This window comes from Sander vitreus, chromosome 20, assembly GCF_031162955.1.
Source record: "Sander vitreus isolate 19-12246 chromosome 20, sanVit1, whole genome shotgun sequence".
In the NCBI taxonomy this organism is placed as follows: domain Eukaryota; kingdom Metazoa; phylum Chordata; class Actinopteri; order Perciformes; family Percidae; genus Sander; species Sander vitreus.
Window position 1 is genome coordinate 24,378,517 of NC_135874.1, and position 62,500 is coordinate 24,441,016.

Consider the following 62,500-nt stretch of genomic DNA (forward strand, 5'->3'; position numbering starts at 1 on the left):
CTATGTAAATAAAATTGATCTAACAGTTTCAGAATGACTATGCAGATGGATTCTGTAGTATCAATCTGTAATGAACACACTAAATAAATCATTTAACAGGCCTCTGGCAACACATTTTTTTCTTTATTCAGAGTAAGATGTGTCAACATCCAGCATGACAAAAATTGTACAAAGTTCACAATTTATAAATGAAATATCACAGCAACTTGTGATCTCACACATTTATAGCAAAATTAAAATGTCAACAAATCCATGCTGTGTAGTACAAAAATAAATCAAACTTCAGTTCCACAGAGAGCACAATAGTTTATACAAAATCCTGTCTTTGTTAATGGTCACTGAAAACAATCTCAAAATGAATTGGCTCAAATAAAACAATAAACTCTGATGAATTCACAATAATTTATATGAAAAGTCAGCTTTCTAAATATGTGACAACCTTTTTGTGTTCTCTATAGATAGTCACAGATAACTCTATTCAGATTTGTTATTTATGTACCAACATCAGATGAGCAGCCGGTTTGTGCTTTAAAATCCCTTTTTCCCTTTTTACTGATAATGAGAATTAATTGAAAAACTGGTACTAGCTATTACTCTACTGAAGCATTACTATATTGGCAAAAAAGCTGCAGACACGATGCTGTGGAAAAAGGCGTATGCAGTCATGGGTGATGGGTAGTAGAGTCCTGAAAGAGGACAGTAAAGTACAATAGATGAGATTCAATCAGGTGAACGACAAGCACCTTTTGCATTAGCTCTCAAAAAGGCAATTCTGAACATGATCGCTAACAACTAGAACAACAGAATGGAGGGGTGCATACAGTCAGGCATATGGGCGTGACGCTGGGTTGTATCACCCCTCGAAGGTCTCGTTTCACCATTTCTTCAGCTTTTTTTTTTTTTAAAACCTTGAATTGATTGACTATTTAATCCTTTGTACAGTGATTAGATATAAAGTGCTGCTGGGGGGATAACTTCATCTTCCTAAAACATAGCAAAAATGAAAGAACAATGCTTTTTTACACTTTGATAATAGCCTACAGTATAACTGCTATGGTTATAATCATCCTCTTCTCTGATTTCAAGTCCCTGTTCTTCCTCTCTCAGTGGTACTAAATCCACACCTACAGTGGCTCCAAGCAGTTGGTTGCTCCAATCGTGTGCCAAAGAGGTCATCTGGAAAATTGCACGCCGCCGTACGTTAAGGATAATATCTTCAAGGACAAGTGCAAATAGTCTACTGGCACATAAGTGGGGACAGTGACCCTGTAAGTCCCGCTGTCATACTCTATAAATACTCTTTACAAAACCCTCTGAAACCCTCCTTTTAGGCTCTTGGGTACTGCTTTTAGTTTCTGTAAGAACATCAAAACATGGAAACGAAGGTGTCCCTGTGCAAAATCGTACAGAAAAAAAGTGGAACTCATATACTTTCGCTTCTAAAACTCAATGTCCAGGTTCCCTCCTCTTTTTTAAAAAGACTTTTTGTATTAAAAGATTTGTATAAAAATCAATATTTTACATAGGCTATATTAAAAAGATTCATGTTACCCGGCTATGCTTATAAACAAGAAATTGCATATACCCAACATTTTTTTTTTTTTTCCTTTGCAGATTGCATCCCATACCTACTATAAACAAATGATTTAGTTATAATATTGCTGAGACATTTCTTAATCCTAGCAACACAAGTCTCGGAAAATTGCGCAGATTTGATACTAGAAAGGCTAGGATGTGGTCTCTATTCATTGTGGTCATTGTCTTTACACATCATTTCTATTTGAGATTTAGTTAGGGATGAGCATGTGAACATGCATGCACCGCACAAATGTGTTCCTCTAGGAATGAATTGGCTCTCCTAGATAATGGGATTTCCACCATCGGGTTTCCGTGTAATGATGTTTACAATAGAACTATTCATACATACATTCATACATACATCAGGTCAGTTTCCTCTCTGGATTCATTTACAGCACCAATTAAAAATGCCCCCACCTAGCTACACATCTTCTTTTTTTTTTTTTTTCATCAACAAAACACAAACGTTTCTCAAGCATTGTCAGAAAATAAAGCGGTTTCGCAAACCAGAACAATCTACACGCAAGAAGAAGAAAAAAAACAAACATCTAAAATCATCAAGTCCAAAATCATCCAGTGAGGAGAAAAATAGTCTCCTCCTTGCTTGTAGTTTTTTCATTTTTATTTCACTGTCCAGTTTTTTTTTTTTCATCTAAAATGCTTTGATGTCAAGCAATAAAAAGAACTCGCGTCCCATTAGCATTAGCTTACTGTTCAGAAATATACACTAAAAATGTGCATACATGAGCAGCTAGAAACATGACATGACACTATGTCAGCTCATATGAAAACGTACAAAATGTGAATGTCCTCAAAAACTATTTTGCCGTTCACTCTTAAATGTTCTTCCTCGAAGCAAGGCCCAAAAAGAAAAGAAAGAAATTATCTTGAGGGTTTTTAAGCATCATACCTCCTCTTTTTTTTTTTTTTTGAGACAACAAAATTTAGAATATATAACACTATATAAGATACTGCACCCAACCGAGGTGACCAAACCATCACTGCCTTGCTTGTATGTGGATTTGATACATCGCAAGCACCTGCATGGGGGAACAAAAATCTCCCTTGCTGAATGGTTACACTTGAATCCCTTGAACAGCTTGCTTGATGTTTTCCAACAAGGCTTTGTTTTCTGGGCTCTGGAACTGGTCTTGGTTTGAGTACATATCCGTTAGAGTGGTGACGTAGGCGTCAAAGTTCTGCTCGCTTATTGGCTCCTGCAGGACCAAACACACAACATGGAGACTATTAGAGGAAAACAAAAAGGTGAGGGAGGATGTAACCCTCCTGTTGTCCTCGGGTCAAGTCTGACCCGTTTGCTAAGTTTTTGATATTGAAAATTTGGGTCTTCTTTTAAAGTGCTCATATTATGCTTTTTGGCTTTTCCCCTTTCCTTTATTGTGTTATATATCTTTTTTGTGCACATTATAGGTTTACAAAGTGAAAAAGCAAAAAGTCCACCCCAAAGGAACTTACCATCTCCAACAGAAAACACTGTTCACAAACTGCTCCAAACAGCTCTATTGTAGTCCAGCCTTTACTTCAGAGACAAACGTGGTCACTTTGTAACACACGTTTTAATGCTCGCCTAGCTGCTAGCATGGCACTCCCTCATACTCTGCTTCTGACTGGCTAGTAGTCCTTACCTAGCTACTGCACATGTACGACTCCCAACAAAGATGGAACAGAAGTGAGATGTCTCACTCTGTAGCTAAAACAGAGAGCTCAACACACAGGGTGAAATAAGGAGCTGCAGCAATGTGCAGTACAACAAATATATGGTGTGTTTTGAAAATTAAACCACATAAACCTATTCTGATATAACCTCTAAATACAATTATGAACCTGAAAATGAGCATAATATGAGCACTTTAAACAAATTGCCCAAAAATACCATGAACAGTTCCATACAACACTACAATTAAGATGTGGGTGTTTTATTCAATTTATAGCATTGAATCTTTTTTAAATGGTTTCAAAACAGTATCTAAACTTTGACATTCTGTGATTATCCATCAACTTACGTTCCTCTGATTTGAATTAATAGTCAAAATAATTCATAAGTTTTTGGGGTTCTTTTAACCGAAAAAAATTAGATATAGCCTATAATTCCATATAAATGAGGTTTATTGACCTTGAATTCCGTGTAAAACTACTGGTATTATACTGATGGTAGTGAAAGAGTAGCGGCAGGAAAACGTCAAAAGCGTCGGGAAAACTCCCCCGACAAAACCGTTGAAAACAAAAGCGACAAAAAAAGTGTTTGTTTCCAATTTTAACCTGGAACAGGACAACAAGTGCATGGTCGACGGGAAGACAACACAAGGGTTAAGATGTCCGAACATATTCGTATATAATGTGTTCTGAAATAAACTTCAACATGTAGTATTCAGTATTGATTACGTTTCACAATTAGGTATTCAGTTACTTTAAATATCAAATCCTTATGGTCTTTATTTGTTTCCATACATACAATGACGACATTCACAGAGGAAGTGAAATACAATATTGAAATACGGAGTGTGATGAAGGCAATTTAAATGATATAAGCCATCGACTTACTTGCTGGTGCAACTGTAAGCAGCTGTTATTCCTTAGAGGAGGCTCTTTGTGTGCCAGAGGTTTCTATGGAGGGAAAGGAGGGACACATTTCCTTTAGCTTAGTTTGATTTGAGAAACTAAATTGTTATTCTTGCATTTAAAAACACTAGGTTGAAGCATTTGAAATACAGTCACATACAGAATATGTCAAATTAACTGGAAAAATAGAAGCTGGACATAGATGAAGTCATATAAAGACAAACAGTGCCAGGCCAGCCAATGGTGTCAGAGTGGTTATAAGGAAGTACAATTCTAACTGCTTAAATTCATTTGACTCCAGCGTCATGGCCATATCTGAACAATTGCTGAAATATAAAAGGAGGATATGATTATAAAAAATAGGTTGCCATTTAGACAAGATTCTTAACCGGGAAAAAAATAATTCCTTTGTCAATGAATGTTAACTAATCCATTATGCAAGAGGATATCATGAAAGAATGTCATGGTAAAGGATGAAGAACAGGATGAAATAGTGTGTGATTACTTTTAAACTCTTTGCAACAGAATGTAATACTTTTTTTTGTTTTTTTCTCAAGAGCAAACACAAAGATTGTATGATAGCAAATAGAAGAAGGTGTCTGAAGCACATGGATAATAAAAAAACAACATTTTCTCAAAAATAAGTCAACCACTTTGCTATACACTTTACAATAAAGCCTTTAATCATCATACCATTCAAAAAGTACACACACACAACCTCAATATAAACTACTGTATATATACTTTTGATTCACCTTAACTGTAAAATATAGCATAGAGTTCTGTTTTTAGAGTTGCTACCTCTGTAAAAAAGAAAATGCCCAATCAAACCTCATTTCACAACTCCCCCTCAATGTTTGGAAAGACAAGCAATGCTCCACATTTTAGACTAAGCATGCACAATAGGCTGGGGATAAATACACAAATAAATGAATAAGCTGCTATAATGCTACGGTTACTTATATTCTGCAACTTTCCGGCTTGCCATTCCTGGTGGCCCTTACCATATGAGGGAGCTGGACATTAGCTAAACTGTTAATCAGTGACTGGCTGAGGTTGGCCAGCTCATGCAGGAGAGATTCATTTTGCTGTTCAATCACCTTGTTTTCCTCCTCTATGGACTTCAGGCTGGACTCCATTGTTGTAATCTGAGGAGAGGAAGGGGGAGGGGTGGGAGGATGAGAGGATGTTACAGTACAGGCAGGCACAGATATGCAGAAACGCAGGCCAACGAATGTAGCAGACCGGAAGTGACTTACCTGTGTTCGAAGTTTGATCATGTCTGCTTCCACTTGTGAATTTGATTCACTTAAATCTTTGATTTCTTCATCCAGCTGTTTGATATCCTCTTCATGCTCCAGTCCTACAGAGGAGCAACAATGACACTGACACATTACTGCAAGGCCTCAGTCATACATCCGATTAACAGACTTTATGTTGGACTGAAGTCATTAAAAATGACACAATATGACTCCGTAGCTAAGTACGAACTCTGCTGGACACTATGTGTGTGTGTGTGTGTGTGTGTGTGTGTGTGTGTGTGTGTGACTGTCTTCACCTCTACAATAGAACTGGGGCAGGCCATTTCAACTGATTAAGACTCAACAATCCTACAGACAAATTACATTATGATCCTGTCACACGCCTTTATGAAGCATTAAAATCCACTGCAGTCAAGGGTGAAGTGTTAGGAACACAGATGGAGCACACAACCACAAGCCAGTTCAGCTATTCCATGTCTGATTACTGTCAAGTATGCCTAGCCCTGTTCTTCCGAATTGGAGCCACACTTCTCATTATTTACGTCATATCCCTGAATGGCAGTTTATTTCCAATGTAAGCCTTGACTCAGACAATGCTCGCCAAACACACACACACACACACACACACACACACACACACACACACACACACACACACACACACACACACACACACACACAGTCCTTGGTTTATTATCTGAAATTGGAACTCCGTTCAGCAAATCGTTCCACCTCTGTGTTCCTGATTGGCTGTATTGTGTGGGTGAGTGGTAGTGGTAGTTGTAGTTACCGTTGCTGGCACGTTGCTGCTTTATTGTTAGCATTTCCACTCCGGAGAGCCTAGCTTTCCTCATGGCGGAGGTGGCACGTGGACAACCCGACAGACTGAATGCAGCGACAAGGAGAGGAAGCATTGTTTTAGTATATTACAGACACACACACACACACACACACACACACACACACACACACACACACACACACACACACACACACACACACACACACACACACACACTGAGAGGCAGACAGGAAGGAGAATGACACATGCATACATACAGAGACGCAGAGCAGAAACTAGGCTAGGGATGACACACAGACACACTCCCAAAGAGACATGGGTACAGACACACACACACACACACACACACACACACACACACACACACACACACACACACACACACACACACACAGGGGTGGGTTTTATATATATGGAGGTTGAGAAGAAATATTACTTTAATGTCAGTCTTAAAGGAATAGTTCAACATCTGCTTTCTTGACAATAGTTTGATGGGAAGTTGCATACTACTCTCAGTCTGTACGGGAACTATGTAGCTAGAGCCAGGAGACAGTTAGCTTAGCTTAGCATAAAGACTAGAAACAGGAGGAGACAGCTAGCCTTGCTCCGTCCGAAGGGAACGAAATCCGCCTACCAGCACCTTTAAAGCTCACTAATTAAAACTATGCTAGGGATATCTTTGGCATTGATGCAAAAAGGGGAGAGGTTGAGCTGCAAGAGGGAGTCTCACTCTACCTGAAATTCTTCTTGAATTTGTTATGTCTTGTTTGTTAAATCCGCACAAAACCCAAAGTGTTTGTACTCTTCATTGAATGTATCTTAGTTATATGTAACAGTTTAAAGGTAATGCATTCAACGCGTTTGTTAGATCTCAAGGATTCACACAATGTGTTTTGGTGAGTAACACTGAATGTATGAATGTACTGAATGAACATAACCTTTACTCTTCAAATCTTGATATAGAGTTTTCCAGCCAAGTTAGACCCACCTCCGATGTGTCAGGAAGCTGCCGCTGACGTGACCCGAGCCGTCACAGCCCGGTGTGGGGCAGGACATGCCCTCTGTTTTGCCAGACTTCCATGTGAACTGGATGCCATTTAGGTAGCCGTCCTTTTGTCTCTTGGCTGCTATGGGGCATCCTGATGCGCTTCTGTGGGACGCATACTTCCCTGTAACGTGTCCCTGACCATCACAACCTGGGACTGGACACCTGGGGAGGGGGGGAGAGAAGACACACTCAACAGTTTAATTCATTCTTTATTGTTCACACATGCATTCATTCAACCACAACCTTCATTTGCTTACGTATTCAAAGTTGATACCATCATCTCTTCATCATATTGGTGACATCATCCTTTTTTCCATCAAAGACTGACCTGTTGAGTCTCAGCTACTGGCTCTCTGGTACACTACAGTCTGTTTGCCTCCTGAGTACTACACACCATACACTGTCATATTTCGGTTTCCTTCTATCTCTACTGCTTTGATATAAACAAAGATACCATCATCTTATTTAAAGCTGTCCCAGAGGCAGCCTTATCGCAGTTTTGGAATGCTGACAGTGCATCAACACCAGTGCTAATCAGATGCAACGAGGCAGTAAATTATTCCAAATGTCACAGCTCACAAAATGGATTATGTGTAAAGCTATAGCTACAGTTGTGAAAGTATCAATTCTGTCTGCAAACAGCAGCTACCTGGTTTTACTTCAGCTTCATGGCTTTGTGACACTGCTGTCTGCCACCGTGTCTTTTTCTGTTGTATTAGAGATCTTTCCCCTAGTAAATACAGATCAGAAGTCAAAGGAATCCATCCAGCCAGGCTCCAAAACCTTAACCCGGAGTGTTCCATCAAACAATTCCACTCTGCACTTCCAGCACAAATTGTCCTTCCTCACTTTCATTCTCTACACTCTTAATGGAGTATGACTATCTCGACTTAAGATTTTGTTATGTGTTAACTTTCCCATTTCCTCCTTAACATATTCAACACATTCTGCCAAAGTCTGTTTAAATTGGGGAAGAAACTATGCATTATAGCTTTAAGTTCCTTACTTGTTTCCAAAGCTCAAACTGTGAACCAAAATATTGTACAAATATATTTGTATGTCAACAGAGCATACTGGCAGGGTTACCTGTGGCAAACTGTCCTCAGAATTCAACAGAATGACATGTGTGTTATTTGTGCTCTGCACCACCAGAGAAATCAATGCAACTGCAGGGCTGAGGCTAAATAAGCCCATTGTGGGATTTAGGCAGAGTCCAATCAATATCTCTCTACCTCTCTCTCTCCCTCTCTGCTTGCCTGCACTCTGCCTTTCCTTACCTGTGTATCTGCAGGAGTTTACCAGAGACTGCACAATCTCCTCTCTCTAAGCTTCTACAACCTTGTTCTTTTGAAATGTGTCCTGCACCTTCAGATTTGGCTTGGGACTTCACACTCATAGCACATTTGTCTTGTCAGAGCTAATACTGACTTATTCCTGCTTACATCAGTGCACGTCCAAGAGCACTGTACTGATTAAAAAACAGCACATTGCTCTTTTGTTCCCATTCACGCAACTTACTTGCATCATTTTAAAACAGGAAATATTTGTCGTATGTCATGTTTGATATTTCAAATGGGAGTTTCAGTTTCAGGGTTTTAAAGGGAGACAAAAGACTGATGATCAGTGTCCCTACTGTACCTGATAGGTTCCTGGTCCTCCTTGTTCTCTTTACTGTGGATGATCTTTATCCCACTTTTCCTGGCCCGCGGACACCCTGAGAGACTGCAGACAAATGACAGTGTTATAAAGTTGAAGCATACAGTCTGTGTGTGTGTGTGTGTGTGTGTGTGTGTGTGTGTGTGTGTGTGTGTGTGTGTGACAGAGAGAGAGAGAGAGGGAGAGAAAAGTAGAAACAGAGGAAAGTAAGATTGTACAAGGCACATTTAGGAAGTATGCGAGAAAGAAAAGAGCGATGTATCGAGATGCATGTATGCAGGATGTATGTCGTACCTTCTGTGTGAGGCGTAGTTGCCAGTGATATGTCCCGAACCATCGCACCCTGGTGTCGGGCACCTGGGGCAGAAAACACAAAAAGGGCTCAGGGCCTACAGCAAAAGTTCAGCATCTTGAGCATAATATACCTCATGTCGTGTATATCATTTATAGCTTTTACAGTCGTTGTTAAGTCCATTGTCTATTAAATGTGAAAGCAGAGATGCAAAAATGTAAGGATCTCTAAAATTATCTCCATAATAAAAGTGAGCATACATGGTCCATTTATGGTGTAGCCCAAGCGCTAATATTTTTATTTATCTTTTTAAAACTTTGGATAAATGAGGACATTTGTGTGACTGTTGTTTGGTAATATACAGCAGAGGTGCTGGAGGTTATATTCATATATTTTTATAGTTGCACATCTATGACAGGCAACTCCAGTATTATCTTTGTTAGCAACTTTGGCACCAGCAAGATATACTGTACATTCGCTGTCTGTTCATTGATTCACAGTTGCATTTTCTGTGCTGCTGACCATTCAAGATTTCAACATTAAATAAACTTTATGATATACTGTATATATACATAAATATATAGTCTACAGGATTCAGAATTAACGTTTTTGTCCACCAGCCAAATGGCTATTGAATGTTCAATATTCAGCCACTCAATAGATTACCACGTTTTCTTTTTGGCTGGTGAGTGAAGCAAATCTATCAGTCACTTTCATATTTTACCAGCATTTGGCTGGTGGATGGTGCTAATGTTGAACTACGTATATATGTATTGGCTACTAATAGTACTTGTTAGAAGGAACAATGCATTGTTGGTTCGGTTCTTTTAAAGGGATTTGATGACAATATTAAAAATATAGAATATCATCAGTCTTGAAATTGTTTTTCTTAGAAAGGAGTGAAACACAACTCAAGGACTCCATATTTAAGCATCATTTCTACCCATACTTGAGCAAGACATACAAATCATACGTGTATTTGTGAATCATCTCACGCCTTACTTGAGCTCTTGTGCGTTGTTGGCCAGCATACTTCGGATGCTTTTATCAGCTAAAGGACAACCTGAGAGACTGAAAAATACACCAGTGGAACATTTAATTACACCAGAATGACAAGTCACCCAAACCACTGTAACACAAAGTAATCTCTCAGACCACACTCGTCTCTACACAGACATACACATACACATGCATACATAAAACATCAACCAGGAAATGCAAAAATAAAGCCATGATGCAAGTGCAGGGAGTTGATTTAAATAAGTTAACCCTCTGAGTATTTGTATTCATACAAGGAACTCTTGTTTTCATCCATGGTGTGTTCTGCGCTGTATTCAAACAGAACTAAGAGAATAAAGAATAATAAATTAACATACGGGGTTGTTTTCAAAGACTAGAACTCATGTACGTGCAGCCATTTCAGCCTCCAGACTGATATCATTCAGTCCTTGCAGACTCGCCTCACACTGCAACACTCAATAATTCTGCTTAAGTCTTCTTACTCTGAATGGTAAATGCTTAGTCTGCATTGCACTGTGGGAAATGCCTGGAGGACTGAAAAAAACATCAGCTTAGAAGGCTTTCTACCCAGCCCATTGAGAAATCATTTTAACATATTATTATATACAAACTTCAATTAATGATTGTCGAATCGTTATTTCATGATAGCCTTGTTTCAGAATGTGACGTTGCCAATAGTCAAAGGGCTAACAAATGAGAGAGAGAGAGAGAGAGAGAGAGAGCGAGAGAGAGCGAGAGCGAGAGAGAGAGAGAGAGAGATAGAGAGAGAGAGAGAGAGAGAGAGACATTCTGCCTACAGGTGTTTGACAGCATAGTCGAGGTAAGCTGAAAACAATAAAGAGAAATAGACTTAGAATCCACCAGGAGAAAAGGAAGTCACACCTTCGATGTGAGGAGAAATTGCTCGTCAAGTGACCACTTCCATCACACCCCGGTGTGGGACAGCTGCCACCGGAAAAATAGACAGATTTATAAGCCCAAAGGGAAGGAGAAGAAAATGTGAAAATTACAGAAAAAGGGGTTGTTCCTGATTTTTTTTTTTTCGTTCTTGGTTTTCATTGTTTCCAGTTTAGCTTCACTGTCTGTGATTAATATTGTGGTTCCTGAGATCAGCTACACTTGATATGGTATGACACTGACAACTAGTGTTGTGTCTTGTAAAGATAAAGCATCAAAAGAGGGAAACTACAATGAAGGCATCAGTAGAAGCTACCGGCTCGGAGATTATAGTGTGGACAAAAACGGATAAAGCTGTTAAATAAAAGTCATATAGCAAGCCAGCTGCACAGGATGGGGAAGGGAGAGAGAAAGGGCAGTGGTTCTCTGGAGGTTAACTGAAGCAAATAGTATGAAGAAAACAAAAGAAAGAAATAAGATGAGTGGGGTCCGGGTGGATAGAAGGAACGCTGGGGCGTTGGGAAGAGTAGGAGAGCTCTTACGTTATCAGGTCCTTCTTACTCTCCTTGCACTGGCCATACTTGGGCTTGGGGCTGGGCATGGTAACATCTGTGGTGTAGGAGCGGTCATCCAGCAAGTCATGGAAGGGGTCCAGGTCATCCGGCTGAGATTGGGGTGGAAACAGACGGAAGAGAGACAAATGGGAGGAGAGAGAAAGGGAAGGAAAGGGGAAGAGAAAGATTAGGAGGGTTGTTTTGTTTCTCACTCCATAATTACACATTTTCAATAAATCATGCTTGTGTGCACATAGAATAGAAGCACTCAGCAGTCAGTTGGAATCATCAGTGACGTCACCCAATGGTTTGTGGACTACCATTTTGAAGCCTCAAGTTTGGCAATTTGGCTGTCGCCATTTTTTTATTTATCTTTTTAAACTAGACGTAATGATATATGACGAGAGGGTGGAGCTAGGGAGGATGACGTGGCTAAGCCAGTGTTGTTTATGGTTGCAATGGCGCTGCGCTAAGCTAAACGCTAAAGAGGGAAAATTGCCGATTTTCAACCCTTCTGAAGCGAGTCATCAAGTGGAGACCTTCGGGGAACTGCCACCATTCATCTGCATGTACGGCAGTACACAGCAAATCGGCAAACTTTCCCTTAAGTTACCAGCTAATGCGAGTGGTAGCTAGCTAGCTAGCTAGCTTGGTTGGCAGAATGTTTTTAGGCGAACCAAAATGTTCCAATTATCTTTGATGAAGTGAAAACACAGTGAGTGGGTCAATGATTAAGATTGAAACATGAAACATGGACAACACCCAAAAACAAGTTCAGGTCTATTTTAATGTACACAGTGCTAAGCCTCTGTCCTGATTGACAGGTTGGCTAAAGCATGCCCTGCTTTATCGTCTATTTTTAAAATAAATGGGACTTTAATTTACAAAAATGTACTTAATGCTGTATTGAAGGAGAGAGTAGCGATTGAGACCATAAATGTATTATGAAAATGTTTACTGAGGTAATAAATTAAGTGAGAAGTAGGGTCATTTTCTCATAGACTTCTATAGAAAGAGACTTCTTTTTGGAGCCAGTGGAGTTGCCCCCTTGCTGGAAACTAGATAGAATGCAGGTTTAAGGCACTTCCACATTGGCTTCATATTTCAGGCTCGGAAGCTTTGTCCATTATTTTTACACTCTATGGTTAGAATGCATTTTATTAACTGGAACATGATCAAAACTTATATCGGGAGAGTTTCTAATAAACAGCCCTTTTCCTTCACCTTCCTTACCACTTTGTCTGTTTTTATCCACACACGCACACACAGACACACACCCGTCAGACCATAGAGTCTTGTCAATTTGAATGCTAATAGTTGAGCCTGTGTGACTAGTGAGCCTCACCTGTCAGTCTAACAGAGCTAAAAAATAAATTCCCTGGGAGGAAATAATAACTAACTGCCAAACTAACTGTGTGTGTGTGTGTGTGTGTGTGTGTGTGTGTGTGTGTGTGTGCTCACTCATGGGTTTGTACATGTTCATTGAGCATTCTTGTGTGTGTGCGAGAACAGAACATTCAGGGAGTTGGCTGGTTCTGATCTTGTAATGCACCAGTCAGTCACTAGATGGCACTGTGGTGTAGTGTCAGACCGCTGCTGGCTGTGCTATGTGGGGCTGTGCTTTGTCTGCAGTGCATGCAGCCAGGGCTTGACGGCTGTTGATGCAAATCCTCTTTCCTTTCTTCCATGCTTGCAGTGTGTACAGTAATGCCCATAAAGAGAGAGGTCCAGATACAGCCCAAATTATCCAGCGCTCAAGCTGTCTCGGAGTATGTGATGCTGGGTCAGCCAGCGAGCTTCTCCAATTAAAGGGAGCGCAGGCTGAGAGGCAGACAGGAAGGAGAACGACACATGCATACATACAGAGATGCAGAGCAGAAAGTAGGCTAGGGATGGCACTCACATATACACACAGACACACTCCCAAAGAGACATGGGTACAGACACACACACACACACACACACACACACACACACACACACACACACACACACACACACACACACACACACACACACGAATATTCACATCTCACACACCAACAGAGGCACATGTACTGTACGTGCATGCGCCTGTACACACCGACAGGCGCACCCAGCAGTGGTGCATTGATTTCCAGCAGTTCTTTGATGAGATGAGCTATTCCGATTCCCTCCCAAGGTGCTACTTTGCATAATTCATTTTGGAGAAGAGCGAAATGTAAAAACAGAAAGCCAGCATGCGGGGTGCATGATACAAACAGAGCAGATACCTCTGTGCATGGAAATGCTGACATCAATTAACATGCAGATTCATTAGGTTTCCCTCAAAAATCCCTAATATGACTTTCTAACGATTCCAAAACAGTGAGTAAGACAGGGCGGTAAGAAACCTAGAAGACAATCAGACAGCAATGCAAATGTTTGACTTGGAGGGAAATAATTTGGACCTAGACACACTGAAAAGACAGTAACGCATGCCAACTGTACTGTCTATCAGCATCCAAAACCACAAACTATCATATACTACTGCTTTATAATTATCGTCAACTATCTTTCATTTATTTGTAAGCTTTCTCGTTCTATCCTGATCCTGGTATCGTTATGAACATCCTAAAGGAAATTGAATGTGTGATGGAACATTTTAAGGACAGAGAGGTGAGTAGCCATATGGGTTTCACTGATCAAATATGTAATATTTGTATTAATAAGACTGGTGACAAAATGTGTTCTACTTTATATAGCACTGTTTTTATTGATTCTTTTTTAAGGTGACTCAACCATGACCAGTAGCTTCTTCTATATTTTGAAGATACTGACTAACTTAGTTCAGACAGCGATCTACCTTCCTTCCTATAAAAAAAATATAAACATGACATACGTATGTATATATCTGGCCACAACCAGACATTAGTGATCAAGTGAATTTTGCATTTTGTCATTTTCTCCTTTACCTCTTTCTCGTCCTCGTCTATGTGTTTTATCTTGGTGTAGTCTACAGGCAGGTCCCAGCAGTCGGCGGCGTCCCCCATGCCGTAGCAGCGGGAGCCCAGCAGGGCAGCTTGCCTCTGCGGGGACATGGGCTCTAGAGGGGTGAGCACTGAGTCCCCTCCGCTGCACAGACGCTTGCTCATACTCAGGTCCAACGTACCATTCTCATCAACATCTAGACCCGGACTCTGGAAAGTGGACGTGGATGTGGTTTGTGTGTGTGTGTGTTTGTGAGTGTGTGTGTGTGTGTGTGGGGGGGTCAATGCGGGTAAGAGACAGATGTGTGTGTGTGTGTGTGTGTGTGTTGAGTTGTGTGTTTTCAGTAAGATGATTATGAGGAAGGGTAAAATGATGCACAGAACATAAGGAGGCAGGGATGGAGAGAAAGGGAATAAAAGAGAGTGAGTGTTTCTGATTGAATAGCAGTCAAACAAATTCACATTTTAGGATCAGAGCTGGGCAAAACAGGAGCTCAGTACATGGTGAATACTAAAGAAGTACATGAAAAAGTGCTAGGATTTTCTGTTCCTCCAGTGATGTGTTCACTTTTGAAGTTTTTAGATGTCTGGAAAGATGGATCAAGAACACCTGCAGTTCAAATACCTGAAACAATATTCCAATTTATTTTTTGTCCGTCTGGAAGGAAACATTAGACACTTGCAGTGTACAGTAGCAATGTAGTGTAAGAGGGTCAAAAGAAGACGAGGGCATCAGTGCTCAAGGACGAGTTCATCCCTCTGTGAACCCCCTCCTTTTTTTCTCTCTCTTTCCTTCCATCCCACTTTGGTCTCTACTGTGTTCTGTGCAGTCAGAAGGGTGTGTGTGCATGACTTTGCGTGTGCGTGTGTGTGTGTGTGTGTGTGTGTGTGTGTGAGCCTAATGTGAGTGGACATCACAGTGGGGCAGGGGCTGAGGGTTAGGGGTGGGGTTGAGAGCAGTGATGAGCAGCAGCAGACTACTGCAATCCCAAAAATAGAGGCAGAACTCTACCCTGTTCTGGAGCAAAGTGGGCCACATCCAACAAGCCTCCTGAGTGTAGGTCTGTATCTCTATCTCTACTGTACGCACGCATTACTTTTCTTTCAACTACATCTAGCACACACTACTGTATATACAAAGAGTCCCACTCCTGTAAGGGTTATTTTTTTTTGCATGCATGTTGCATGTGTTTGTGTCGTTTCTCTCATTAATACCCGTCTCTAACTCCCCTTTCTCATCTCCCCTGTCCTCCTAATCCTCCTTGCCCCCTTTGCTCCCTTTCATGAGTAGGAGAGCTCGCTTTAATGCTGATTCCAGCCGACAGTGTCCCTAGGGGTGGATTCTCCTGGTGTCTGAAGCCAAAACCTCTGTGACGCACATTGACTCAAAAGCACGGGAGGTGATTTGAAATTTGGGACTGGGCATGAATATTGCAAGAACTGTGGCTGAACCAAAAAACTTGAAAATAGTAGAAAAACAGCTTGAAAAAACAATATTGCTGCTGGGTCATTAGTCTGTGGAGAACAAGAGCTCACTATGAATAGTAAAAATTACTGTGAGTACTATAAAAAAGACAAACACAGAAATGTTGGGGTGCTAAATGCAAAGACTGTTCATTTTAAGGCTGTGCAGACACAACACAAACTCAGCTTTTACAATAGCACCTGTCAGCTGACATTATTACACAATGTAGGCGCCCGCTTCTATCAAACACACATTTACTATTTAACAGGAGTAAAAGTTCAATTGGACGTTTGGCTAGGAGCTCGAAAAAGAGAAAGAAGATGAGTGGGAAATGAGTAAAGGAGCATACGAACAATAGAAACAGTTTCTGTAAAATAAAGGTCAAGTTGCTGAGGAATATAGATCCAACGGCACGTGCCTCATCGTGTGTTGCCACAGCTCATGTTGTCCTTGTGAAAATGCTCAGCGGAGCGCTCTCTCCTTGTCAGCCGTTGTATTCTATGTCACCGTCCATTTAACGTGACCCACCCCTTCATATCGAATTAACGAGGATGATATGTGAGGATGCACCCCGCCTCCTTCATTAGAGACCACCCCTTCTCGCTCTGGCCCTCCTGTAACCCCTGACCTCTGTTGCCATGGAGATGCTGGGAGGAAGAGGGCCAGAGCGTGAGAGGTCACTTGCGAATTCTCGCCACATTACGTCTGCCCACAGGTCTTAAAATAAAACCAGAATCATGTCCTGTCTTCCTCTCTGGCCGTTCCTTCACTCTGTTGGCTCTTTCCCTCACTGTTGTACTTGTTACATACACATTCCTCACTTTAATATTATCCTTAAATTGACATTACATTATTGTACAACCACTTGAATAGGAAGTAGATTAGGTGTTTGACATTTATATAGCAGCACACTGCTGCCACCATGACAACACAAATTCTGCCTTATTTCTCCTTATATTTAGAACATGTTCTCATTTGTACAAGCTCCTTTATAAAAGGGTATAACAAGATATTTTTTATTAAGACAGCATATGAATTTATCTCGTTATATCACAAATGTGTTTTTGTAAAATCCAGGTGAGTTTCACCTCTTGTGGCCTCGATCAGTTATTCAAATGCAACAGTCTAAGAGGGTTAGAGGAGAAAATGACACTGAATAAATTCAACGAGCAGACTGAGACAAAGAGAACCAGACGGATAGACAGGCTGATAAAAACAAGGAGGCGAGAATAGATATGTGTGTGTGAAGTTTCATTCAGACATAGAAAGGAACAGTGTGTGCCACGAGGTGAGGTGTTGAGATGAAAGAGGAAGAAGAAGAGACCCTCTGAAGTCTTCCGTCTTCCCATCATGCCCTGAGAGCATCCTGCCCGTCTGGCCCCGAAGCAGGAGAAGGACAGACAATGAAATGAGGTAGTACCAGAGGAAGTACTGACTGCTTCAGGCGTTTGTTCCCGCCAACTTTATTCCGTTCCACTTTCCTTTGGAAGTACGCTGCTTTTGACTTTCATCCTTTCCTTCTCCTTTCCTCTGCTCTCCCCTCGTTTTCCTCAGTACCATCCTGCTCTCCTGTATCGCCCTCTCCTCACCGTCTGCACTGTGACATTTAGAAAGCTCCCACCAAAAGGGCTTTCTTTGCTCTCTTTCTTTATTTTTTAATTCTATCACCCTCCCTCTATTTCTCTGGCAGTCTCCACTGTCAACATTAGCATTAAGCCAGCATTAGACCGCCGCTGTACGCGCTCTTTCTGGCCCCCATTTCCCAGCTCAGCATCTGGGCACAGATAATACAGAAACACAGTCACCTTATCTCCTCAGAAATGACACACTGGGCTCACGCCGTGTCAAACGGCGCTTCGTCCTGCTCCTATCTGATTCCCAGAAGGAAAATAAAAAAACTGCCCTGCTGAGACCTGAGTGTAAGACACAGCCCCGCATCTTTGATGAAATGTGTGTGTGTGTGTGTGTGTGTGTGTGTGTGTGTGTGTGTGTGTGTGTGTGTGGGAGTGTGTGCATGTGTGCATTTCTGTGACAAAATGTACAACAATGATCCTTCCTCCCCCCCTCCTACCTGCGAGCACAGGTCCTGGGGCTTCCCCCCCATGCCGTGTGGCATCTCCCGGCAGCGTGTGGACAGGTTGAGGATAGCCGTAGCCGCCATGTGGGCGGCCTCCATGTCATGGCTGTAGTCGAAGCTGCTCTTGCTGCATGTGCTGCTGGCGCTGCTGCCCCCGCCCCCTCGGCCTCCGCCCGCGCCCCCTCCTCCACCTCCACAGCTCAGGCTGCTGCTGCTACTGCTGGGCGCGTAGGTGCTGGTTGTGCTGCTGGCCGAGCTGGAATTCTTGCAGTAACGTTTGGCTGTGGGTTAAAGAAATGCAAAATGAACAGTCACTGCATGGGGGCCGCCAAATTATTGTTTATTACTTTTTTGAATGTGTTTTTCCTCTCAACAACTCAACAACAGTGATGATAGGCTTACTGGCCTGTAGGTAAGTAAGGTAGCCGCTACAGTATAGCCATCCACAGATACAGTTAAGCTTAATGTGCCTTCCACATGTATGTTTGACATGAAAACACAATATATGAATGTGTAAATAATTATTATTTTAATAGCTTATTAATGTAGGGCACCATAAAAAGATATGTGTTTAGGCCACCCTACACGCTATTGTAGGCCCAGTTTATTATGCAACTCAATTTTATACAACATATGTAGAAGTTGTATAACTACTACATGTTCGTCTCTCTTTCAGGTTAGGTGTCCTTGGCCTAAAACATGTTGAAGACCTCTGGCTTAATGCATTTTGGTAAATACTTACAATGATATATTATATGGATTTATGGGTCGTAAAAAGGTTAAAAAAAATTCAATTTCTAAAGGTGAGTAAATTAAGTTTAGGTGGGTTTACCCATCTGTATATATCATATATATGTGTGTTTTTAGGTATGTTTAAGTTACACCCTTCAAACCTGCAAAATACCGCCCAGATTTTTAGGATTTCTGAAACATATCTTCAATTAATTTACGAAGAAGATTGCTTTCCCTGCCAAACTATTATAGTTTTCAGATGGATAAAACGTAGCCTCGAAATAACGTGTCATACCCGAAGTGAGTCGAGTGCAGATGTGAGTTGCGCATGCTCAGATTTAAATGGTTTACGGCATAACGTGTCATACTGAAATTTGTGAAATCCATAAAATAATAAACTTTTCTCATTACAAACAATAACAGACGATGGAAATCATTTCAAAAACGTTTTAGCTATCTATGATTGTTTTGATTACTAACGCTAGCTTAAAACGCCATTCAAGTGACAGCCTTTGTTGTGTTTGATTGCTAACTTGTAGCCAGCAGTGAACAAACTTCGTTATGTAGGTCCATTTTTATTGTATTGACATTACAGAGGTCTCTCGTTAGCGTCTTGTAGGCTACTTGTCGCAAAGTGACGCATGCGCAACTCACATCTGTACTCGACTCACATTGGGTAGTGACAGCATTCCAGGTAAAGTCACCACAAACCCTTCTAGCTAGCGGCTACCTAACGTTGATGTTCGCTAGCGCTAGCTGATACTAGCAATTTCTAGTCTGCGACATATTTTGGGCTTCATTTAATAAACATAACCTGTAGTAGTACACAATTGTATGTGTATTGTTTTGATTACAATGTGTGGAATTACTTTACGTTGCCTATTTATGTATATTTATTTCTATTTCTCATGGCGTCTGTACAGCATCAACAGGGGTCGCCATTGTTGTTTATGTGTGTGTGACGTCAAAACTGTAACTGGGAGTACAACGATCTTGGACGAGTTCACGAGTAGTGGGTTACGGGTTTGACTGCCGTTCCAGGGCACTCTTATGGGTAGAAGGTTGTGAAAACACGAGTTACGGGTTGCCTGGAATGCAGCATTAGATGGGAATGTATTAGGTCACAAATCTTTTCTACCAATAAGAATGGAAAAGCTGTCATTTGTCCTGCCCTAAATGATGCAACAAAGCTAACAAGAGGCTCAGGAAGATGTCAATCAATCAGTTTAAACATACCCAAACAGTCCTGGGAAGTGGTCCAATCAGCCAGATAAACTTAAAACACCTCTGTGCGTGTTCAGGGTCTATAAGACCCAGAACCCAATTCTTGAGCGAATTTAAGACTTTCTAAGGCCTAAAATTTTGATTTTGAAATGTTAGACTTTTCAAGACTTTTTAAGACCCTGCGGAAACCCTGTGTAAAATAGTACCGTCATATCCTTTGGGGGAGGTGTCTCTTTGTCCGTGAACTTTGGGTGCGATGGCCCGTTTCCCGTACACTTGGTGGTTGTTACTGCCATCGAAGGCGCTGTAGTCAAAGCTGGTCTTGGAGTACTTCTCCAGCTCCTTGGCCAGGTTGGAGCGGGGCGTGCTGGTGGAGACATTGTTCTTGTAACCATACTGTGGATAGTCCAGTTGTTTGACAAAGCACATAGGCCTGGAAAATAAATGACGAGGTGGTGGAAGTTGGACCGAGGCACTCAATATTGCCCAGGGGAAGGAGAGGGGAACTTGGGGTTTGGTTAAAAAAATGGGCAGATGCAAGGGAAGGTGTTATGGTAATACTCTAGGGTTAGAATATGGAGAATGATGCTGGTAGATGGTAACGGTGGGGTGATTTAGAGTGTGGGGCATCCCTTTGATACACCATTGCATGGATGTTTTCTTCCTCCTACTTTACAACAAAATAACCCTTCTAGTGTTTTTCATGCCTAGACTACAAAAAAAAAACAGTCAAAATTGAATTTCCACATTTCTTTTATTACACTTGCATACTTCTGATGTGCTTTCATCATTTGATATGCATTTATATCTTCAATCTAAGACCAGGAAGAAATGAAATGTAATATTGTATGCTGTTGATGTTCCCTTAGATATAAAAAATAAAAAATAAATTACAATTACTTATGACTTTTCATCATAGCATTTTCATGACTATCAAAATAACTCTTATTCAAAAAGCTCTGCCATTCCCTATGATAAATGAGGCCAATTTTGTTGGAATCTAATAGTGAGCACAGAAATGAACATGCCGTTTCCAGGAAGTATTCTCAGGGGACAGGAGAACATAAACATAAAACAAAAAAGGGGAGATTTCAAATCTCAAAAGCTTCACAAAATGCAGGTGCGGAAAAAGAACAAAACATTCCGACATGACTGAATGACGTTGAAGTTCTCTAAATGGTAAGTATTATATCACATTTCAGTCAGTACAAATTAACACAAAATACACATTTGCATGCCCTTTTAGTACCTGACCACACCCAACACCTTGTGACAATAGAACACATATGGATTGAATATGTACTAGAAGCTGACATCGGTTATAGCACGGCATGAATCCATGCAGGCTGTTCTCATGAACCATTCATACATATAGCTACGAAAAGTAGAGCTGTAACAATTCAACATTTTTGCTGTACAATTAATTGTCTCAGAAATATTTTGTGATTAACAATATAATTGTCCCTTTCAGTCGTATTGTATGTATTACTTTTTTTAAACAAATTAAAGTTTTGAATGAATCCCAGGATGCATCTTTTGTTTATATCACTGTTATGTGACCCAGATAATGTACTAACACATATACACAGCCTATGAAATAAAGTCCTGGATCTTCACAATCCTACGCCACCTGTCGTCGTCACCGCAGGACAGTCGCCTTTTGTCTGCTAAACTCAAAACGGTCACTGAAACGACCGTGACCTCACGGTGCTCCGTACCCGGCTCACAGTCACCTTTTCTCGGCTAAATTGAACTGTTGTTAGACTGTTAAACTTAACTGTCACGTGACTGGCCGGCAGTTGCCATAATTTCATAGTGTATCATACGAATTGTTGTGCATACGTTTTCGTACAATATTATACGAACCTGTTCATGAAAATGCAAGTTTTTGCAAGATATCATACAAACCCGTTTATGAGAATGCGTTGATCTACGTTATGTGCCGTCCATCCCATATTTTGGCTACCTCCAACAGAGAATTTCATCATATGTGATGTATATGAAAGTGAAGAGTGAATACTACCTTAAGACTCGGTCAGAGGCCTGGTTGGACTTGGGGCCGTCGCAGCCCTGGTGCTTCTCCTGGGCTTTGGCCAGCTTCTCGGCGGCAGCGATGGGACATCCTGACAGACTGCAATCAGAAAGCAACTTAAGTTGCACATTGGAATTTGCATCTGAGACGCATTGTGATAGGTGAAAATGTTACATTGAATGCTGTAAAACACGTTTAACTTGTCAGCCAGTGCATATCTGTCTGTCAGCCAATGAATCCCAATGTCTACCAGTTTTAAAATACCTGACTATAGTTCAGAAAGTATTTGATTCAAATTCAAAATCATTCATTTTCATCACTTTAACATTTATAAATAATAACACAATTGGCAACAGCTTGCCTGTTTCTGGTTGAATGGCTTGAAATTATTCTCAGAATAGATATTCCCATATGTACAAATGTGCATACAAATGTGCATGTATTTCCTTTAAAAACATGCTGACAAGACACACACTCACATACACTTGGGATCTACACCTGCAGTATGTTCCGATAGCATTTGCAGCTGTAAAACTTCCTCCTGACAACTAACTAACCAAATGTGACAGAAGTTCATGTTGTTATCCTTAACCCCTATTATTCTCCATCCAGTCTGTCAACTGCAGTGTACCGGGCCACAGTGAAAAAATGATCTTTGACAATGGCCTGAAGCCAGTATAGAGTTGTGCTCATGAGCACCTGTCATGAGATGTGCATAAGAGTGTGTACCAGGTTGGGAAGTTGAGGGGTATACAGTAGTAAATGGAGGTTTATATCAGCTCTTTCTAGTAAAAGTGAAAGTTTACTGTGCGTGCCTATTTTGCGCTGCAGCCGTGTCACTGAGCACAGCATGGAGGCATTCTGGTCCTCCCAGGTCTGCACCTCTCCTGTCACCCTGGCTGAGTGGCAGAAAGGTGCTAATGGCTGCTGCTATGCCCGACTCCCTGAGCATCTGCTGCGGGTGACACTCCTCTTTCACTGTCACCTCGCCCCGTCTGACAGCACTGGCAACAGCGCCCTGCTATTTCAGTTTCTCCCTCCAACCCTGAGCCGGATAGATGCCATTTTTCGCCACGAGCTGATAAATAATTTATGCCGTGGAAGGTGTGAATTGCTGCATTCTAATCAGTCTCAGTTAGAACCATGGGATTGTTGAGCAGCTGAACTACTTTAATTGTATTCCCTTCTACCCAACATTATAAGAAAGGACTGTACTTATACACACAGAAAATAATGTGTTGCAAAGACAAAAAGAATGGGTTAAACAATAACTTAACAAAAACATGGCGTGGAAAGGAAAATTGAGGATGAAGAAATAATTTCAGAACAATACGCCATTAAAAGAAAGTCCCAATGTGAAAAAAGGAGGGTGCGACATGGACAGTGCCAGTTTCATATGGGCAGGCTGTCACTTACCTTCTGTGGGAGTTTCTGTTGCTATTGACATGGCCACGTCCCGTGCAGCCAGGCGTAGGACACTTAAGAACATTCTCATACATAGCCACAACTTCACGCAGACAGGAGATAGGAGTGAAAGACAGGGAAGGTTAGGAGCCCTTTACAATCACGCATGAGCTCTATTAGTGTGTGAGGAGCTTGGCATTATAAACATCATTAAGAAATGAGCCTGTGTGAACCCAAATGACCTCTTCTTCATTTTAATGAACGCTAGTTTGAGAGGGCAGGCAAGGTTCCCCACCACATTGCTTCCACTTATCCAGCCTTTCAAATTAGTATTCATGGAATAGGGAACAGCCATGAATAAAAAGATGTCATTTAAGTTTAACAGGACAAAGCCAGCAAGAGACAGAAATGGTAAAGGAATTCTGGGCATGCAGAGAGCAGAGCAACCAACAGCTAGCAATCATGCAAAACACAAGCCTTCAATGACAGAAGCAGACGCATGGTATGAAGCTCCTTGATAGAGTGTGCTTTGTTATCATCCGTAGGTTGTCAGGGTAGAGAGCGCAGTCTTCGATACCATTTACCATTAAAACAGTCCATAACTGTCTCAGATCCCCTCGGCAACCAGCCAATTAGATTAATGATCTACGGATGTCCGAGAGGAGCCGTTGGTGCACCGCGGACGCGGGGAAGGGTCGTCTGAAAATCCGTGGTGTGCAGGGCCAAACCCCATCGGCACCAGCTTCATCATTATCACCCCCTTAAACTTTAACCCCTCATCATCCTCCATCTCTTACATACTAATTGGCGTTCGGTGCAGGTAATTGGACAAAGCCTGCCACCTCAACATGCCACAAGCCAATACATTATGCATATCTCTGTTTTGCCCTGCCCTTTGCAAAGACACAGATAGAATGGCAAGAAATTCAAGCACTGCGCCTGATTCAGTGGGCACTGACATAACTATAGGGATGCTGAGAAAAGAACAATACAAGGAAGCAATGTGGCTCCAAATGCCTTGCATGTTGCAGAGGTAAATCACTTTCAAGACAAAAACTCCCATGTGAGCTGATTCAATATTTTAGCATTCTACAGAAAAGATAGCCACAATGAGCAAACAGGAACGGGAATAATGAATTTGAGATATCATTTAATCGTCATTTAATCGTCATTTCCCAAGGAACAGTCTGGATGCGGTGTGATGGTGTGATTTCCCAATTAAATGAAGCCACTGCATTAATAACACATTGTCCATTCAGAACAGCAAATGTGTTAATCGGGGAGAGAGTCTTGCCCATAGCTGAATCCTCCCCACAGGCAGGCAGCTTTGCAGTATGTGTGACATGTGCTCGTCTTTACCTTTAAAGCGGTGAAGCAAGCAGTCTGCATGAGACTATTGACCACATATTGACAGAAACCTGGTGAGTGGCTGCTACACGGCTGATAATGCAGAGACCTAGCGATAACTCAAGCCACCTAAAACAGGTCACCTTCTGACTGCAACAAGACTGTGTGTGTGTGTGTGTGTGTGTATATGTTTGTTGCACTCTCAAGTATCCTTTTGAAGTCAAGGAAGAAGGATTGAAGATGAGGCCACAGAGATCAAGAAGAGAACTTTTTGTGATCCAAAGCATCCTGTGCAGTATTAGCGGTACAGTATCATTTCCCCAAAATGTCGGCCCGATCAACACAAGTGAGGAACAGGAGGAGGAACAGAGACATCGTATCCCAAAATCTCCAGTGACAATCAATCCAAGCCCATTCCAAATTCCATTTTGGGGCTCTTGATTCCCAGTCAAGGTCAGCTGCTCTGAGTCATTTCACATCCCTGGGAGACAAGTACATCTCAGGTTAGGGACCTTTGTGTGAGCGGCGCTCCACAGAACCAGAGTCATCGGTGACACTGCTGGTCTTTACAAGCCGGGCTTTAATGCTAACTAATTTCTTTGCCATTATTAAAACCCTCTTTTATTTTGATTGCGGTCTGGGATCATGACAGATCATAACTTGATTTTCACGCTGCAGTTAATGAAACGTGTAAATGGGCTTTTATTGAGAAGTTTGCACAAGGTGAATGAGACTAAATAGCAGGGGTGAAGTCTGAAAAGGGAAAACTCACTAGTCATTCAAGGCTAATGTTTATTGCCACTTCACTTGATCCGTGGCTTAGAGGTATGATGCAGCCCTTCCATTCAACAGAACTTAATTGAGCAAGGAATACAAATAAATGAATGGGGTTTATGGTATGGATGAGTGAGGCCGGCTCAGTGTTATCAAGGTCTGTGAGCATTTTCAATTTTTTGTGAAAAAAATAAAAAGTCAGACTCAATTAACGTTACAACGCTAGACAAATTATTGTAATAAAAAAAGCATGGCATTTCACCTCATCTTATCAGTCACACATTCAATAATGAACCATGCTGTGAAGAAGCATGCAACCCAAATATCCCCTACAATGATGAAACCAACAACAGTGGATGGGATTAGTATATTAGCTCTCAATCACTGCCAGTCAATCTAGTGGAGGACAAAGTCTCATACAGTCAAGTAAGTCACTGATTGACAGCTCGTGACCATCCCACCAATTGCTGCGTTGCCACTATTTGCACATCAACAAGGCCTCATTTCCCACCTCATCACCACGGAAACACTAGGCAGGCAATCCGCAAGCAAAACCATGGCCCCATGCAAAAGGTAACACGAGAAGTGCAGCTGTGACCCGTCTGGCCCGTCACTGAACCCCCCCCACTGAAATATCAAACACAGTCCCACAACAGCAAGTACACACACACACACACACACACACACACACACACACACACACACACACAGAACGAGCCAGACACAGCAGTGATCACGGGAAACATGCCGATTCCTGAACATCAAAGAAACACAAAGGCCACAGGTTGGGTAAATATAAGCCAAAGCAGAGTTTGGCTGGTGTGTGACTGAAGTGCTTACTTTCTGGTGGCACCCTGTCTTTGTGCGGACAGCCGGACAGGCTCCGATGGTGGGGGTACAGGCCCGTAACGTGACCCGTGCCGTCACAGCCTGGTGTCGGACACCGACTTTCCTTCTTGTCTGCACGTGAAGCATCTGTGAGCAGAAAAGTCATATTTAGGCGATCGCACATGACAAAATGCTGGACTGCTGCACGAGTACATGTTAGCGCATGTGGGGCTGACACTATGGCCGCCACATAACATCCGAGCTTTAAGGTGAAAAGAAATATCTCCCAGATGTCAAGTAAGTTACAAGGGAGTTAAAATAAGAATAACATAAAGTATATGACCTAAGGAAAGGCAGATATACAGCTGCACCAGTAAGGAACAGAAGAACTGAAGAACACAAGATGTGTAGTTTTGCTATTTATATTTGATATATAGTGTGTCACTCTGTCCTGGATTTCCTGGACTGTTAAATAACTATTTCTACATTGTCTATGGACGTGAATTCGATATTAAATATTACATAAGGCAGTGCTCTTTTGAGTGACAATGCATGGTTAAGTCTCTTTTCAATGAAATCTAAATGTGATTTTAAGTATATTATATTGATTATTATAGCAATTTACATAGCATTTTTATTTCTTGTCTATTTCTTTGACCATTCATTCATGCCATTCATTTAGAAAGTATGACCTCATGATGTGTTAATTTTAGCTTGATATAAATATGTAAAATGCAGGACTTTCAGTATTTTCAGTTCATTTTAGGTAAAGAATCCCTGACTTCATGCCCCTCCCTCCCCCTGCCCCCCTGCCCTCACTTCTGAAACCAAATGTACACCCTTGACCACTGCAAGCAAAAACATTTGAATTTTAAGTGAATTTTATTTCTTATTAATGGGCCATTATTTGCTGCTGTGCTCATTTAAAGTAATAGAGTGAAGACAAAGATGCAGTAACTGGCTTCCTGACAGATCTTTTGATCGTGAAGTGTGTTTACTATAATGAAATTGTGAAGATTTGTGAACTATTACTACTCTCTCTCTGTAAGTGACCTTCACCAAAAAGTGTTTCATCTTTTAGTTTAGATTCAATTAAGAACTGATCATACTTCTCTTCATTAAAACCACTCATGCCTTCACATGACAGTTTGTTGAGCTTAGTGTGACAATGAGGGTTCAAAAAGCACACAGGCCCACACCGCACCCACACACACACACACACACACACACACACACACACACACACACACACACCGCACGCACACAGCACACACCACACACACAGCACACACACACACACACACACACACACACACACACACACACACACACACACACACACACACACACACACACACAGTGCGTTTCACTATCTTTGTGGGGATAATGCATTCCCTAGCCCCTTACCCTAACCTTAACCACCACAACTAAATGCCTAACCTTAACCCTTACCCTCACCCTAACCATAACCTAATTCTAACCCTAATCCTAAAACCAAGTCTTAACCCTCAAACAGCCCTTTAAACTTGTGGGGTCCAGCATTTTGGCCCCATAAAGCTGTCCGGACCCCACATGTATACTGTATTCCTGGTTTTTGGACCCCACTAATGTAGTTAAACAAGAACACACACACACACACACACACACACACACACACACACACACACACACACACACACACACACACACACACACACACACACACACAAAATAAGATTGTCTTTCCTTTTCCAAAACCTGGCTCTCCTATTTCTTCGAACCCCAGATCAGATATAATTTCCACCAGAAAGCAGCGATGCCAAGCTGTGCCAACTGGCATTGTTTCTGCAAATGTAACCGTCCACCTTTAAAACACTTTGACTCTCAAACAAGATCAAGGATTCTTCTTACAGTCAACATGCAATGTAGGACGCATGTTTACCTTACCATTTTTAATGGAAATTAGGAAAATTCATGAAGCAATGACATCCTTTTATATATTTTCACAGCTGAGTTACAGGAGTATAGAGCTGCATAGATTAATGGATACATCAATTAGTTGTCAACTATTAAATTAATCGCCAACTATTTTGATTATCGATTAATCTGCTTGAGTCAGTTTTTATAAAAAAAAAAAATAAATCCTCTGATTCAAACATCTCAAATGTGAATATTTATTTATTTTGTTTATATTTATATCTAGTTTCTTCACTTCTCTATGACAGTAAACTGAATATCTTTGAGTTGACATTTGACACACAAGACATTTGAGGACGTCATCTTGGGCTTTGGAAAACACTGGTCTATTAAATGTCAGAAAATGGTGAAAAATGTTGATCAAACAACTAATCGACTGAGATAGAGAAAATAATCGAAAGATTAATCGACTATGAAAATAATCGGTAGTTTCAGCCCTACAGGAGTATAGTGTTGTATCAGACTGTATAATCAATTTGGAGCCATTTGAGTGACAGAAACCATTATCTGGAGCAAGCATTAGCAAAGTAGACAGGGGAGTGGCTTTTATCTCTCATGCCACAGAAACACAGACCACTGATTAAAGTTGTACAGGCCTGTGTAACTTAGTAGCTCCACCTAAGGCCTTTACTGACAAATCAAAATAAACCAGAGGTTGTGGAGTAAGAGTAAAGAGAAGAATAATCAAGTGAAGGGAGTAGGAGGGTTGAGAAAGGACAAAATTGAGAGCACACCTACGCATACATTTGAGTCACCAAATTTAATCCCATGTCTCATTCATCAGAAAAAAAGAGCACCTCATTGTCCTCTGTGGCTATCATCTGTTAGGGGCACATGAGTTTGGTACAATATTGCTATGTCATGTCTGGCACCAGTGCAATAAAGGCATGTTGATACAGAACTTAGTCTGCATGTAAATTGTGGCTTCTTAATAATGTCTTCTTTTGGGGCAGATTATTACATTGACTGTTAGTGTTTGAACAGTATGCTGGAAATAATTCTCCATTACCACGCGCACGAACACACACGTACACATACAGTACGTGATGCCCGTGTGTTCTGCCTGTCCACGCTTCCATTGCAGAGAGTGGAAGCAGCCAAGTGGAAGGCATATTAGAAAGCAGGGGATATTGATTGTGACTGGGGACGGTCTGCGCTTTGCATAGCAAATGGCCCCCATTACCATACCATCTCTGGTAATTAATGCGCAGTCAGTTGGCCTGCCGTTCGTTATCGGTCATTCTGATACTGTTCAATTTTCATCTCAGTCTCATGCTTCTCGTAGGGAGCAGGGCTCTTCTCTGAACCCCCCTCCTGATTTCCCCTCCCTCTCCATGCTCTGTTTCATGAGTCACACAGGAACCCTGGTCAACGAGTGTCTTCTACTATCTTACTTGAGGAAAGATGTTATCGTGACAACTGTCTTTTGCGTCCTATCATTATTCCAACATTTACCAGACACGGAGGCCATGGAAGGCTTTCAAAATTAACATTTGTGTGGCATTTAAGTCACAATATATACTGTACCTGCTGTGAGTTGTGTGGCATTTAGGCTGTAATATAACCCTGCTGTGAATTAGCATGCTCCAATTTGTTGGTCTCATCTGATATCTTCCTTACGGGGGGAAATTATTTAACCTAAGTCTGAATATTGTTGCAGTCAAGGATATGATCAGAGGAATGATAATAGGTTAGTTAAACAAGGGAGCTTGAAATGAGAGCGCTGTAAATGTCTGTGTGAGTGCAACTCTACTCTGTACGTATACAAGCAGACATCCAGCACATCCAGTACACTGTATAACAATTGCCACTGATGGAATACTGCGGTCTTTGTACTATATGATTAGCCATATATATTTGTCTTACTTTGGTATCAGTATGTATCAATCTCAACGGTAGGTCATAAATGTCACCTAAAGCATGAATCCTTTCGAAAGGCAGAAGGCCTCTGTTTTGTAGCTGCCTCTCCCAAGTGGTTGCACAGGTTTAAAAATAGGCAGCTTTACCCCAAGCTGCATCGCAGGGATGAGATTTGCGGTCCTAACAGGCCGTGCAGATTGCCATTACTTATGCCTGACAAGCCTACCCTCTGATGTTTCCATGCTGGCCTATTTTAACAACATAAGCTGCTGCCGCTCCCACTGCTACCGAGATGCGTATTTCCAAATTGGCTTTTCCTGGGGTTATAGTGAGGTTCCCAGAATGCATGTGGGCTGTCTAGTCTCCAGTAAAGGATAGATAGAATACAGAGCCAAACAGTGGCAGACAAACATTTTTACCCAAGCTTGTTAAATGAGGTAAGCATGTCTACACTAAAGATATGGTTTCCATTGGACGCTTGGTCTGAATCGGATCGTGTTTGTATTTAAAAACCCACTCACCTTTATGGTAGAAAGGCTTCTTCATACCATCAGGAAGCCGGGCTTTACGCTCAACACCGTAGCCATGTCGGAGGCCATGGTCTTCATGGTTATACCTCACCCCGTCTCTCCTGGCAGCCTCGGCCGCCATTTTATCCCGCATTGCCTTTGCGCGTTCTGACTCTAGTGCAATGGCCTTCTCCAACAGGGACAGGTTGCCCTTTGTCATGTCAAACACTTCTTCCGATCGGTCAGACGTCACAGAGGCTGTGTCCTCATCAAAGTCTCGTAGGTTGGTGTGATATCGGTTGTCCTGCGCGCAACTGGAGAAGGCCTTGGAGCGCGGGCTCAGCTGCTCCTCTAGCTTCATGAGATTGTCCATGTCCGAATAGTTCCTATCAAGTGTTCGCCTGTCGTCTTGGCTATGGTGGAAATCCCCATAGCCGTGATGCTGGGGCTGTTGATTGGGATCCCCGCATGAAAAATGGTTTTGCTGCGACGGTCCATTTCGGTCAGTGGGTTTCGTTTCGCTTAGTTTCCGAGCCAAGTCGAAGCATTGGTTTCGTAGGCACTCCAGACTGCTTAAACACACTTCCTCGTCGCTGTTTTCTATTTGTCCATTGCTGTTGATCTTAACTTGTCCATTACCACCATTGTGTGCACTTCCCCCATTGTGAGTACAGTCGTTCTCGGCTGTACCGTCCTGAAACTCCTGTCCATCTAAATTGTCAGACAATACTGCACCGTGTCCCTGTGCCAGAAGTTTAAGGGAGTCCACCGTCTCCCGGACCACATCACTGTCAACGTCCAAACTCAGCTCACCCCTCTGTGTTTCAACCTGCTCTTCTTCTTCCTCTTCTTCCTCCTCATCCTCTTCTTCCTCCTCCTCCTCTTCTTCGTCCTCCTCATCCTCTTCCTCTTCCTCTTCGTCGTCCTCTTCCTCAGCGCTGTTAGAGGAGTTGCTGTTCATCTCAGATTCCGTCATGGCTCGGTTGGCAGCGTCTTCTGCGATCTTGCCCAGGTTGAGGAGGGACTTGGCCACGAGTTCATCGTAGTTCTCGTACTCGTCATTGTTGTTGCTGTCCTTCTCTGTCGCCGGGCCAGATTTGGCATTGCCTCCGCCGCCACCCCTGCCGCCTCCACCATCACCCTCGCCCCCCTCGCTGCCGCTCATCTCATCGTTCTCTGTTGGAAAGAAAGAGCAAACGTCTTGTAATTTCATTTGCGTCATTCTATTTTACTGGTAAATCAGATTTCTGGGCTTGGTCCATCTAAATTGGATAAGGAACTCTTTGCTTCCCCTAATAATTTACTTTGAGTGTCTTAACAGCAGCTTGTGTTCTGAATTGTGAATCAGCACAGGAAGTTAAATATAGCGGTCGGGGAAACTTCCAGAGAAAGATGGTCTGGTAAATGGGAATCTATGAAACCGGGGGCTATATCTTTGGAAAGTCTGATTCTTCCCCTATTTCCTGGATGTCTTTAGAATAAGATATTCACAGGTCTTATGATTAACAATATTACTGAAGAATTCTGTAAATAGTTGCAAATGAGATAACATTTTATTCATTGTTCAGCAGTGTGATTCAAAACACTGTGAGAAAGTCTTTGAATTAAGCTTTTTTTTAATTTTACACAATGAAAGTCTAAACTCTGAGAGAAATATGGAGTTCCATCTGCAACACGATGAACCCCAGTCAGTACCTATTCATCGTTTGCTAGTAAAGTTCTTTTTTCATTCAATCATCAGTATCTTTAGAATCCCTTTCACTGCCTAATTGATTCTGACAGGCTGCAAAAGGTTACTGAACCTCTTCTGTCAGTAATTTCAAGCACTCACTCCTGGAGCACTTCCAATCTCTCCTTTCACATTTCCACCCTGTGCCGCCAAGAGCACATTGCTCACGTTGGCGTCACATTTGCCACTTACATTCCTGCAGAGAAAATTAACCCAGAGGCCTCCACCACACACAGAAATGATAAACAAGAGTTTGACTTCTGGTGGGAACGAGTGAATCACAAGACAAAAAATAATGATCATAGAAAAAAAAACGCATTATTTGTCGGTGATGAAATATTAATTATCGCCCGGCTCAAAAACTTATCTGTAATCAAAATACACACAATCATGTGAACGTATTCATCAGAACAAAGTATCCATACAAAGACAAATCTGAATATTTTTCAACTATATCATTTGTACATAGACAAAACTAACACTCACACTGACCTTTCCTCACTTACTGTACATACTACACACACACACACACACACACACACACACACACACACACTCCAATCTAATGAGAGCGACACAATATTGGTGCTTGGGGGGTGAGGGCTTTAGAGCGGGAAGACGGAACAGTCACGAATGACCTGGCACATATTTTGACAGTGGAAGGCTTTTTACAGCAACCTCGTGCACCATGGGTTTAATTTTTGAAGGTGTGAAACATGGCACAGGAAAGCAATTTGAAGAGCAATCAAGGTACACAAAAGAGATTTGAAAGCAAAACTGATTAGGGAGGGAACAGAGAGACTGCCCTTCCCTGAATTGGCTTTGGATTAGCTACAGAGGGATGTGCATGCCACTGAGAAACACAGAGAAGCTCCAGAATGTCACCTTTATTACATTTAGGAGATTGAAATCTGCCCAGCGACCATCCAGTACAGCTGTCTTGAGGGAAATGGGGAACATGGTAATGATGCATACAGTAAGATTTTCTAACTCTAAACCTTTTTTCGGGGGGAAATTCTGCAAATTAAAATGTTGCTGTATCTGTCTATTCCAATAAAGCAAACATAATGAGAGCTCAATAATGAGATGGATTTGGAGAATTCTTTAGGAAAGTGAATACCTTCCATTGACAACAACACGCACTGTGGTATGTCCATAGCACTTATAGAAAAACAAAAAACAAAACATGGTAATCAGCTACTACCCATGGACAGAGAGGCTGTTGACAGGCTGAAGAGACAGTGGCAACAGTCTCAGTGTTACGGCTAAGGCCTCGGCTGTGGGCTCTAATCAACACCAGTCTGTAGAGATTCACATTCTGAAAGAAAATAGGAGTATGGCTGCTGAGATGCCACATCAACACTTTGGGTGGGTAGAGCTATGTGCCAAACACACACTTCTCTCTCAGAGCTTTACTCTTAATTGGACTTGAAGGCACTGTCAGGTCCAATCTTGATGCGGGGGTGCAAAGCAGAATCTGCTGGAGAGAAACCTGCCAAATCTGGTCTCGGGCTCCTCCCAACGCGCCTTAGACCAGCTTTGGTCCCAAAACTAGATGATGTTTTTGTATCATGTCTTCAGGAAGGCATAATTAAAGTATTTAGGCTTTGATTGTCTACATATACTAATATTCTTAAGATTAAATATGTATCCAGGGACAGGCAACTACAGTTTACTTTGTTATTACAAATGATTAGTTTGTTAGTAGTAGTCTTTCCAAAAAATAATCATGGCTCCAGTTTTAGCACTGGCAAAGGTCTTCTGGAGATGGCTTACACATTTCGGTGGGAAATAATTGCAAAGGAGGATCCTGTTGAGTTTAGCCAGCCAATTTAGACTACAGCAGCAGTAAGCAACAGTACAGTAAAGGTTTTGAAAATTAGTCAACCAATTCCTCCAAACCATACAACGATATAGGTTGTTTATTCCTACCCTCTAATAAGACCCACAGGAGTGTTTTTTTTTTCTGGTTGCGGTTTTAAACACGTTTTTAACGTTGTGAAACGGTTTTTACTTTGTCACCTTACTTGGCTTTGCTCCCGTAATAATTACCGGAGGCCACTAGAGGGTGGCACCACTATAAACGTTAATATGCGTCGTAATTGCTGCTTGAAGAAATGACCTATGTGAACGTTTTTCATGGGAGGACATTCTCAAATTAGTTCATGTGAGTAAAATGTGCAAATGAATGAATGCATGAATGAATGAATGAATGAATGAATTACATATAAAAAAAAAAAAAACTTAAAATACAACCAATTACTGTAGGAATAATACATTGTATAGATTCAGTATATGTTGCCTCAGGTCTTTCATCTCATTCCAATGGAAAACACAACCAGCGTTTGAACATCTATCCAACTGTCCCAAATTACTTTAGTCAGCCCATCAAAAATGGAAATACAAACCACATATATACAAATGCAGCACTTGAAAAAATGCTCAGATTTTTGAATAGATAAAGAAATGTTTAAAGAAATTGTTGGACATCAAAAATATGTTAATTTCGATTTCTGGTGGAGAGTTACATGAGAAGATTATGTGGTTTTGATGTTCTTCTTATCTAACTCTTAGCCAGAAAGCAAACAATATTTGTACGTTTTCTCCCTCTTTTACTTACCCATGTACCTGTGTGTTCCTCTCGGTATACGTGTTTACTGCTGTCTGTGTTGTATTTCAAATTGTATTTTGTGTAATTTAAACTGTATGTATTTCTAATGTATTTTATTTTCTTAAGTTGTTCTAGTGCATTCGGTGCATTTTAAACATCTACCCAATGTGTTTTAGTACAATAGGATGAGAAAGTGATCTCACCTTGCCCTTGACTCTGCTCTCCTTCCTCCTCCTCTCCCTCTTCATAGTCCACCTCCTCTACCGCTTCCTCCTCTTCCTCTGCCTCCTCCACCCTCCCATCATCAGCCTCTTCCTCCTCTTCTTGCTCCACTTCTACCTCCTCTTCCTCTTCTTCTTCCTCCTCTTCCTCACCCTCTCCATCCCCTCTGTCCACCTCCCCTTCTTCATGCTCCATTTGCTCGACATTGTAGTCCATGTAGCCTTCCACCTCCTCTTCTTCCTCTTCCTCCACTTCTCCCTCTTCCTCCTCCTCCTCCTCTACAGCTCCTTCCTCCTCCTCTTCCTCCCTGTCGTCCATCTCCTCGGTTGCGTCCGTCTCGTAGCACTCCTCCATGGTGGAGTTGTCCATGTCATCTAGGTAGGTGCTCCTCTTGGGGGAGGATTCCAGGGTGTGTCTGTCTAGGCTCTTTCTCTTCTTGGCCAGGGGGCAGCCGTACACACTGCAGAGGAGAGATAAGAGGGCAGCCGTTAGCTGTTAGCCTCACCTGGCCAGAAATGCTAATCATTTTGCAATCAGGCCTCTGTGTTAAAGTTGCCGTGGGTCACAAACTAGAATACAACGTGCAAAGCAGCAATGGAAAATGGGCCTCTTACTGCACAGGAAAGCAATGCCTCTTAAGTTCTTCTGCTGGGAAAAATATTAAACTTTGCTTAACCGACCTTAATTAGACATACTAATTAACTATTGGGCAATTATAATAAAATGCTCCATTTCTTCTAGAAAACAGTTACAGAGAGACACAATCTCTCTCTTTGAAGCAAACAAAGCAGACGATTCAGTTTATTTTCACATGTATATTAAGGTAACATCAGTCCGTTCTTCAGGCAAAAGAAAATCAGGGTGCATGCTCCACAAACACTCTGTCCCCGAGTTATTTGCCCTTGTTCTGACTTGAACTAAGTGCAGCAAAACAAGACTGCTTGTCTGGAATTGACTGTAAGCGGGGTGGGGCGTGGGGAAGACAACCTGTAGCCTGATTAATTGAATCTAGTCAAGGCACCTCAGGTTTTAATGTATTCTCTGGCTCCCCGCGGCAGCGGGGGGACAGGTCCTAATCTGATAATCTGATAATCTGTGTATTCGCTCAGGCTATTGATCACAGGAGCTTAATCCACAAACCTTTGAGAGCCCAGAGCTGCTACCTGCCCCCCCAATGTAAGCTGCATGTGTGTTACATTAGAATGCGTTCTGCTGTTTGTACATTTATGTGTGAGTGTGTGGCTGTGTGCACACATTTGGACAAAAGCGCCCACACAGTCGGAATTATGATGAGTTCTGCAGAGTGTTTTGGCCATCAAATAAACCCCTTGTCCAGGCTGGAGTGTAAGAGAGCTAAACATGCTTTGGGCATGTTCACTCGGCTGTGAAATATCCCTGGCTCCTATTTTTACAACCACTGGATGTTTCCCCGGCTCTGCGCTACTTAGAGTCGCAGGAGCCGGAATAGGGGGGGCAACTTTTTGTCCCCCAACTTCAAGGTGTTATGGTAATAAAATGGTAACGTCTAAGCCGGGCATTACCGTCACATGCCTCTCTCATGGCCAGGCTCCCTCTGCGCACCTGTGGCGCACTTTGAGAACCCATTACTATAGGTTGGTGCATTAGAGGCTTATCACATTCACTACTTTCACCCACTCTAATCACAGAGCACTCCCTGTCATGATGACGCACTGACAGTTTGGGAATCCTGAAGAGAGTTTTCCTCAAAGGAAACGTATTGTTTTCTGAGACGAAAAATCCTTTTTAAACTTTCGTTTTGAACCTGAACAATCTTAATCATGTTGCTCATCACAGCCACACATCTACCTGCGCTATAATTAAAAATGGGGAGCTCCAGGAGACATTTTGGCCAGCCTCGTTTAAGAAGAGATGACTCACGCAGCTGTCCCTGGTGTTTGGATGGAGACGTCGGGTGAAAGACTGGCAGGAACACGAGGGAGTTATAAGTGGAGCGAGAATTTCTAAGTGATTCACAGTTTTTCGTGGAGCTGTGTGAACTGTTTTGTGTCAGTCTCCAACATGCCTGCAGAAGAAACTGTGTAGAATAATTAATCAAAAGACATGTTTGATGTGCACATATGCACCAGGGTTCTGGGTTATTTTAACAGTTAGATGCTGCAGCTCTGTCAAGCGTAATTGTGGCTTGACAGTGCGCAACATCACTCCAGGTGACTGCAGTACAGTAGATGACTGACGCTTGATTTATGGTTCTGCAGAGGCTAGGGTTGGGCATAGTTTGGATTTTAACGATTCTGATTCCAATTCCGATTCTTCCTTTCGATTCCGGTTCTTATCGATTCTCAATTTCGATTCTTTGAGGGGTGGAGTTGAAACGGGTCACATGCTTATTTTCACAAATAAGAGGAACGTTTTATTTTGAGTCAATGGTGGTTTGCAGTTTTACTGGGCTTTTTCAATGTAAAATAAAGCCACACTAGAGCGCTGCTTACTGTGCTCCAAGGCTGCAACACAACAAGCGCCTGGCCGCTACGGAAACCAAAACTTGTGCATATTAAATTGGGAAGCGATGATCAAATTTGAAACCAAATCCTCTAAACGATTCCAAGAGATTCCAATAAAGAAACGATTCTACTGGAATCGTAATTTTTGAAACGATTCCAAGTAGGAATCGGTTCTCGATGCCCAATCCTAGCGGAGGCTCCACGCAGAGCTTTCACCGTAGCCTAGGTAAGTGGCCTGAAGTTTATACTTGTGCGTTTGGTGTGTGCGTCGATCTCTTTAAGAGAATAGCAGGGCCGGCGTGTGTGTGTGTGTGTGTGTGTGTGTGTGTGTGTGTGTGTGTGTGTGTGCGGGGAGTGTGTGGTAGACGAGTGAGAGAGTGACGGCGATTAGCTTCGGAGCGAGTAGCGACTCTAGAGTCATAGTGGGAGAAACTAAGTGTCTCCCGCTGTGTTTTCTGACCACGGTGGGAAATCTGTCGCAGGAAAAGTTAACCCTCTCCTTGATTCCATGTTGTTTATGGAGAAGGAGAACCTGCAAATGAGTCGGGGGAGCGCTGTGCATTGCAGCGACGTGTAGTTACACTTTGAGAGGTACACGTCAGGCTGCGCCGTAGAGTCCGTGTCTCCATGTACCTACGTACGCAGCCACGTCGTAGATTTTACACAGAAGTATAAATCACGCTTAAGGCACACCAAAAGCGTTAAAGCAACACTAGAGCACGGTCCCCCTACAGGTTGGAAGGGGAGTTGTCCATTACATTACATTATGCAAGTTTGCCAGATTGGGTAGCGGATCTGTAGTTCGAATTAGACATTAATGGACAATTCCGCTTCCAACCTGTAGCGGGGCTGAAGCAGTAAAAGTGCTCTAGTGTTGCATAAATAATTACATGTCAAAAAGAATCCTTCCCAGCGCCTGCAAGCTATTACAGCAATAGCCCAAACCCGGTTGGAGCACTCAGTCTCTTCACGATATGACGTCATCAGACGTGACCCCTCAATGTTGTTGTAACTAAAACTAAAGTCTGCGCCTATACTTAGAGTAAGACCTGATGTTTGTGAATGCCACAAGGCGTGTGTGAGACTAAGAAAATGGTAGTTGTTAGTCAATGTGTGCTGCTTTTGTAGTGGAGTGGCTATGGAAAAGGCCAGTGGTGAGGTGTTATCGTAGGATGGTGGATTGCAGACTTAGAAACCCATTTCTGTTCCCTCTTTTTCTCTGTGTTTCATGTCAGTGAATCACAGTCCAATATCCTATCCATCCGTCTCTGCCTCTCTCTCTCCCTCCCTCCTCAGTTCCGGACATCCATCAGTCAGTCAGGGTACAGTCAGCTGGCAGGCTCAATCTCGCCCAGCCCAGGGATTCCTTAATGGTCTGACCCCCTGCACTGCCCGGGAACCAGGGGCCTCATTTCATTAATCTAAGCCCACATGGAAACTCATTCCCTGCCTGACAGCCAGACCTCTCCCCCAGGGCGGCGTGAGGGTCTGTGGGACAGTGAGGGAGGGGGTGCGTGTGCCGCTGCGGCACTGTGATCAATAGTGCTTGTGACCAAACATCTCAAAAGCACATTAAAATGCCACTCATCCTGGCCCCTCCGTTCCAGGGCCCCATCCAAATAAATCAAGGGCCGGTCCCAGCAGGTTAGCAGCTGCCTTGGCAGGCGGGCTGGCAGCAGAGGAGAATAGGTGAGTAGGAGGAAGGAGGAAGGGGGAGCAGGCATGGAAAGAGAGAGAGAGAGAGAGAGAGAGGGAGAGAGAAGTGGCGTGGGAATGGCACATAGACATAAGCCCTCACCCCCTTCTCCCTTTCTGTCTTCTGGTCCAGCCTCTCTACCTTTATCTTAACAATAGCCAGTCTTAAAGCAGCGTTTGCTGGCAGCGCTTGCTGTCAAGCATTGAGCCACAGCAGAGCTGTATCAATGTGACTACTGAATCACTCAAAAGAAAAAGATGTTGAATCGCTTTGCAACATCAGCTAATGGATGGCAAATACTAAATACTGGGTTGTGTATTTTTCCATTGTATCTTTAAAAGGAGTCAATTGAACTTCATTTTTTTGGGTTAACACTGTACAAACAGAGGGGCCTTTTGATAACGCACATGCTTTAAAACCTGACTATGACAAAAAGTTTCACCTACAGTGGAGCAGGTATCTGGCTCCTGTTTAAAAGCTCCTGTTCATTGAAAGCAACTGCAGAGCATCTTATGTAAAACGACTTTCAGTCACGCTCGTGTTTAGAGGCGTCGTCAGGTTGTTGTGACACTGTGAGAGGTGTGTTTGCCCCGACGCTCCTCAGCCCCTACGATGACTAAGCCACAGGAAGCCTCCACAGCTCCTCCATCCCACGTTCTCCTGCCTCTGTCGCTGTGTGACCTCGGCTACAACATTTGTCATCACAGGCGATGCAACCCACTCACTGTGCTTGGCACTTAAAATTCCAGAAATAATTAGGTGGCATTAAAACGAAAAAGAAAAGGCATTCTGCAGGCATTGTGCAGAGAAAAGGAAGGAGATGAGAAAATACTGTACTGTTCTACAGTAAGTTTTCCCTTTTGCCTTGTCCCCTGGCAGAATCACAAAATCCTCCACGAGGAGTGTGCAGTATGAGAAGCAGCAATCAAAGAAGAAAAGAGCTTCAGATCACAAAAAGACCACTTCATATTTTATGGAGTGGGCATCCTCACCATTATAAGATGGAACAAATTCTATTACTGTGTGAACAAGTGGCCCTTTAATGCAGAAAAAAACCCTCCTGGAAACGTCAAAGAGAGGGCCCCATTTCTGGAGCATTAATGTGAGCCAGGAGACTGGAGCAGCAGGAGAAGGAGAGCTCCCGTTTGGCTAATTTTGGGCGACAGTTGAGCGACTGCTGGAATGCGACAGCGTTCCACGGCGCCTTTATTAGCAGTCATATTAGCGGCTGTTCTCAGCAGGGGAAAAAGCTTTAGCCAGTCATTAGCATCACACGCTATATGTTGCCTTTCTCCTCTGCCTCCTCTCGCTGCTGCTTCTTTCTAAACTCCTCTCTCTCTCTCTCTCTCTCTCTCTCGCTATCTCTTTCTGTCACCCGACATTATCTCCCTCTCTGTTCTCACCCATCATAACCTCACCTGCTCTCAGTCTTTCCTTCCACACATCTACCTCCTCCATACACTGTATATCTATGAGTCTATATTACCTCAATCCTTCTGCCACACCAATTTCTTTCTAAATTTCCACCACTTACTCTTTCCACCTCTTTTCCCATTTTCTCCTATCTATCCCTCAACCTCTACTCATTGTTGCCGCTCCTTCGCCTCTCCCCACAGAGCAGACTCGAGATGGAGGGAACGCACACCACCTCTGGCTGTGCCCCCTATCCAGCAGGAGGATCTAAAGACACGTGTGGCAGAGCCCCGTCTCCATGGTGATACCCTCCAGAAATCCATGAGGGATTCGCCATCCTCACAGTAAGCCAGCGAGGAAAAATGAGAGCGAAAGACAGACAGAGGTGGGGAGGAATAATAGAGGCTATAGGAGCAACACAGACAGGAGAATGTATGTTTTTGTGCCTGTGTGTATATAGCCTGCCTCTCTTGTGTGCATGTAGAATTGGGAAATATATAGTTGAGTAGTTGAAAACAAGGCAGAGAGGTGTGTGTGTGTGTGTGTGTGTGTGTGTGTGTGTGTGTGTGTGAAAGAGAAGAGAGGATCATTTCAGAGCTGTCAGGCTTCTCCCGCTAGCAGGGGAGAACAAAAGACAGTGTCTTGGTGCAGGAGGCTCAGCGCATGGCAGCCGCTGCAATTTGGGGCGTTTTCTGTCGTCTCAGGCTCTCGCTCGCTCGCATATCAGCTGCTATGGCTCATTCTCTCACACACACACACACACACACACACACACACACACACACACACACACACACACACACACACACACACACACTATATATTATATTACTATATAGTGTGGTGTTGAAATAATCCTCAGTGTCAGTGTTGAGTGTGAATGTGCTGAAATTACATGTCCACTTGGATTTACACCAGTCTTAATAACGCATTATATTTCAGTGTAATCTTTTCATGTGTGGTTGCATATTTCTAACAAAGCAATAACATCCCAAATTCACCATTTCTTGACAATACATTGTTAGCCTATATGTGTTTTTAGACAGCGAGTGCAGTCGTGGGGTAGCTAAGAGGCATCAGTGCCTAGCAGACATGCTGTTCAGCTCGCTGGTTCAATAAGCCTGTTGCTGCCCATCCACTGCTGCAGCTCTAACGTTTGTAGCCTGCAGCTAATAAACCCAGTCTCAACTTTAATCAAGCCAAAGTATTGTTCATTTTTGGGGCGACTGCTAGCTCACCCAGTAAGAGCGTGTGCCCCATGTAGAGTCCTTTGCAGCGGCCCGGGTTCGAGTCTGAACTGCGGCCCTTTTCTGCGTGTCGTCCCCCATCTCTTTCCCACCTTTCCTGTCTATCCACTGTCACTATTAAATAAAGGGAAAAGCCCCAGAAAAAAAATTGTTAATTTTTAAAAAATTTTAAAAAAATGAAACATGAATCCAACATATTATCAGCAAATATAAATCCCCACTGCTTACTGACCTATAGGTAAGGTAGTCACTAAGCCATCCACAGATACCGTTAATCCTAAGCATTCACTGTGCCACATGTATGTTTATCATTAAAACATGATTTCATTTTTATGTTAATAGCTTAGTATTCTATGCAAAAAAGGTATGTATAAAGGCTTTAGGCCGCCCTACACCTTATTGTAGGCTCAGTTTAATACGCAACTCAATTTTATACAATATATGTAGTAGAGGGTCCCTGCTCCGTCTCTCTTTCAGTTAAGGGTTCCTTGGCTTAAAAAACGTTGAAGACCCCTGCTCTAGTGGAAGTCTCCCATGTGCCTAGCAACACCTTCCTCGTTTCATCCTCACTCCCGAGCCCATCCAAGGCCTCAGCTGCTCCCCTTTAGCTCCTTTTATCCATATCTGCCAACTACTATTCATGCTTGGAGGAAAACATCTCCTCGCAGGTTGTTTGTGCGCTACACTGATACTGTTCCATCACAGAGCTATAGTGTAGTTGGTGGGGGATGTGGGAATGGAGCGGAGAGCAATAAAGATGGGATGAGACAGGTCAGGGCTGCTCAGATGCTCAGTGGGCTATTTTGTTTTTGCTGCCGCGCCAGATGTAAGCCTCTTCTGTAGATTCTGCGATATGATAGGACGGAGGAAATCCAGAGCTCGACAGTCACAATAATGGGAAATCTGGGGTCGAGCTGAAACGATGAGTCGGCCAGACATTTGACAGAAAATTCACTGCCAACTAATTTGATAGCTGTTATCATTTTAGGCATTTTCAAGCCAACAGGAAAGAGCTTTGCTTCTTAATTTCTTTCTTTCGTGTGTTATATTACAGTGAACTGAAAATCTTTGTTAGGGGGACAAAACACGCAATCTGAAGAATAATCGATGATGAAAATAATAGATGCGGCCCTTTTCTGTTGTGGCGCGTTCTGATTTCATTTCCACAAAATGTGTACCACAGGTGTAAACAACACTTTATGTAAAAAATGTACTTTGTTTATTTATGATGTATTTTTGATCACACAATATAATTATTCAATACAGGGAATTATTAGAGCTGAAAAGATTAATCAATTAGTTGTCAACTACTAAATTAATCGCCAACTATTTTTTAAGAAAAAAAAGTTAAAATGATCTGATTCCAGCTACTTAAATGTGAATATTGTCTAGTTTCTTCACTTCTCTGTGACAGTACACTCAATTATCTTTGATTTGTGGACAAAACGAGACATTTGAGGACATCATTGAGGGCTTCATTTCATAGACCTAACAACTAATCAATTAACCCTGGTGTTGTCTTCAGGTCAAATTTGACCTGTTTTTCAAAATGTCTATATCAGAAATATGGGTTTCTTTTTAACTACCTAATTTGGATGATTCCATACATCGCGCTTCGCAAGTACAACAAAAGATAGTATCTCTACTTTCATTGACTTTTGGGTGTTTTATAAAAAACATTTGCATTTGAAAAAAAAAAACAGACTGAACATTGACCCTTCTGTAATTATCCTTCCTTTAATATGAGTCTAAATAATTCATAATTTCTGCTTTTTTAACTCAAGAATTAGGTATAATTTCCTATAAATGAGGTGTACTGACCATGAATTCCACAAATGAGTGTAAAACCGGTAATAAGTTGGTGTTAGTGGTGTTTATAAATGGTAGTGAAAAGTAAAACGTAAAAAAAAGGAGCCAAAAACATTGAAAAGAGAGACAAAAGTGTCAAAAAAAGAGACAAAAACGTCATAAAAAGTGTTGATTTTCAGGACATGGTCGAATGGAAGACAACAACAACAGGGGTTCATCAAAAAAATAATCGACAGATTAATCGTCCCTGAAAATAATCGTTGCTTGCTGCCCAACTATTAAGCATTTCTTTTTTTAGACTCCTTGAATTAAGTGTAGCACTGAAGTTGGGGATTTTAAGATGGATCTGGTAGAATATTAAAATGTGTATCATAAAATCCATTTTGCATAATTTGGTAGTGAAGGTCCTGAGCAGAGGAGCTCATCCGCCAGCGGATTCTGGGGGTGTAATGCGGCTATCTGTCATGCTGCAGCTAAATTCACTCCTGGATTAGCCAGGTAAGGAGTCTCTCCACCAGCGTAATGACTTCAATCAATCAGCCCAACTCAGTGACACACATAGAGAGGCCAGCTAGTTAGCTGATAGCCCAGCAGCCATTTTGGAAAAGGAATTCTTTTCTCCAACTTGTCTATGTAGGCCACAGTGTAGGCTGTCATGATAGGTGTTGATTTGGATGAGCTGAGAGAGACGAACGGATGTGAATGAATAGAAAGACCAAGGTAAATTAGATTGTGAGCCGAATGCAATACATATTTCATATTTCATATTCATACTTTCTCCCTTCATTTAGTCTTTGCCTATTATTCAGAAGATGACGAAGCAGAGTATTAGTCACTAACTATGTGATCTATGCAGAGAATCACGTACATGGCTGGAATGTGTTTCTAAACTAGAGCTACAACGATTGTTTTAATTACCGATAATTCTGTAGGCTATTTTCTCAATGAATTGATTGATCATTTGTCCAATAAAATGTCACAAAATTCCATGGTGACGTCTTCAAATCGATGTTATGTCGACCACCAGTTCAAAACGCAAAGATATATTCAATTCACTATCACATTCTTTTGACTAAAGACAAAGAAAAAAAGGAAATTCTCACAATCGAGAAGCCGTAACGATGGCACATTCAGCGTTTTTGCTTGAAAAAAAAAAAGATAAATGATAAAATGATACTTTGTTGATCCACAGATTTCAGTGGTTTCAGCCTTGTCCTGAACAACACAACAACAATGTAAAAGTCTATTGATATTCTATATTTTTGTTATTGTTGTCAAATCCAATGAAAAGACCAAAACCTACAGTAGATTGATCTAAAAAAAGGAACTGCCTCCGTAGCCAAAGCCTGATATATCTTCTTCCTCTGTGCCATAGAGCTCCATTGTTGTCCAAAAACTATTAAAAACACATTAATGAGCCACACTGTTGCACTGGCTGACACGATCCTGAACATTAAAATGGGCACTGTAGTTGTTCTCTCATATACTATCCTTTACTCCTTTTTTTTTTAGTAATGTAATGCTAAAAAGTACAGTCTCCACCTGTTTTAGGTTTGTTTGTTTTTTGCAAGATTTGAAAGATTTACATCTTCAGTAAGAAACCAACAGGCCTGAGGTTGCGAGCCACAGCTCAGCTGGGGAAATGGCATGTATTGAGAGACAATGGCCCAATCCCAAAGTGAGCCCTGAGGACTAAGGACTAAAGACTCACAGACTTAATTGATCTCAGGTGCTAAGTGAGTGAGTGTGTGAGGCCACATGAGCTCAGATAGGTATAAATGGGATTGGGACAGCGCTTCACGAGATCACATGTTACCTTGGCGACGTTTAATAACAAATATGTCGCTGACACTTGCCGGTTTGGGAATTTTCATTTTAAGATTGTTGCTTTCCACTCAGCCAAGGCACAGGAGACGGCTGCCTGATTCCACATTTTTTCAAACTCTTCTTTTACAAGCTGGACAACAGGTTGGTCTGTGTTCCGTGGTCGTGCGTCGTGCTGTTGTTTACCTTTTGTAATTCCCGGATTTCCCTATGGTCGCCACGGTAAACATCACAACGCTTTGAACTGTGGGTAATTCCCTTTGGTGAAGTCTGCATCGATGCAGACTCACGGAAAGGGCTCGGTAAGTGTGTACTCAAACCCTCACGCCCTTTGAAATTCGACATTGGGACAACCCTAAGCCCTTACGAATTTCGCAACAACGCACACCAAAGTCCGTGAATCTGTGAGTCCGGACTTTGGGATTGGGCCAATGACACATTGTCGGTTTTGGTCTTTTCATGGGAATTGTTGACAATAACAAAAAATATAGTGTCTGCCCTTCCTGTGTTACAATGTGATTCCCACTCCGCGTCATGTTTACCGGGCTCTATCTCCCCATTGATGTAATGCAGTTGGCAGCTGCTCTGAGGGGAGGGCTGGCCGGGGGTGTGGGAGGGGGAGGTTGGGTTCGTGGAGCGCTTGTGGGGATTCAGGGGTCAGAGGTCAGGATGTGCTTGGCCTGAAGCTGGCCCTAAGCAGCTGCCCGCCCCCTCGCCCAACCCCACCTCCCCCCACCTCCCCCCTCCATGCCCCCGTCCCGCTGGCACACTCCGCACTCGCCGCACATTATCTGTTATTCCCTTTGATGTCTTTCCTCTGGGAGGCAGTTATAAAAAAAGAAGGAGGAAAAAAATAGGAGGATGAAAAAAAAAAAAAAAAGCATAAACACCACCTGTTCATCTGACGCCGGGTATAATGTCGGAAAAGGTAGGCTGAAGGCTTGTCATAATATGCACAGGAGGCAAATAAGGGAGCAAAATTACAAAGGGAAAAAAAATAAACAAATGGCATCAGAGAAGAAGGCATGATGACGGAAGTGCATTGTGCATGCCAATGTAAATTTGGCGGCCCCGGAAATGCTTTTAAAGTGTGTTTTAAATTGTGGTTGAGGTCTGTGTGAGGACAGAATACACTGTTGTGAAAATAAAGTACTATTACACTTGAATGTGCTAAGAAAGAGACTATGATGAAGAACAGACAATATAGTATTGTTATCATTGACTAATATCACACAAGTGATTGTAGTTGTACAAGACAAGGACCAATCTTGGTCCAGCTTGATCATACTGTTGAAATGATAACAATGACTAACTGAAACGAACCCCAAGGCTCCCCATGCAGTCTAAAGTGTATAAGCTAATGACAGAGCTGACAGATCCAACCAACTCTGTTCTTTTCACCCTCAGCCCACACTGGCTTTTTGGTGATATAAAGCTTTCCCATTAAATATGGAAATTTCCGTTTCGGTGACAGATACTTCACAGAGGGGGGTTGATGGCATAGACGGTGTTTTTGTGGAAGGGAAAGTGGCAGATTTTGATTAATGCGACCTTATCTGGTTCTGCACATGGAGGCAGAGGGGTTGCTGAGCTTGGCGGGGGTGGATGGCTGCCTGTTCTCTTCTTCCTTTTTTCTCTCCTCTATTTGAAATGGTTCCACTCACTCGCAGTTCGTTTCTGCTTCTGCCTTCTCGCCATGTTCATCCTATTGTGGCCAGTGCGCTCATGCTCTATCTCCGTTATAATGAAAAGCTGTGCTTTAACATCTTGTAGTTCTTTAACTTCATATGGCCTATCGGATAATTCTGTCTGATATCCTTCCTCACCCTCTGTCCCCTCTTCACCTCTTCAGTCTCTTCATCTCTATATCCCTATTTCCTTTTCCTATCCCACTTAAACATTTCCCTGCTTCTGTTAAAACTGCTCATCTCCCTGCTGCTCCCTTCTATCTTCAATTTCGTATCCTTCACTCCTGTCCTGTATCCTCTCCTCTCCCTCTGAGAGTGCGGTGCCGCTTCCCACTGTCGCTCCATCACCACCTGGCCCAGTTCCAATGCTTTTAGTGAGAGCTATCTGTCAAGCTATGAATAATACAGGCCCAAGGCTGGCTTTAGCTTGCTAGCTAGCTATGTGGAATCCAAATGAGGTCTACAGCAGGAAGAGAGCACTTGACTTTTAGCTTGCTACCACGCTCTCCCTACCAAGACAGGCAATTACTCAGCCCACAGTCCCAGCTGCAGCCGTGGCAATCATAATCGCAACCCCTCACATCCCTGTCTGTGCGCACACACACATGCACACATACACACACACACACACACACACACACACAGAAAATGTGTGTATAAGCAGACAAGCACACCCCATCATCTGATCCGAATAACAGCAAAATTTGTCTATGCAGAGACACAGAGTCTAAACAACTTTCTTGCCATAAGTGACAGAAAATCCATAGTACTATCTTTACTGTCTGTGAAAAGAAAAACAGTGCACATTCAGAAAATCTTCCCAAAGTGCATTGTGATGAATAAAAAGCTCAAATTATTTTGACAGGGATTTCATTGAGGACGATGATGAAATCAGGGCATTGGTTGTCAGTGAAATACTCTACGTTTACCTACAAGATATACAGCCTTGTTAAGCAAACAACATCAAGGAGATCTTTTTTTATTGCTGAGAAAAATAGGTTGCGCTGGGGTTTTTTTTTCTTCAAGAAAGAAATAAGTAATTGAAGCGAAATGTTTGGTGAGGCAAACTCAAAACCAAAAGGGAACTCTTCATGTCTTTCTGGTAATCTATATTAAAGACACCACTGAGCTTGAAAGATCTATTAATCAACAGCGGAGTTACTTCATCATCTCTTATCTGTTGATTAACAGGAGACACGTCGTCCACCTTTATCGCATTTGTTCCGCAGTTATGGCAGCTGGCTGAGAGGGCTATCGCATGGATCAGGCATATGACACATGTATGGTCACGAAATTAGTTTTGCACCGAGGCATCCTTAGGTGACAGTGTTAACCCATCCATCATTGCTTCTAATCATTCGTTGGTGGAGTGTGGGATGTAATTACAGAGTGCTAGGCAACGACAGGCTTCACAGGTAAAAATAGTCATGCAGGATGAGAGACTTCTGCATGTGTTTGGCATGTGGGTTGTGAGCACAAGGTGTGCGTGCATGTGGGTGGTTGGAGGTGTGTGTGTGTGGCTGTGGGTGTGTGCGTATGCATGCCTGCGTGTATTGTGGTACTGAAATCTAGTTAGTGATGCTCCAGAGTGTCTTATTAACAAATAATAACAGCGCTCCTTTGTTTTTTACCTCTCCTCCCATCTATTATTCACACCTCACAGATTTACTCATGATTCATTTATAGCAGCATCTTGTGCAACCTAGAAACTAAATGCCACCCAAAACATCACTGTCAGATGGTGCTGTGTGTGTCAGCATGTACATAATGTTTTTTGTGTATGAATTGTATCTGTGTGTGTGTGTGTGTGTGTGTGTGTGTGTGTGTGTGTGTGTGTGTATTCTGTTGCTCACCGTAAGGAAGTATAGAGTTCTGTTCCTAAATATGTCCTGCATTATAATAGTATTTACAGCAACACTGCTGCAGCAAGATTGTAAAAAAAAAAAAAAAAAAAAAAGGGGGCTTCTGCAATCTAGCTCCATTTGTATATGCACACACAAGTGCGAATGATAGAGTGCTATTGAAATAGATGAGTTGGATCTTGCCGGATCAGTAACGAGGGCTGTAGTGAGGCCATTCTGCCATTCAACCCCCCTGTTGTGAAATCAGCATGATGCCCTGTGTACTTTAGCTAGATTCTCTTTCTGCTGAAAATTGCCAGGTTGGAGAGAGGCACTCAGCTGGGAATGCTGCTCTACATGTGAAGTAGGTTGTGTGTGTGTGTGTGTGTGTGTGTGTCTTGTATATGTCTACATTTGTGTCAGTTTGCATTGAGAGAGCCTAGGTGTGAATGTACGTGTGAATGTGTGTCGGTGTGCTGCCCTTTGCCTCTCTTGCCTCTCTTCCCTCCCTCTCTCTCTCCAGGTGAAGAGCCTGTTCTGAAGGCTCTGCTCCAGTTAAGGCCCCTTGAAGCCAGACTGGCAGCACTCTACCCAGATAGAGGTAAACCTACAGTACACTATCTGTCTTAGCAGCAAAACACTTGCACCATCAGATTGCATCCACAAGTGGTTTGGCACCAGCAGGCAGTAACGCCCTACACTGCAAAGAATATCCATATTCATATTAACAAGTGACTTACTGTATTCTTATTGACTCCAAGTCTGCCAAAATCTGCCAGTCAAGTGAGAAAATGTCAGTGATGCATATAAGCCTAATTAAAAAAACAAACATCGGTTTCTATTTGTATCTAGTTTCCATTTACACTGTTGCTGACTACATACTGTATGTATTCCTGAAACACATACTGTACATCTGAAACACATACCACAGGCAAAATATTTTATTTGTTTTAGGAAACATAAAATTTAAAAGATAGGTCTGGTGTTATTCTATCATTTTAAATTGTCAACAAAAAAAAAGACCAAAACCACGAATGTGTTGGTACGTCTCTTAATACTTTAATACTTCCCCATCCTGTCTGTGGCACTCTACCCTATCTCATTGGCTCCTGCTGAAGAAGTAAAAACTGGTCACATACATATAGTTTATGAGTATTTCCTGCAGCAGCACAGTGTATGTGGGATTGACTGAAAATAAAACGTGTGTGTTTAATGAAGAAACATATTAGCCATTGCAACAACGTGGCTCATTCATGTGTTTTCGGAACAGTATCGCTTTTTGGCCTTTTAATTGCATTTGTTGACAGAAACAAAAATGTAGCATATCACCAGACCTATCCTTTAAGACATGGGGCCTATCTTGCACCCAAGTGTCTTTGCTAGTTTAAGACCGACACAGATGTCAATTTCCCGTCCAGTCCCCACATCATTTAAATAGCAAATGCACCTGCGCCCATCTTTGCGCCCAAACCTGGTCAATAGCACAGCATTTCATTGTTATTTTAACAGTGCATTATAATGCGCCTAGGCTCACAGGGAAGCGCAGCAGCACACAAACATGCAAAAGATTACAAATACAAATATTACGGTCCAAACACATCTGGCTATTAAAGGGAATGGGAGATGATCTCTGATTGGTTTATTGCATGTTACGCCCAAAACGCATCTATGAATTAATGAAGACACTAAATACAACCCTTTTGAACCATGCGGCTGGCGCATGGACCCTTTTTTCCGCCGTCAAACTAGCAAAAGTGGATTTGGACACGCCCTAAACGCACCTGCGCCATGCGCTTCACGCCGTGCGCTTAGATCGTTAAAATAGGGCCCCAAATATGGACTGATAGGAGAACAGTTTCTATAAAGCGAACACGTGTTCATCAGTTATTTTTTTTTTTGCCTTTCAATGTGTACGAACCAATAAGCTCTTCCACTGTAGATACCTTGAGACTCATTGTACCACTCTGCTGGTTGCTTACTGCTGAGTGCTTTGAGAGCACAGCATAGTAGAGAGAGCGGAGACGACTATGTGTGTGCGTGCGTGCATGCGTGCATGCGTGTGTGTGTGTGTGTGTGTGTGTGTGTGTGTGAGAGAGAGAGTAAATAGCATCTGAACTGTAGAGATGGCATTTAAGTGTCTCTCTCTTTGCACTCCAATAGTATTGCAGACCCATTACCTTGGTGTGTGTTTGTGTGTCTAACAGCATCTGTGTGTGTGGCTGTGTAACGCATTTCCGAGCCATTGCTCCAATCGTCTCCATGCTCCCACGCCACTCACCCTCTACCTTTCTGTTCTGATCCTTTTCTCATTCATCATGTTTCCCTCCCTGTCCTCCTGCCAGAGGTCTTTGCTAAGGTGTAATTTAGCTCTTAATGTTCTCTAATTTCAGCCTTAGTCAGGAGGGGTGTGGCTGCACCCCTGACACCACGGGGATACAATCCGTCAATCATTTCCCCCAGCCAGGAAATTGCATTCAAAGTGAGAGCAATTGTTAAGTCTGCCCTGCGTGGGTTGAATTAAACGCCCTCTCGATTTTTCACAGAGAAAAATATGTAGTCAGAGGCAAGGCCAGGTGGATTTGTGAGGCGTTCATTGTTGCTAAAAACAAGGTGAGGGCTCCTCAGCTCACCTTTTGCCTTCTCTGATTTCTTTGCCTTTACTTCTGTCCTCATTCCTCTACCCAGTTTCCAATAGTATATTTTTCATACAATTGCACAAATACTCCTCTATCCTCCTTTTCCATGATTATCAAACCCTTCTCAACTGTGTTACACACCCTAACCTGCCCTAACTCTGTTCTGTCCTATCTTATCTATGGGGAGGGAGAGAAAAATGGGAGGGGTAGAAAACAAGTGTTGGTAGCCTGTGTTGTCTCTTGCTGTAAAAATCACAGTTTATCTTCAATTTACTGTAGATAGCTCTGTGATAATATACTGTAGTCCCTGCTACATTCATTCTATCCAGCACACATACAGTAATACTAACATAGAAAGCCAACACTTGGCGTGCTGGAAGAGGCACAGCAACATACAGAAGAGAGAGGACAATAGAGGTGAAAGCAAGAGACTTAAAGAAAGACTCCATAACATAAACATGTTCGGTGAAGTAGCTGTTACAATTCCTATTTGTTAAAGTCCTTGAAAAGCTAAAATCAAAACTGGTGAGCAGGAATGTTTTAAAAAATCTTCTGCCTTCACTCTTTTGGTTAAATTATTGAAACACACTTTAGAAAACATTTGAGTCCCTAGTTACCTTTCTGTTCCACAGAAAAATGTTGATTTATTTTCATGTTTCCCTTTCATTCCAGGAACCACTTACCTCCGTTTGTCGACAGATTACTAAATAAATGTTCACATTCTGTGGATTTTGGCATTCCCATAGCCTGACAAGCCAGACCCACATCCAGATGTTGGGTCTGGGAACTCAGCATTGACAGGGCTCAATCCGAGGGGCGGGATAAACGGTTGTCTTTCAAATTCCCTCTGCATGCAATAGGATAGCGCTACAACCAACCAGAGCAGCGAAGAAGGTATCCGGTTGGCAAAACTCCGAACACATCTTCCTTTTTTAAGAATGACTTCAGTGCCGTTCTTTGTTCTTTTCTCAAAGAAAAGCTTAACTCCAAGTCTCCAGAGTTGCGGCCAAAGCCGATTCGAAAGACCGCTGTTCGCCAGCAGCAGCAGCCATCTTGTTTGTTTTCAAGTAGCAGGGAATTCACGCGGAACCGTCGTAACTCTGCCGTCATTATGTTAAGCCCGCCCACCGACTCTATACACGATGTGATTGGCCCGGCTGGAGTTTGGCTTTTCCAGCTTGCAAGCCAACGGAGAGTTTCTAGACCCCCTGGCTGCAAATTACATTTGCTGCCGATAGGGTGCGTCTAGATTTCTAGGCTAGCATTCCCATGCAGCAAACTGCCAAACAAGCTTGATCAAGGACATCAGTTCCCAAGATGCCTTGCGCCAACATTTGCCTACAACTTCCCATGCTGTTTTTAATTAGTGTCAGCCATTGTTGATTGTCATAGGCACCTCAGTCAATCGCCTGTATCAATTTTGACTAATTGGCAATGCACTGCCAGCCAAGTCTTGTTACAACAGCCAACACATAAATGACCCATTAACCTTTGTTCATGAGCAGATAAGTCAGAATTAACAAGATGTCCCAATCCTTCAGCTGAGTGATTTCACTACTGACCCTGCAACCTGTACGTAGGACAGTTATTATAATCATGTTACTTTAACTGACATGGGAACAGCATCCCTTACAGTATGCAGATTAAGTCTACTTTAGCCTTAGAATGGAGAGATTCTTAATTGACTGTGCTTTGTTGTAGACCAGGATAAAAATTAATCTATATACAGTATACAGTAGTGCAGTATTTAAATTTGTCTCATTAGCCTCAAAGCCTTTGCCTTTAGACAAATTGACAGTTTGCTAGTTACTGTTGCTATGCCTGTCAAGCTTTTTGTTCTTACATATAGCTCATATGCAGTTTACAGTGATAATGGTGGCAGATTTTACCAGCTAATTAAGCTAACATTAGCTCCATGGCTTGGTTGAAAACACTGTCTGCGGCTGACTTTTTCAAGTTTCCAGGTCACTCCTTTTAAAATGAGAATCTTACGAAAGTGGTCTTGAATATGCACTCCTCCATACATGCTATTGTGCTGACAGAAACTGAAGCTAAAACTATATGTCCCAGGCAGAACGAACATCATAACCAGTTGTAGATTATTGTAGAAAACATGGAAATTGTTGTATTGCAGTGTAGCGCTAGTTAGTCCTTGTATTACCAGATGTTTGTTCTACATGGAGCCACTGCCCTGTGGGTCCACCACTCGCAGGGAAAGTCATTGGGGTCAGGTGAATTGTATGGCGGGCGGCAGGCAAAGGCGGGATCTAGACGAGCTGACCCCTGGCATCACAGACTGGCTCTAGGAAGGTGAAACGTCACCTCTCTGGTGTCAAAGGAACTGGAACTGGTGCAGAAGGTGGAGCGGCATGACGAAATATAGTTAGGCATAGGATAGCACTGGTTCATGACAAGGTACAACAAGATCACGCTGGAGAGATTATCTCGTCTGTGCTGGGAATGTCTCGGGATCCCCCAGAAAGAGCTAGAAAACGTTGCTGGGGAGAAGGACATCTTAGCCTAAGCGGATGAAAATGGATGGCTTGATAAACCTGTAACCCCACAAACTAATGTAGTTAGTTAATGATACGGTCCTTGGCTCTGGAAGTAGCATTAACACCCGGTTACAACTGCAGCTAGTATGCCAGTTAGCCGAGCATGCTAACAATTTGATCTTAAAAATAGGAGTAGATTAACACACTGGTTAATCTATTCCTTACATGTTTCGCTCTTAGTATGCTTCAGCATGTAGAGCAATCCAAGGCTTAAAAGGTTGTGCTTAGTTACAGCTACTAAGGCTATGATTGGACAATCACAGTTTAGGGGAGGGGTTTAGTGAATGGTCAATTGTGTTTTGTTTGATCATAAAATTTTTTTCAATAAACATACGTACAAATGCTGCTAATCCATGACCGTAGACGTGTAATTGATGGTAGCTTAGGGCGCAAACACACATGCAAATACCCACCCACTATAGAGAGCCGTAAACTTACCCTAACCCCCCATGTGTGAGTGTCTACAGAGTCTTATGGCATTTGCAGGGCCTCTGAGCGTATTCAAACACTGAAATACTGCGTGTGAAGCGGATAGAGAGGTGGAGGATACGGATGGTGCACCGCCGTCTAAAGACGAGTGGGGAGGAAGGGGGGGGGGGGTAATTAACATATTAATGACCCCACCTTCCTACAGCTTCTGTCGGATAGTCCAAACACTTTGATAAGTATGCAAATGAGAACCGCACCATCTGAAGAGGGAATTAGCTCTGCCAGAGACAGCCGAGAGAGATGGGAGGGGTAGAGAGAAAGAGGAAGGTAGGAAGGAAGGAAAGGAGCAAGGAAAGAGACAGGGTGTTAGGGGGGACAGGGGAACTAAAAAGAGGCAGGAAGGAGAAGAGGAACGTCAAGATGAAGAAACAGGAGGAAGGAAGAAAAGACAAAAGACAGAGAGTGGGATAGGAAGGAGTCTCATGCGTGCTGATGAACTGATATCCTCATGTTTGTTTTAGTTGACTTTAATTATCTGGCATGCACAGTTGGTATTAATGTGTGTGCAGTATTAGACAGAGAGACAGAGGAGTGAAAAGACTCTTTCCTTTGATTCTGGTGCGCTCCAGCTCTGAGATCGATATGCCAGTGCCCCACAACGCTGCAGGGATGTTCAGATAGGTTGCAGGGGCTCAGGCCAGTGGGCATACAGGCCCGGCAGGGGGGGATGAGGTGGGCGGCTCGGAGTAACGACCCCGAGCAGACGAGGGCAAGTAATTATAACACAGACTGATCTCCCTCATTCTATCATTGAAGAGAATGGCGAGTAATAAGGATGAGGGAGAGCACCATGGCAAAGCAAGTGTTGAGTGTGAGTGAGACAAAGGGAATGAGAGAGAGAGAGAGAGAGAGAGAGAGAGAGAGTATATGAATGTGTGTGTGTTGGAGAGACACCTTGTGTGAACAGCCAGGCCAGGGATTCACCGACACGCTTGTCACGTTCCACAATTATGTTGAATAATTAAAATGTTTCATTAACTTGATCATTTCCTGTTCAGCCATGTTTCAGCTCTGACACCGGCAATTAAAGCCAGGGCCAGGATTGCACGCCTCTCTCATTCGGCCAGTCGGCGACAGAGGACAACCTTATGTCTTTTCTACGGAAACAGAAATCTGACAGGGGAAAAAATGAGGGGCTTAAGCCGTTATCCACCTTACTTAACTGTTCTCAACACTTCAGTGCAAAAGCACACCGGGGATGACAATGAAATCTACGTGCTCAAGGTGAAATCGTGCAAATCTGGATTCACATACCTTGGACATTTTTGATCAATGCAAATAAGGGAAGTAGTTTACTTTTGCAAGCCAGCCTTAGGGCACTGATACATCCACCTTGAACACCTCTACATACTGATAGCTTTAACATGGTGTGTAATCTTTCTAGAATTATTTTCTGATACATGCAGTCAAGTGAACAAATACCTTATTCCTGTAAGCCAGACATACATCACCTGCATCATGATAGAGTACTCTTTTATGATGCGATACTGTAAGAACTGCACTTGCTCGACTACACAACACCCAACAACACAAAACTATCTTCACAAATCATGGCCTTTGTTTCAAATCAGGGGAATTCTTCTCTGTGCATTAACACCATAATTAGCAAAATCCTGTGCTGTCCTAGTTACGTAAAACAGCTCTTTTTGTCTTTTGAAATTGGATTACGGCAGGAGGAGCCATTTATTTCCAGAAATGGGGGGGTTGGGGGAAATTTTTATCCCAGTGCCTCTACCATGCGGTCTCTGGCACAAAGCTATCCTCCCCTATTGAGTGCAGTACTTATACACCCCAATAAACACGATTAGCATGGCAGACTGTAAATATGCAAATTACAAAAGAGATGTGGAGGGTAATGTTTATGCTGTGAGCTCTCTGTCTGGCACAGCCCCTCCCCCACCCCACCTTGCGTATGAAAACCATGATGATGTTTATTGAGATGGGGTCTCTGTTAAAGCTATCTTTATTTTTTTCCTTTCATAAAACAAATTCAACCATGTAATTGGGGCTTTGAATGGAATGGGATGCCTTCACTTTCCATGTCTTTAATATTTGCTGTGGCTGCTTTCATCGAGCGCCGAGACGGGGCAGCTGCCAGGACGCACTGGTGCCCTCTCTAAACTGCTTCTTCGCACATCAAATCTGGACCTCGAGTTGAAATTCTTTCTATGTGAGGAATCCATGTCCTGTACCCTGAAAATGTGTGCACCAATAATACCAATTCAAATAAACTCACAGAAGCTCATTGCTAAACTTACACTTTGGCCATACAGTATATAGACTTTGGTTACCTATTCTGAGGGTCTATGATTACTTTGACAGTTCCATCTTTAAACCTCTGAAGATGTCTGATGCCAGGAGAGTCAGGCAACTCACTGCCATTTCTGTGATGCTACCTGAAATCTAGAATGATTTACATATCATTTATGAGGGACTCAAATTAAATCAATGTGAATACATCTGAGTGTTTGACATGTACTGTATACTCCAGCTTGACCAATACAGATTTTTGAGGCTGATACCAATATTAATATTTGAGAGTTTGAGAGGTTATTTAAGTACACTGATTTTATCTTGAAGAGCCCCTATTATCTTTTATTGGATTTGTCCCATGTTGTAGTAGCCTGACGTGGTCATACTCAGATTCTAATCAGAATATGAGTCTGATACTGCTCCACTGGGCTGTGATTATGGGGCGTGTTTCAACCGAACCAGGAAAGAAAATGCCTCTGCACTCAATTGGATAGACCTACAACCAATCAGAGCAACGGAGACAGACGTCACAGAAGCTGCAAGTCAAAGACAGGCTTCGACAGAGCAAAGGCAGAGGCGGCAGTTTCCGTGTCGTGCAGACGGGTGTGGCAATGTGTATAACAGACGCGATGGCAGCCATCTTTGTTGTAAACAAATTCAACCTAAGCGCTCTTTGGTGACGTGGTTGATTACGTTACTGTTGATCATCTGTCAATTATCGTATAAAGCCCGCCCCTGACAATTTGATTGGTCCGAACAGCTCTGGTTCGAGCATAGTTGCTCCAGACCGAACTTCCCGATGTCAAATGTTGTGGGCGGGGCTAAGTTCGGCTGGCATCCAGGCTAATGTTGTAGTGTGTTGTATAGTTGTTTGTGTATGTAATAGATGTATAAAGTGCAAACAAAACCACACATTTCACTCGAAATGGAGCTTTCTCTCCCACATACAGCACTTATCTTAACTGCCTTAAAACGGTTCGCCCACATTAGTTGAGAATGCCCAGTTTTTTTTTTTCTTATGTGCTGCCCATTGGTGCTGTCTGACCAAGCACAGCCCGCTCAGTGGCTTGTTTGAATTTGGTTGACCAATCACAACAGAGTGGGCCAGCTGACCATTTCTGGCATCATAGGTTCTTAACTGCTCAATTCTCACCATAACTATACCTACACTATTTTGTTGGTGCCACTACAGAAAGAAAACAGTAATTTGTATCTAAAAAAATAGGCAATTTATGGTTCAGGATCCAGCTGTAAAAAAAAAAAAAAAAACACACACACACAAGCATAACAGCAACAGCCTATCTGACGCAGCGCAGGCTGCTCCATGCAAAGTCAAGCGTGTTCTTCCTGAAGACTATCAGCTCTCCGGGGAGAAAGGCCATGGAGCAGCATTATCGACATTATAGACACCTCAGCCTGGAGATAGGCTTCACATCGATCCCCTGATTAATTACTATCTGCAGGCAGCAGCAGAGTGAGGGAGAGAGAGAGAGAGAGAGAGAGAAAAGTGAGAGAGGGGGGTTGGAATGACAGAAAATGGGGAATGGGGTGGAAAGAGTGAAAGTGGAGGGGGATGAAGGATTGAGGAGAGAGAGGAGCGAGAGTACACCTTGTACAATCTATGAATATCAGCTAAAGGCTATGCAGTAATCTTCCAGGTGGAATAATATTTTATTGATATATAGGTAGGCAGGAACCCTTATCTTAGCTGCAACCACCCTCTACCATACAGCCAAGGACAAAATGAAATTCACACATTACTAGGGTGGAAACAACTTGCAAAGACAAGTAGAGGACACTGGAATAGCCACCATTGAATTCCAAAACAGGTTATACTTTACAGGAAGCAAATAATAGTGAAAATAAATAAATATGTGTATGTAAAATCCATTCTAGCCTCTCTGTACATGGCTAACCTAACAGTCAGAACTGGAACTGCTGTGGGCAGGCAGGCTGAGTGGCTAACATTAATGAACTCCAGTTAGATCCTTTGGGCTACAATCCTCATCCCCCCAAGAGACTGTTGCACTGTGTGGAACATAAGTCAATAAGCCTGTATAAGGTCTCTATTAGGCCAATGCTTAGGAGTGGCTGCTACATTTGAGTGGCAACAAAGCTATTTTTGAAATCATTGCATTTTTTGCTGAGTCATTGTGCACAGAGCGATGTAAGATACCTATACATTTGTATTGTTTTAACAAAACTAACTGTAGTAATAGAGAAATGAAAGTGATGGAGACGAAGGGCCTCCAACAATGTGTAAGATTGCTGCCGCGGAAATATGCCTTTGTTCAAAGAAGAACTCACGCTAACTTAAAACGGTGCATTGCTATATATGCCCTGGAGGGGACAAACGCATGGTTTAAATTTTTTTTTTTTAAATAGTAGCAATCAACAACAAAACGATATGCTTATTCTACATAAACTATAAAAAACTACTCAATTAATTGAATCATTTCTAATCTTCGGTATTTTTGTCACATGCAGATATGCAATGATGATTGCTGAGTAATATGTATGTTGATGTTGTCAAGTCTGTATTTGATGTGACGAGATAATACAATAAACGGTAGCTAGTTTAGGTGAAAAATCTGTCAAGACTGACAAGCTGAGCACATCTGTCAAGCCGAGCAAGCAGTCATGCCTCTCAACCATAAAAGGGCCCCTCATAACCTTTCGTCACTGGTCTCCCTCATTTCTTTTTGATGCTCCAGTGCTAGGGTTGGGTATCGAAGTCTGTACTTTTTTGGGCTACCAACCAAATTACATCGGTACTACCGAAGACCGATTACAGTTAAATCAAACGGTGCTGTCCACTATGCATGTTGACAGAGAGCGGGGCCCAGCTGCGGTGCAGAAGGACCAAACTCAAGTAAACTGTCGTCTTTCCAGATTGTTTAAGTCACAGTAGCCATGTTTCCATCTAATTGTCAAGCACATTTTAAGCGAACTTTTAAAATGTTGCAAAAAAGATGAAAAAAAAGAGAATGGGAATTAGAAGCGTTTCCATCAACTGGTTTGGAGCGAATAAACTAGACTACGCAAAGCGTAGTTTAGTCACAAGTTGACGTTACGCATGGTTGTAGATTGCAAACCGGCTTGCTAAATCAAAGAGTTTAGAAGCTAAGTTATTTGGCTAAATGGAGAGAGGTAGGCCTATTCAGGAATGTGTTGCCATCGTGTTGTAATTGTGTTGTAATTGTCCTGGCATTTCAAGTTACAAGAGCATTACAAGTATTGGCCATGTTGCATGCTGTCCGAAGACAAAGAAATGCCATTATTGTAATGCACGCAGCAAGGGCTATGCAACAACGACGGCGGAAACAACATCAGTCGTGTGAGTTACATGTTCTCTACGTCACAACTTATTTGGCAAAGCTGTTTCCATCTCCCATTTTGCGCATTAACGCTTTTTCGAAAAAGGAAAAAACCACCTCCTCAGCTCCACACAACTCTCTCTGTATTTCTCAATATGGCTATGTTCAGAAACTGGTGTCGACCGGCGTCTTCCCCGCGCAGAAACTCATGTGAAGCTAATAACCTCTTCTGAAGAGTCCATCATGTTTTTGTAATCCTCTGTGTCCTCCTTGCCTACTAGCAACTGCGTGGAGGGGGGGTGCGATCACGGAAGGTTTGTATCATGTGGATGTGCTGACATTTTTGTTGTCATTCCTTAGAATTCCTCATGGGGGAGACAGAAACTAGGCATTGTAGCTTTAACTGCTGACCACTGTAATTGGCACTTTGGCTGACAGTACTGACAGAAGGCATGCAGGAAGGATGCTCCTTAATGTGCTAGGATGGTATTACTTAACTATGACCAGGACTATGATGCACACTTTTTATTGGTTTGACTGGGTGTAAATCTGATATCTTCACATCACAGATGACCAACAAATGCCAGACTAATGCTGGCAAAAAAATGAACAACAATCGTTGCTACTGAGACTTTTGTCGAGTTTAGCATGTACCAGGATTGCTTCCACGAAATAGCCACTGCCTCCCACTCTGAGTGTGACAAAGGCTCTCGCCTTCTTCAGCCTACTCAGCTTTTACGTTTTGGAAGCGAAATGGAGGCACCCAAACCTTAAACAGTGTTACAAACTTGTATATTGTGTAATGAAGTTAAGCTTTCAGCAGTGCAGGTGGCCTGTATACTTGGCTGCTGCTGCTGATACCAGCCCCCGTACATAATCGCTGCCCTCGACACTTCCCGTATGTACCAAACTTGGGCCGAAGAATACCAATGAGACCAATTAAGGGCTTCGGGGCTCACCAGAAACTATTAGCAAAAACTATTTCTCCATCTCAAAAACCTTTCGCCGATATTATCACATTTTATTGCCTTTTTTGTAAGGGGGGCTTCACGATACGATATCATTACGATACTAATGTCACAATACAATATTATTACGATTTTAAACATATTGCAATATTCCGCGCTATATTGCAATTTATTACCAACTTCAAATTTTTCCCAATTTCAAATGATGTCCTCCAAAAGAAAACTTTGTCAACATCTGTTTTATCTAAAAAGATACATTTCTCTGTTTGTTTATCTCACTTCAATTTTATTGCTGCAAAATAGGATTGTCAAGCAGACAACCTGACCAACACATAAAATAGATCGATACTTGGCGTGGTGTGTATCGATACAGTATAGCCACGGAAAATATTGCGAGACTATGCTGTATCGATTTTTTCCTTTTTGTCAGACTCTATGTTAGACTCTCTTTTTGAGAAGTCCGTCTTCCTTTTTTTTAGGTTGCTTTGCAGTGTAGGCAGTTGTTACCAACCCTGGAATAGGAACTTTTTCGGCAGAATTTTGCACCGTTCACCTTCTGAAGGGACGTGCACGTGTATCTGCATTTGTAGAACAGCCAATAGGGACGTCCTGTCTCTGAAATGACCTGCAGAAATCTAGTTTTCTATCAGTACACTTACATTAAAATATGCTTAAAGGTTTTTATGGAATTTTTGCCCAATGACGCCAAATAAAAACTGTCTACCCCAGCTTTAAAGCCTAAATAGAGTTATATCTACATCGAGGAATCACAACACTGAGACTTGACACGTAGCCTGATTTTATGTGCTGGACTGCAATGCAACTGGGCAGCAGCCGTGAACAATATCTTTCTCATAATTGTAGGCAATGTGTG

The 62,500-nt window shown here is 42.4% G+C and overlaps 1 protein-coding gene across 1 annotated transcript; it reads right to left on the reverse strand.

Moving 5' to 3' along the window:
• Positions 1 to 2,394: 2,394 nt before the first annotated feature.
• Positions 2,395 to 32,010, reverse strand: myt1lb (myelin transcription factor 1-like, b). The gene is made up of 17 exons (XM_078277442.1): positions 30,858 to 32,010; positions 26,533 to 26,667; positions 23,584 to 23,674; positions 22,159 to 22,266; positions 20,342 to 20,568; positions 18,174 to 18,460; positions 14,623 to 14,847; positions 11,678 to 11,799; positions 10,221 to 10,289; positions 9,221 to 9,283; positions 8,909 to 8,992; positions 7,211 to 7,432; positions 6,211 to 6,305; positions 5,418 to 5,521; positions 5,163 to 5,306; positions 4,141 to 4,203; positions 2,395 to 2,795 (listed from the first exon to the last, which is right to left on the reverse strand). Exons 1-17 carry the CDS (start codon positions 32,008 to 32,010, stop codon positions 2,655 to 2,657), a joined length of 3,333 nt encoding a protein of 1,110 aa, XP_078133568.1. The 3' UTR covers positions 2,395 to 2,654.
• Positions 32,011 to 62,500: the final 30,490 nt, after the last annotated feature.

Excerpts from the sequence above, each read along its gene's own strand:
- myt1lb (XM_078277442.1), bottom strand. The coding sequence starts at position 32,010 with ATGAGCGGCAGCGAGGGGGGCGAGGGTGATGGTGGAGGCGGCAGGGGT. Across the intron at positions 10,290-11,677 it reads AGTAAGAAGGACCTGATAAC|TCTCTCAGGTTGTCCTTTAG; the intron begins GTAAGAGCTCTC and ends TGTATTTTTCAG. Across the intron at positions 6,306-7,210 it reads AGCTTCCTGACACATCGGAG|TCTGTCGGGTTGTCCACGTG; the intron begins GTGGGTCTAACT and ends CGCTGCATTCAG.